The 72089-nt window shown below is 37.6% G+C and overlaps 3 protein-coding genes across 3 annotated transcripts; all 3 read left to right on the top strand.

The window, feature by feature from the left end:
- The first annotated feature begins 19504 nt into the window (after positions 1-19504).
- Positions 19505-33696, top strand: si:ch211-159i8.4 (matrix-remodeling-associated protein 5). Its single transcript, XM_067382958.1, has 6 exons — positions 19505-19698; positions 20564-20693; positions 20859-21249; positions 21484-24717; positions 25425-26328; positions 31788-33696. The coding sequence occupies exons 1-6, from the start codon at positions 19505-19507 to the stop codon at positions 33694-33696; spliced, it is 6762 nt and encodes a 2253-aa protein (XP_067239059.1).
- A 3227-nt stretch (positions 33697-36923) lies between these two features.
- On the top strand, positions 36924-39132 carry rab33a (RAB33A, member RAS oncogene family). The gene is made up of 2 exons (XM_067382968.1): positions 36924-37187; positions 38686-39132. Exons 1-2 carry the CDS (start codon positions 36924-36926, stop codon positions 39130-39132), a joined length of 711 nt encoding a protein of 236 aa, XP_067239069.1.
- Positions 39133-42561: 3429 nt separating this feature from the next.
- selenot2 (selenoprotein T, 2) lies at positions 42562-55236 on the top strand. Its single transcript, XM_067382981.1, has 6 exons — positions 42562-42873; positions 47222-47332; positions 47422-47548; positions 52358-52445; positions 52571-52717; positions 54296-55236. Exons 1-5 carry the CDS (start codon positions 42689-42691, stop codon positions 52690-52692), a joined length of 633 nt encoding a protein of 210 aa, XP_067239082.1. The 5' UTR covers positions 42562-42688; the 3' UTR covers positions 52693-52717; positions 54296-55236.
- The last annotated feature ends 16853 nt before the right edge of the window (positions 55237-72089 follow it).

Raw genomic sequence — 72089 nt, forward strand, 5'->3', positions numbered from 1 at the left:
TTAGAAGAACAAGAGGGCCCTGCGCGAATTTTCGCTTGGGCCCTAATAATCCTTAGAAGAACAAGAGGGCCCTGCGCGAATTTTCGCTTGGGCCCTAATAATAATCCTTAGAAGAACAAGAGGGCCCTGCGCGAATTTTCGCTTGGGCCCTAATGAGAGTTTACATGTAGTTACAAAGTTACTTATAGTTAGTAGAATGTCTATAGTGGATCATCAAAATAAAGTGTAACCAAAATAATAATTGACTTCCTTTAAAAAAAAAATAAATAAATAAATAAATAAATAAAATATTTAAAGAATTGCCTTCATTCTGAACATTCTTGCAAAATTTGTATAATTTATCCTATAAACTTTCTTAATTTTTTTCTTAAGAAGATTTTCATGAATTCAGCCCCTGTTCTCTATGGCTCAGGTGCCTCTTTCGCTGAAATTTGGGTTTTGTAACAGGATTTTATTTCCCTGGCAAAAACATCCTGAAATGAGTGCCTGATTACTTAAAATTAGAGCACACCTTTCCTCAACGAGCCAACAAAAGTCTTATGTGTTTAGAATGACATGAAGGTGAGTAATGTCTTTTTTGGGGTGAACTTTCTCTTTAATATCTTGTATGACTTAATTTTGGACTTTGCACAGGTAAGTTTACTCAAGCATATTTATAAACAGGCATGTGATCAGCTAAAGAAAAAAAGGAAGGAAAACCTGGTTTCAGACAATAAACCATTGAGCTTTTATTTTGCCATAAAACCGTTTGGGGAAACCTTACGGCTTATCTTTATTGACAACAGACTTATAAACAATTCTCATTACGAATTTGGGAAGATGGTTGGCACATGTTGTGCTCCCAAATGCAAATTATTAGTCACCCGAACACACAGCACTTGCAGGGAGCATTTACTGTGAATCGAAGTTGAAAATGAACACAGTGCTGAGCTTTACTCTAAGAAATGGAGCGCATTAGACTATATTTATATAATTACTAGGGCTGTCAAGCAATTACATTTTTTTTTTATCTAATTAATTACATGATGTGGTGATTAATTAATCACAAATTAATCGCAAATCAAATTTACTCCCAAAAGATCACTTAAAGTCATTATTGTGTAAAGCATCAAATAGACATTATTAAAAGTAGCTTCAGCAAGAAATATTTTTTTTTTATTCAACATAGAATTTATTACACATATACTTTGGACCTGAAATTTCATTTTTGGGTGAACTATACCTTGTTTTTGTTTGTTTTTTTATTATGGATTTATGAAATGATTTTTAAGGAAATTATGTTCTAAATAAGAAACTAAAACTGGCAGTAGGTGGCAGTAAGTGTCATAATTATTAAGTCATTAAGTCATTCATTCGATTTGTTAAAACGGCTGATTCATTCAAGAGAGAATTAAGTAGGCTTGTTCGAGATGCATCGCTGTTGTGCAGACCGATCGGTGTATGACATTAAAGTACCGCAAGAGTGATTCAAAAGCATAAGGAGTCGTATACTTTCTAATTGCTCTCGCGGTACTTTCATGTCATACACCACTTCAAGTCCAAAAAGCCTAATGGTTCACCCGAATCACTCAAAGCGTAGATTCAAAAATGAAATGTTGCTCAGAGTTGTTCAGAGACAAACAGTTCTGCTTTGTCTTTATATTTTCATTGGCAAAATTGAGCAAAACAGACAATACTGTGTGTAAAATAACACAATATTAACACAATAGCATGCTATTCTAGACAGAAAAACAGCACTCGTGTGATATTGCACTCAAACGGGCAAAATCTTGAATTTTAGTGACATTCTAACTATATTGATAGGCTCCATCATGTAGTAAATTGTTGCCCTACATCATATTTATCATTAATCAACTGTATGAAATGGTCTGGGGAGGAGAAAGTGCGTTAAATGCTTTAATAATTTATTTTTCATTGTAATTAATTAATCTAATTAACACATTAAATTGACAGCCCTAATAATTACATCAACACAGTTATGATTCGATGATCACGCTAAGCCATTACATTTTCACAACCATGCATTGTCAAAATTCATAAAAAAAAAGTTACCGGGCACCTGGCGAGTAACACTGTTTCAATGTGTGTCAAGGTGTTTTGAACCCTGGCTAACACGCAACGCAGCTGGCGCAGTGAGCTCGTGCAGCGCCGTCAGAAGCAATCCGTCTATGAAATAAATAACATTTTGCAGTTTTAGTTATTGTTTAAAACCCTGAACCCTCAGGGTTTTTCTCAGATTTATGCAATTCATGTGGGTCATACTTCTCAGGTCAGAAAATACAGAAATCTGTAGAAATACAGGAAAATCACATCCCTGATAGATTTGGAATTTTTGGCTGAACTATCCCTTTGAGAAGCATTGTTAATGGCAAAGAAATTTTAATTTTCCTGATCTTTGGGACATTGCTTGGATTGATCCAAGACATCAGTCCAAAGCCAAGTCTAAAATTATTTTGGCCAGATTGTTAATTAAATTGGGTTCTTCAGCACAGAAAAATGACCTACTTTGCTATTTGAGTTTTGCTATTTGCTGTCTTATGAGACTCTTTGCCCTATTCGAGAAATCCTCCTGTAAACTCCACCATGTGTGCTACTCTAAGCCCAAAAGGACCCTGCTTAAATCAGTGATCTGACAACAGCCATAAAACCCCACCTAAAGCAGTTTTGTGTCATTTAGCATGCAAGCTATCCGTGTTTTCATGGGACTATTACAGCCTGCTGCTCAACCCAACATAGAGGCTCATAAAAGCAGATAGGACCATTCTTTAGAGGCATCCAAACCCTTCCAAGAGTCTTTATCATCTTCAAGACACCAGTAACCTCAAGATCACCCTTTGTGAGATGTTCCAGAGTATTTCCCAACTCTCTCGCCTTTTCTCTCTCCTATGGAAGCAATTATTATTGGCTCTTCTCCTCAACTCCTCTTGCACTACACACAAAGCATTTTTCAGGCATGGACAATCAAGGCTGGTGCTCAGCAGAGGTCCTCAGGCGGTGATACTAGAGGTCTTGCCCCTGTGAGGCAGGTGGGAGTTATTAAAAGTTTGCAGTTGCCAAATCCTTTCACAGTTTTCATCTGGAAGTGATGAAGTGTTGTATGGCAGGACAACACCTGTTGGCACACCTACTGAGCCCTGGGAACAAGACAAGGCTTTTCTTCTCTCAGGAACTTGAGGTCTTGGCATGAAAGACATACCAGTCACTGTTGTGAGAGGTTCTTGGTGTGTTTTTGTTTGCTGAGTTTGATATATTGATGAATGTTTTCATTATAAGGTTTTGAGACTGAAGCATTGTACAACACAAAAATAATATTTGTTTCTTTCCTACTTGGTTAGGTCATTAGCAGTGGACAGTTTCTTTTCACAGATATTAACATCAAACATCTAGCAGTTTTTTTTTTTTTTTTTTCAAAGTTTTCAAGTTTCAAGTTTTCAAAGAGCAAGTGGGAACTAGTGTTGTCAAAAGTACCGACCGTGATACCAAGTCGGTAATGAAATTTAAAAAATGTGATGCTTTGAGCGTTGTTGAGCGGGTTCGTAAACACCTCTGATTGGCCTTTGTGTTCACACGCTCATCAGATATGTCTGTGATTGGCTACAATGATCAAGGCATGTGAGCATTTGAAAGCACATGGAAGAGTTTGAATTTGAAAGCATTTTGAAAGTGGGAGGTGTTCTGCTCAACAGCGCTCAAAGCATCACATTTTTAAAATTTCAGTACAGACTTGATATCACGGTCTGTACTTTTGACAACACTAGTGGGAACCCAAAAATAAATATTTGATGTAGTTTCCATTCAACGCTATTGAAGTTTACATAACTATGAAAACTTCCACTTCTGAGAACCCAGAAAATGTGAAAAGGGTCCATGGTCTAGACTCATGCTGACATGCACTGCTGTTAATTACTGAAAAATGTATGCGCTTTGAATTATTCCTCATAAAAAATGTCACTGGATTTGATTTCTATGCAAGTAACTCCATCTGTCTGCAGTCCTTTGCTCTCTTCAATAAAACTGTGGAAACACCGCACCACTGATGAATGAGCTATCAAAAACAGCAGATGGAAAGCTGTTCTTTTCAACAAAAAAATTATATATTTAAGTCAACTTGGCTGGCTTTTTGACCATATTCTCAACTAAAGCCCTTCAAATATCAAAAGTTAGAGTATGTATACATGCATAGGTAGCGTGAGTTACAGGATCCAGATCCCAGAGAGATTTACAGGCAGCTCAGTAATGGTGGGAAGGGCATGACAGCCCAGCAGCCTCATCAGGCCATGGATTATGTTCTTCTGGAAATGCTCGACAGATCACCACAGCTGCTCAGACTTATCATGCCAAGAGTTGTCATCATGGCTAGGGTCCATTGGCCAGGAGAGAAGAACCAGCAGCTGGTCTTTGTTATACACATTTCCATTTCCCCAGTTCTTCAAGAGAGGAACCAAACCACCTTGCTGAAAATGGGCTAATGCATGTTGCAGCAAATGAGATGTGGGTGTTTCGCGTTTGACTGTGAGATCCCATGATTGACAAACTTTGTTGACTGTTCTGAACACATTTTTGAGGATTTTTAGGTTAAAAAGTCAAAAACTTTGTTGTGTAAAGCTCAGTGGTTGTTAATCCAAGAGTAAGGAATGCTTCCACCATCCACCACAGGACAGGTGCTTGCAAAAGACCAGTGGTCCCTGGTCCTGGGCTCAGTCCGAAGTACTCTGTCCAGTAGTAAGTTGAACAGATTTATCTTAAATAATCATCAGTATAATGATATACCTACATTGGGCCAGCGGTTTGGAAAATGGATTGATAGATGATTCAGCTGCGGGTGACATCTTCTGGTCAGACGCGACTCTCACAGTGCATTATGGGTATTCTCTAGCAGTCGAGTGTACATCATCTCTCGATAACATCCCCTATGTTTTCATTAGAAAAGACTCCAAGATCTCAAATGGGTGTGTCAGATAAGAGAGACATGTGCAGTGTTGGGGGGTTCCAGGATCAGGATTGGGAAATCACTGCAATAAACCATTAACTGAGGTCACATGAAAAGCAAAATAAATATTTTAACACTTTTGTTTTGTAGCGCATATGCACTTGTTTACAGGTAATATGTGTAATAGTGCCAGGTGAAAAAAAAGTACACTTCTATAATGTACTAAAGTGCTCTATTTTCGTGCACTAATTAAGTTGGCTTGAAAAAGCCATCTTACTGTTATGCTATTTTCTTCTGAGACTAAAATTTCTGACTCTAACTCCTCCTAGAGCTTTAACTCTACAAACTCCAAACTCGGCTCAGACCTTCAAACTGTTCTGACTTAGTGTGCTATATCTTTTCTAACTGATACAACTTACGGTTTTCCTAAAAATGACTATTAAAGCTTGGAAAAATCCCATTGACTTTCATTGACGGAATGTTCAAATGAGCCAAGACTTTCAAACTCCAACTCTCAAGGCTCAATAAAGCTGCCATTCTATGTACTATTTCTAATCCATAGAAACTCATTCAAACTAGATCTATCTATCTATCTATCTATCTATCTATCTATCTATCTATCTATCTATCTATCTATCTATCTATCTATCTATCTATCTCATAGCAACCACACAGAACACCATGGCAACCACCTAGCAACCACACAAATCACCCTGGCAACATCCTAGAAACCAGTCCGAGTGCCCTAGCAACTGCATAACAACAACCTAGCAACCACCCAGAATACCTTAGCAACCACATAGCAACACCCTAGCAACCACCCTAAGTACCCTAACAACCTCATAGCAACACCTTAGCAACCACCCCGAGTACCCTTACAACCTCATAGCAACACCTTAGCAACCACCCAGAGTACCCTAGCAACTGTATAGCAACACCCTAGCAACCACCCCGAATACCTTAGCAACCTCATTCAAACTCTATCTATCTATCTATTTATCTATCTCATAGCAACCACACAGAACACCATGGCAACCGCCTAGCAACCACACAAATCACCCTGGCAACATCCTAGAAACCAGTCCGAGTGCCCTAGCAACTGCATAGCAACACCCTAGCAACCACCCAGAATACCTTAGCAACCACATAGCAACACCCTAGCAACCACCCTAAGTACCCTAGCAACCTCATAGCAACACCTTAGCAACCACCCCGAGTACCCTAGCAACCTCATAACAACACCTTAGCAACCACCCCAAGTACCTTAGCAACCACCTTGATTACCCTGACCTCTATCTATCTATCTATCTATCTATCTATCTATCTATCTATCTATCTATCTATCTATCTATCTATCTATCTATCTATCTATCTATCTATCTGTCTATCTATCTATCTATCTATCTATCTAAACTACTAAACTAAAACTTTCAAACTGAAAACTTTTAAAATTCTTTAAAAAGTCTTGACAAACTTTTTTTCATCTAGTTTTGTACATAATATATATATATTTTTTTGTACATAATACAATTTTTTTAATACAGAGATAGTATATTAAAAGCACATTTTAGTTCATATTTCATGCTGTCTCAAAATAGCACAGTTGAGTACACTCAGATGTTCTTAAGATGATCTTAAGTAGTACTAAAGAAGATTTTTTTTTGTATAATAAGTACAAAATTAGTGCACGAAAATAGAACACTTTAAGTATATTAAAGAAATGTAATTTTTTTTTTTCACCTGGGTGTATTATACATGATGATGATAAACCTCAAACTTACTGATGCAGATCAATACATGTAAGTCAAAGAAAAGACAGTCATTTGCGATTTATTGAAAACAAAGTAAATCTGTTAGAAGGGGTAAAAGATGGAGAGAAATGAAGCCCACTAAAACACATAAGCATTCATTCTCATGTCTTCTGCAATCAAATATTAACAGAGCATTCAAGCAATTTGGCCTCCCCTCAGGACATTCTTCCATCTCCTTTATCATACGGAATTGCTCACAACATCGCCATTAATCCCCCTTCCCTTTGTTTGGATAGCTATAAATACCACTTGCTGTTTCAATCAACCCCTTGGAGAACTTTCCCCTTCCACACTTCTACAGGTTGTAAATGAACTTGCCACACACTTGAGAGAAGACAGAATTGATGATGCATCACTTCTATGGAAATTAATGAGCATCTAGTAGAAGTGTAATGGATAGTCCTCACTGAGAAAGTAGTGAATTATCAGTGCTTATTGCCCACAGCTAAGAGTCTGTCTTTTCCAATAGCGTTGTCCAGCAATCTCTGGTCTAATTCGCTGATTAAACTGTTGGTTCTCTGCAGCTGGTAAACTAAAATGAAAGGTGTCTCATGCAAAGAGGCAGTGGAGGTCTTTTCAATACTCTCTTAGTGAGGTTTTCAAATCAGAACCTGATGCAGGTCCTCACACTTTCATTAGACCTAATTATAATTTCAAATTGACAAAGTCAATAAATAGAAATATTAGAAGCTGCTAAATGCTTTATTGAATCCATTTGGGTAATTTGGCACAGAGATGAAATAATTGACTGCCGTTATTACAGGAAGCTGTAGTATTCTGGCTGATAAGGACTAAAACAACCAGTAGATATGAAAATGACTCAAATAATCTCAAAATAGTCTGTTGTTTTTATTGCAGTAATAAAGGTCGTGGCTCTGAAGAAAATTACTCACCTGGTCGCAATTTAAAGTTATTATCAGTGTGTGACTAAATATTGTTTATCGAGGGAGAGCCATGAAGCCAAACAAACAGGAAATAATTGCTCTCTGCCAAGGGTCTTCTCACTTTTATTGAAAACAGGTCCATTATTTGTATGTTGTTATCTAGCCCTGACCTGGTTTCATAAGTCTTCAGGAATCTTTAATAGATGCATTGTATTAACATGAAATGGCATCAAGATTTACAAGTAGGCATATCTAAAGTGGCATACACTGATAAAAATGATTCTGCGGTGAAGTAAATATTATCAAAGTTAATGTCAAAGTTATAAAAATTAAGCAAAACCTACTCAATTTTCTCTTATTGGTGTTCCCATCATGCAATGGGGCATGAATAATTAATAAGGTTGGATTTTTCATTGTTTACCAGCTGTATTTACACAGTTTTATCATTGCTTTTGTTGTTAGGTTTAGTTACTTGCTGTTTTGTGACATCTAGAGTTCTTTTTTCTCCATTGATTGTCACCATTATTATGTATTATGCACCAAGTATTGAGGTCTCTGTGGTCGGGTGTGCATCATATTGCTTACAAATATTATATAGATATGTTGTGTACGTAATATCTACTGTATTATTTACTTTAATGTTTGGACCAGAAAATTAAATTTCAAACTTAAACTGTCATAAAACTTGAAAAAAAGTTATGTTATGTTATGTTATGTTATGTTATGTTATGTTATGTTATGTTATGTTATGTTATTGTTATGAAAAATGCACAAAAATACCATTTTCGGTTTTTATATAAAATCTATATTTTCCAAAATACATTTTACTCTAAAACTGTGAGAAAATCAAAGCCATAAATCTAAACAAGCGGTCTTACAAATTTGTGGTCAAATTTGAGGTTATTTGAGAATATCTCAAAAAATGAGTTTTCAGTAATAATTTGTTTATGTGCACTACCAAACATTTCTTATAGATGGAATTCGTCTCCCATTCATTTGCAATGTGGTTATGTGTGTGTGTTCACACAGCAAGTGCCAAAACCTTTACCAAGAAAAAACAAAAACAAACAAAAAAAAAAAAACATATTTTTTGGTCAAACATTACCCAACAGCACCAGAGTGTCACCAGTATGTTCAGTTTAGTTTTGTTCTTTGACAAATAATCATAATCATAATACTGAGATATTAGTTTAGCTGTAACTTCCCAAAATCTACTAATAATAACATTAATTATTAAAAAATATTTTTTTTTTTCATTCATTTTTAGTATCAATAATTTATTTAAAGTTATGTAAATGATTTCTATGGAAGTTGTACAGGTTTTGGTCAACATAAGTTTTGAACAGATCTTTTCCTTTAAGTGTGAAAATTTGTTTGGGCAACTTCTAAAAATATAATCTCCAAATCTAAAACTTATTTGTTATGATCAAAGCTAACATATCTGTTCCATCCAGCCACTTCTCTAAACAACAAGCACTGTATTAATTCAAGGTATATTGATTCTGGCTCAAAGTCCTTCAAAGAACAGAGGCTCCATATAACTGATTGGTTCTAGAATACAAAACAATCCCAGTACCAGCATTAATAACAGCATACATAAGAGAGCCAGACCAAAAAGACTCTTTATTATGCACAGTGAACATACAGTATACAGTATAAATGTAGTTAGCTACCTCAGGGAAATAATATATATCTGTGATCAGCTGAGCCATATCTCAGTGGTTTGTTAGGATTTCAGGCACAGGATACCATGCTAGTTCAGCACTCATGGGTATTATGCTTAGTCCTGGTTAATGAGCAGAGAAGCCTGGAGGAATCTGAGATCTGTGTTTGGTGGCAGCCAGAGGCTACTTGGCTCAATCCCTGCTGCCCACGCCGTCCGCCTACACCTCGAATCGCATACTGAAATCTATGTATCCTCAGCGCTAACCTCTCTCTGTCCCTTATTAGTTGCGGAGACCAGTAATTAATATCTGCTAACCCATTCATATCAGTGTTAATATCTGTTAACCCATATTAATAAACCTGTGTAATGATCAGTGATATGAAATATTAAGAGGTAATCACAGCAGTGGTTATATACATCCATAACGCAACTCTTACCAGCAATATTGCAATGGCTCAAGAGACAAGCATGTAAAGAGCAAAAACCAAGGAATGTTCCAAAAGGCCCTGATATATTTCAAATGAAACAGAAGGATGAACTGGTGTGATGTAATTTCTTGGAGGAATGACTTTTTTTCTCTGAATTGTGAGTTTATATCTCATGCTTCTGACTTTATAACACACAATTGCAACTTTATATCTTGCAATTCTGACTTTATATCATGCAATTCTGACTTTATAACTTGCAATTCTGACATTATAACTCACAATTGTGAGTTTATATCACATAACTCTAACTTTATAACTTGCAAGTATGAGTTTATATCATGCAATTCTGCAAAATAAAAAAATTAAAAAAAGGAATTGTGAGATAAAAAGTTGCAATTTCCTTTTTTATTTTTTTATTCTGTGGCGGAGACAAGCTTCCATAGATCTGTGACGATTATGACATAGGGAGGTGTGGCTCTGGGGCTCCACCTTTTTCGGCCTCGACAGACGTCCGCGAGTAAAAGCATGAGCTGGAGAGCTTTATTGTTGAAACTGAAGTTATTTTGAACAAATCATTTGAATTAATGATCCATTGACTCTTTTTGCTTAATGAATGAATCAGCTTTTTTGAATGAATTGGTTAAATGAATAATTCAATGACTCATACATAAAGTCAATGGCTGTGTCCAAAATCGCATACTGAATCAGCTTTTTTTAATAAATCGGTTAAATGAATGATTCAAATAATAACTTGTTGGGTGCTTCTCAATAAGAATGAGATGATTCATAAACTCATAAAGGTTTCTGCCCCACAGTCATGGCACAAAAATACTTTTAAAATGAATCTTTCTATTAATGCAATATAGTGAATTATAACCGTTTTTGATGTCCCTGTGGTTTACATTATGGACAGTCTGCGATTAATTTAACAAACATAAACATAAATCATTTGTTGTCTTCCATTACAAAATTAATTTGTACAAGCTCTTTTTTGTGAAGTGGAAAGTGGAAATGATTGTGGGTGACTGGAGGATGTGAAGGATATATGTGCATGCTTCAAAATAAGCAGAATGAAGGATGCAAAACAAAGGATCAAAGATCCTTCAAATTGAGACGGCCTTCCACGGCGTTTGATGATATGGTATTCGAGATATGCAGCCTTAAGAGGATGCAACCTTCGAGTTGAGAAGCAGTAGTTTTGTTTTGTAATTTTGGGGCAGTTCTAGCACATACAATCACCTTCACTATGCAAGGGTGTTTCGAGTACTTGCTAGGGCATTGTTAGGTTGGTGACCTACACACCAAAGTACAGCTACTTTCACACCATATATTTACTGCCAGATGTGATTCTCATACAACAAAAGTAGTTCTAAAACAGCCTGTATGAGTGAATGAATTACACTGCAAAGTTTAATTCTAAGAATTAAGGGTTTATTCAAATCCATTGCATATTCAAGGGACTTTTTGTCATTGATTTGTCAAATCATTAGAACAAAAACATTAGACAAATAACTGTAAAAAATGTGTTAAGCTGGATTATTGAGACTAGTAATTTCTGTAAATGAAGAAAAAAGTTTCTGAAACCCTTTGTCACTGAAAATCAAATACACAAAGATTTTAAAAGATTACAAAAATGCTTAGTTACATCACCACATTTCCATCTGATAAACAGTCCAACCACCAATCACACATTTGCTCTCAAAATAGTATTTTTTTTAGTTTTCAGGCGGTTGACTAAGCTAGCTGTGATTGAATTTCTCAGTGCTCTTTGCCTCTATTCTGGCGTATAATGAGTTGTATAATGAGATATTATGCAAAGCCCCTTCTCCAGCCACCAACAGGGCGCTTCAAGCTGTTCTTAGTTGAAATCAAAAATAACACACATTTACTATTGCATTGTTTTATGTAACTTCCTTCTAAAATTATTATTTAATTTCAAAAATACTTCCAGATACAAACTTGATCAAACTTCTTAGGCCCAGTAAAATAATCTCAGAGTTGGTCTTTACTAAATTTCCCTTTTTTTTTCTTCTTTTTTGTATGGATGGGCCCCCTCTCCAATGAGTATATATGCCATAGAAGACTATTGGATCCCATTTGGCACAGCCCTGATTACACATGCAGTATTTAATTTTGAGGCCTAAAGCTGTTTCCCAGTGCTGAAAAGAATGTTGTGGGAAATGTAACAGAAGCTTTTTTCTGTAAGGTGAGAGCACTCACAGTCCACTTGCTTCCTTCAGTGCCCTCGTTCCCCTGTTTTTCTGTCTAAGCTTGATAATTAACATTCCTTTAGCATGTTTAACATTGTTTGATTGCTGAAACAACCCTTTAGTGTGCAGTAATAATCAAAAATATGTCAATTAGAGTATTAAGCAATGTTTGTTTTTTTTTACAATTTGAAGCATAATAACTCACATGGCAAGAGACCAACTTGTGTCATGAATGCTATTCTTTGTTATTATATGAATCTTTCTTTTTCTTCTTTTTTTCAGGGAGAGGAGGCCCAATTTTGACTTCAGGCATCTCATTAGCCTACCTATGCAGGAGGTAGACGGTGTGCTCAAATGCCCTGTATGTCCTCAGGTAAAGGTTTCTCAAGGTTTCCCTCAACTGTCTGATTGTTGTGGCTCCATGCTATGTGTTCAAATGTGACTCTGAGCTGCAGTGTAGAAAGCACCTAAATTAATTTGCCAGCTGTGGCTGAGAGACAAGGCTGGAATGATGAAAAGCATGCATTTCCTCTCGCTGTTGGAGGACAGCAGAGAGAGAGGGGGGATCGTGAAAAGAAAGCAAAATGAAGGATCCATATGCGCCTCACAGGGTGCGAAAAAAAGGGAAGAATGCAGCCTATGATGGGCACATACTGACAGGATTAAGAAAAGCTGTGATATTTAATGTGACACTACGAATGAATTGTTTGTATAGTGTTAATGTGGAGCACAATTATGTTGTCAGTTTCAGAGACGAACGAACGATAGATAGATAGATAGATAGATATATGATAGATAGATAGATAGATAGATAGATAGATAGATAGATAGATAGATAGATAGATAGATAGATAGATAGATAGATAGATAGATAGATAGATAGATAGATAGACAGACAGACAGATAGATTTATTGTGTTAATCTGAGAAGATAATCTAAATAACTGATCTTCTCTGGAACATAACTTTTTTTTTTTTTTTTTTTTGAGGCGATATGGGTTTTCAGTTAAGGTATGCTGGTCTAGCAGTTTGGGCTGTTGTTTAACAGGACCCGTGAGATAAGTGCTACCTCTCATTCTGTTCAACAGATCTAAAATAATGCTAATTCAGATGTATGGCTTGAAAAAAAAAATTGTTCCAGGCTCAATAAAAGTTGAGCGCTATGATTACAAAACAAATATGTCTTGTCCTTCAGTTTGAAACACAAGCACATGCACATGCACTTAACATTCTCTATGGGTAAATGCTCCTAGCTGGGATAAAAATTATGAAACATACTTTTTTAGAAGTATAGCAATAAATGTTAGAAACTAGTGTGATAATTATTGCACAATTATTGAATGTAGTCAATCACTTTCAGATCATTTCTAATATTCTTCGTCGTCAATGGTATGCTGTATATCAGTCCGTTCATCATGGGTAAATGAAACCGGAGCTACTGTACTTTGACATCTCTGTATCACACTTGAGCTCTGTCTGAAAGTGCCCACTATACCAACACAATGTCTCGACAATTGTAACTATCTTACAAATACATTTTGGCAAATTGGCATAACACAGCAAACTCAGAGACAAGGGAGAGATCCAAATGCTTAAGTTTTATTGGAAGTAATATCAAAATACAAATAGCTCAGCATCTGGAAAACAAAACACAAAGAGACTGAATTGAGATCAACAACATAGCCTACAGCCGTAGTGGGTTCTCTGTGAACCCACGAATCCTGCAAATTCACCCCAGCGGCGAACAGTAGGGCAATTACCCGTGCATGGTTTTTACCTGATCTCTGATTATTTATATAATGAGATATTTGTATAATTAAAAAGAATAATAGCAGTTAAAGGTAGGGTAGGCCATTTCAGAGAGGCTAGCAATCGCAAGTTAGCTTTGAAAGCATGAGATCCCACCCTCCCTTCAGAGCATCTCCAAAGCCACGCCTCCTTCAAATCACATGAATGCACACAGCAGATTCTGCAAAGCGTCACGAGTGATGGCAATAAACTACCTCATGTCTTATGCTGCGTTCACACCAAATGCGTCTGGGGCGTCAAATTAGCGTCAGACAATAGTGATGGGCATTCCGGCTCTTTTTCGTGAGCCGGCTCGTTTGACTCAGCTCCCTGAAAAGAGCCGGCTCTTTTGGCTCACAAACGGCTCTTTAAATAATACATGTTTTAACTATGACTTTGATTATGATAGGTGTGAAAACAGTTCTAATTAAATTATTAAATGAACTCATACTCACAATGTCTCACAATTTCTTTAAAAATGCATTGATTTTTTATAAAAAAAAAAATACTATTAAACATTTGTATTTAAATTACAACTTTTTAATGTATAGAACCAACATTCAAAACAAATAAAATCTGAACAACATAATAGAACCCATATTAAATATTAAAGAAAAATAAATAACTGAAAGGATTAAGGTCCCTCTTTTTCTCTTTTTTTATTGCCATATGAGCTCTCACTAGTTAGGATATATTATTCATAATGAACACACACACACACACTGCTGGCCATATTTTTATTTTATGAGAGATTTGCATTCAGAAATGCTGTTTTTCCTCTCCTCCGAGTTTCGACTACAGACCGTGAGGCTGATCAGACAGTCGAAACGAAAGAGTGTGTGTGCTTATATAGCCTAATTATAATTTTTTGTGTTGTTCTTTGAATTATTAGTCTATTGTTTTAAATAAAATTAAAACCATTCATTACATAATGATTTAATTTCTATAGGCTATATTTTGAAAAATAGAGTCGGCTCTTCAGATATGTGAGCCGGCTCCCGACGTTCACATAAAAGAGCCGACTCTTAGAGTCGGCTCGTTTGCGAACGACCCATCACTATCAGACAAGTCTAGTTGGACGCTTGAACATTTTGAAGTCAGACGCGCGTCAAATTCTCTCTGTTCGCGCGTCTAAACAAAGTGTGTTCAGACGCGAATTCGCATCATGGGAAGAGCTTCGATCTCTTTCTGCACAGATCCTCTGAATAAACACATCATCTTGTCAGCTGGAAACTAGTAGCGGCAATTTAACTGTTATGCCGGCTGGCTTTTGCTAGCGAGCAGGTGGGCTATGATCAACGGCTAAAATCATGCAAAGCGTTTTACAACTAACCAGATTAGTTTTGTCCTGCTAATTATTATTTTATACCCATAAAAATAACAAGTAACTGCCAGATAACGATCACCTGCTTTTTCCCGACATGGTTAACATTAGGCGTGTTATCTTAACTAATAACATTTATTAATTAGCTTATAACACCCATATTTAATGTTACAGAAAAAGGTTCAGTGATCTGTCAGATCCTGTAGGTCGGTTAGTACAGTTTACTGCTGAACAACTCATTTTGTTGGTGTTAAATAACAAAGAAATCGAAAATTAATAGTTAGTTAATACATCTTCAATCTCCCCTCGAAGCTCCGACAGTCCTCAGACAACCTGTCAATCAACTTCGAATCATGACGACACGCCCCATTTTTATAGCATCAAATTGCTAGCTAAAATCTAAATCATCACAAAAACGAACAATTGAATATATAACAGCGTGATAACAACTACCTTAAATGACCAAAACCATCTTTCAGAAAGTTTTATTTGAAACAGAATTTATTTTTAAGTTTTCATTGAAGTCTCATTCGACTGCGTTTAGAGGGCGGGTTTTATGACCTGTACTGCATCCAGCCTCCAGGGGGCGATCAAAGAGCCCGCGGCTTCACTTTTCAGGGCGTATGAGACACACCCGTATATATTGCACTATTTGAGGAAACAGCCATTTGTTGTGTCTGAAACCATAGTGGACATTATCAATTGCAGTCATTAATTTCCAAAATGTACACTCTAAAAAATGCTGGGTTAAAAACAACCCAAGTTGGGTTGAAAATGGATAAACCCAGCGATTGGGTTGTTTTAACCCAGCAGTTGGGTTAAATGTTTGCCCAACCTGCTGAGTAGTTTTATTTAACCCAACTATTGTTTGAAAATGACTATATGGCTGACTTAACCAATGTAATACCCGGTGAAAAAATTCAGTGTGCCATCTTACCAGAAGATGGCATCTGTGGAACTTCCGGCGCACTCAGTGTCCGAATTCACTTACTGGTTTTCATTCACTCATTCAGTAGACTGTATTAGTAGAATAATGTATAAAATAGTGAATGGGGGTGTAGGGGGCAGTTTTGTATGCAGCCTCACACTCTCTTGTTTTATACAACTGGCGCCATCTTGTGTCTCAGACAGTTATCGATTGTAGAAAAAATGGTAGGTCGATTGTAGCTATTTTTTTGTTTGTTTGTTTGTTTTAGCAAAAGACTTACCATAAGATAAGAACGTTTTTCTCAAATATAGTATAGTCGAATATTATGGCATTATTGAAGGTACACAAATCATCTCTTACCTCTGCTGAAAAGTAAAACCAGTGTAGGCTGGTCTTAGCTGGTTTAAGCTGGAAGTAGCTGGTTTGAGCTGGTCTCCCAGGCTGGTCAAGCTGGTGTTCAGCTGGTTTTAGCCAGTGTCACAGCTTGACCAGCTAAGACCAGCCTGGCCAGCTAAAAAAAAAAAAAAAAAAAAACAGCCTGGGAGACCAGCTAAAACCAGCCAACCACTTAGGTATGATAATGTAAAGCATGTAAAACTGGATACAAGAATACCAGAATACCAGGAAGGAAACAGAAATGTCGCATTTCTGCCCCCTAGGCTTCCATTGTCAATGCGTTACTGAGGGATAAGTCAAAATTATTTTCTGTTGCAACAGACAAAAACTGAACCACAGAAAAATGAATCATCCTTCAGTTTCTAAAAATGAAAATCTGGTTTTGAGCCTAGAACCTTTCATTCCTTTACCAGAGGTTACAAAATAAGCACAATTACATTGTGCCTTTTTGACAGTGAACTTTCGAGATACTCTTTCCCATTAATTTATTCAATGACTAGTTGATTTGATTAATATTTTGCAAACAATAGTTTTGTCACTGACAATTAGTCTCTCATGCATTAATTATGCTTTAGAAAATAAGCTCTCGTGGCCTTTTAAAAGTTCATGGAATAACAGCTGGAGACAGAACAGAAGGGGGAATGATAAACAGAATGTGAATGTCTGAAGCCGAAAAGAAGTGTGAGTGGGACACACTGAGAAGAGCATGTCATTAATGTGTTCAAATGTGAGAAAACAGAACAATGAGTAAGAGAAGAGTGGAGTTAGAAGAGAGCAAAGTGCAGGCAGCAGGAGAAAGAGAATCATTGGGAAAGAAACAACTTCAGCTACAGATCAGGAAGCACAGGTAATGGAGGAAGAGAGGGGATGGATGGAAGCCAAGTCTCTCAGCATTCCCTCCCCCTGTACAGGCCAGTTCAGAGGAGGAGTGTAGGTGGGAGTTAAGCACTTCTCCAGATGTAGTTGACTGCTGCTCCTGAAGTCTGACTTTCTCCAGATAAGCCTCCATCCTTTAGAGCTCCCAACAGTTCCTCCTCAGTCAAGTACAGGGATAAACAAAATTACGGAACTTTTACAAGTCATCTGCAAACAATTACACACTTCGTCTTCACCTGTAACGTTTTCTCAGCAGGAATCTTGAGGTAAGACGCAATATTTGTTTCAAGGTACTCAAGTTGAGATCTGTCTCAGCATCTAATTATCACAAATAGCATGCCATTTTTTTTTTTTTTTTTTTCCTTCAGAACTTTCTTGGTCATAAATATTTCAGTGCATATTGAAAAGTTCAGTGTAGTTCCCCTTGGACATTATGGGGAACTTAGTGGTTTCATTAGAATCTGAGTTTTATCCTATTCAAATACATTCACATAGATTTTGACTTATGACCTTGCATATTAAGTGGAACTGAAGCCTGAGCAAAAGTTAACTTCAAAAGAAGTGTTGAGGTCTGATGATCTTTTAAAAAGCTTTGGTATAATTATGTATGAATTTAGTTAATATTTTAAAAGTGAAGGGAATCTCCATCTTGAGATCCAGGGCAATCACCCTGTATTCCTCAGTAATTCAAGCCACCAAAGATCAATTTGAATTAATTTCAACATAAATTATGCCCTCAAAAGTCAAAACAGAACTAATCTGTATAAAAATTTAATATTACTAGAGACCCTATCATTTGCAAGATATATTAAGCTTATTATTATGCTTTATTGCATAAGCTGCCACTAAATCCGTTCTGCAGGAAAGAGAAATATTAGTGTAAAACATGAGTGCAGAGGTGGAGTGCAAGTAGTTTTCCATGCAAGTAGGGTGTGAGACAGCAGATAGGCCAATCATAATGCATTCAAATACCAATCCAGAAAATACTGGATGTAAATTGTTGGGTTTATTTACTAGCCCATGTAAATATTCATTCAGGCAGTATCCTGAAATAGAGTAGTTATCCTACCAGCAGCTGGACGCAGCATGAAAGAGACAGGAATGCGGCGAGAGTAAAATTGTCCAAAATGGTCTGAGTCATCATGGGTCATCATCGGGCCTCTGTCAGATGAATAAATCATGCCTGACGTTTCACCTTTTTGGCTGCTCTGCACTAAACAGCAGATTTAAGCAAACCCAAGCTGGCAGAAAAGTAATCAAAATGCAAAACGTGCATTTATGTGTCTCGAAATCTAAACATTCTTGTATTTAGGAAGTGCAACACTTGTCTTCTTCCTCTTAAATGTAATTTGTGTAATTAAACTTTTGAAGAGGTGCCAGGTTGTTGTAGGAAATGCATGCAATTCTCTTCTTGACACGGACAATTGAGCAAATGTTTTGTGTAAATAACAATAACCAATATATAGGTATGTACAACACTCTAAATATTCATAAATACGCGCAGTAATTATAATTAGTGAAATTAGGGGCCGGTTGCATAAACTGCTAAGACTAGTCTTACAAGTTAGTCACAAGTTACTTGTACTTTACTTACAAGTTAGTTGTTCATAACTTTTTTAAATCAAGTACATAAAAATGTATATTGGTATAATTTGAAACCAAAAAGTAAAACTGATTGCCCTTGACTAATCACTAGTTGGTCATACTAGTACTTAAGACACAGTCTTAACATATTGGCAATGTTTATGCAACTGGCTATAGGTCAAACTTCACAATGTCGAAAGATTCATATTAATAAATAACTTAATTTTAGATTATTTAGTGAAACAAAGTACTTGCACTTTGTTAGAATTGATTACATCAGATGTGTAATGTATAAACTGATGTGTAGAATGTTCCTTGAATCCTCTGTAATTCTTTTAAATTGATTAAAAAAAATGCATGACAGACTTACAATATGATGCAATATGTTTTCTGTGCCAGTCAGGCATGGGCAAAAAAAAAAAAAAAAAAAAAAATTCAGGCGTATTGTCACATGGCAACTAAAAAGCTTTTAGGAGACATTCAACATCAATCAAACATAAATTCAAATGTTTTTAGAAACTTCATTTTAACTGTCAGTTATTCCTAGGTTTTGCAAGTGAAATTGTAGCATCATTGCTGTTACTTGATTTGTATCAACAAAACTTACATTGTACTGTATATGATGTAAAACTGCTTTTCAGTCACACTCTTCCTAAACCAGATAATGGCATGAGAGGGACATGGCTCCAGTGGGTGTACCTATTATCCTGATGTTGGCAGCTCTGTATCTGCTGCTGATCTTGCCCTCAAGCTGCCTGTATGCGTGCCCAAGGTCCTGCAGTTGCCCCAGCCCTAAGGAAGTGCACTGTACCTTCCGTCACCTCCCCTCTGCCCCACGAAACCTACCCCAGGACACAGAGAGACTCAACTTAGGGTAAGCTACTGTGTTGTTGGCTTTAGCTTTTAGTTAAAGGACCACTGGTAAAATTTAGCAGACTGAACATGTTCATGTTGGAAGCCCCAAGAAGAAAGGGAGAGTTCATGTAAAAATGAAAATTCTGTTATCATTTACTCACCCTTACGTTGTTCCAAACCTGTAGAGTTTCTTTCTTCTGTTGAACAAAAAAGAAGATATTTTGAAGAATGTTGGTAACCAGTTGACAGTAGCCATTGACTTCCATAGTAGGAAAAAAAATGCTATGGAAGTCAATGGCTACTCAACTGTCTGGTTACCAACATTCTTCAAAATATCTTCTTTTGTTTTCAACAGAAGAAAGAATTTTCATTTTTGAGTGAACTATACCTTTAAATCACACAGCATAACCATACTTTTTAAGCAAAAGCCTTGACAAAAAGAAGTTGATAAACTCAAAATGAAGGGAAATAAAGTATTGTGTGGTTGTCAAACCTTCAAGTCGTTCCAAACCTGTATGGTTTTCTTTCCTCTGTGGAACACAAAAGAAGATGTTTTTTTTGTTGTTGTTTTTTTTCTATACAGTAGTAGTCATATGTAACCAGAAATGTTTAACTATACCTGTAATGTGCTACACTATGATAGGACCCTGTTTGAACTAGATGAGAACTGATTTCATATATGCCCAAAAAACTAGTTAGTTAAAAGTCATTGCATTCCATTATTTCTTGTTTGGCACCATTGTGAACTGATGTTTATCCAGTAGAATTAATTGAATGATATTCAAAATTGGTATTGATTACTCTGCATCTTACAAAATGAAGGGGTAATGTGAAAAATGTCTTAAGCTAACATTTTTCCATAATATTCTTTGTCTACTGCAAAGCTATAACAGCATTGACACGATTGGGTCTTCAGATTTTGTGAACCTACGGCAATTGGAAATGCTCATGCTTCATGGAAATGATATCTCCTCTGTGTCTTCTGGATCCTTTTACCACCTCCGTTCCCTCCAGGTATATATTCATATATGGTTATATGAGATGTACATTAAACATAGTATATTCATCTACTGTACTATAGCGTCTTTGTGTCTCTAGTTTCCTGTAAAACTATATAAATATTTATGAGACATGACTTTGAAATAACACTGGGGTAATTGATGCTCTTTTTTGGCACAGATACTAAAGTTGAGCTACAACAAACTCAAAAGAGTTGACCCCAGTTTGTTTGAGGGGTTGACAAGCCTTGTACGGCTTCATTTAGACCACAACCACATTGACTTCATTGAGCCCTTTTCATTCAATGGACTCACATCATTGAAGCTATTGCAACTGGAGGGGAACAGACTGCAGGACCTCCACTCTCACACATTTATTACTGTCTCAGTCCTGGGCACATTTTGGAGCTCAGGCCTGCGGCACCTGCACCTGGCAGACAACCAACTAGAATACCTGCTGCCTGGAACTCTGCAGCACTTACACAGGCTGGAAGTCCTATCCCTGTATGGAAACCCCTGGGCCTGTGACTGCAACTTACGTTGGCTCTTCGAGTGGGACAAAAATCATGAGGGTGAAACTACTTTGAGTGTATTTTCCAACCTTTGCACCACTCTTTCAGAATTTGATGTAATGGCAATAAAAAAATTAAAATATTGCATGCAAACATTTCTCAGATAGTGTGTTCATACATTACTTATTCTAAATAGTCATCACTGAATGAGAACTCTACTGACTGGAAATAACTTAAAAACAAAGGAAAGGATTTTTTCTTACTGAAACATTCTCTAACCCTCTCTCTTTCTAGGAGTTATTAAGTGCAAAAAGGACCGTGACTCTGGAGATGCTGGCAACTGTGCTGCATGTGCCTCACCCCAGCCTTTGAATAACAGCCAGATCTTGCAGCTTTCAACCAATCAGCTCACCTGTGACCGACCCTCCCTTCAGTCGCCTCTAAAAATTGGAGAGAGTAGTGTGTGGGAAGATCAGGAGCCAGATTCCCCCTACATCAAGGACTTGGAGCGTCCTCTTGGCCACCTGACCTTCATTCTCTCTGACAGCCATGGGAATCGGGCGCACGTGGCTTGTAATGTAACATACCCTGTTGAAGACACCTCCATGGTGTGGGAGCCAGTGAGGAGAAAAGATGAGATTGCTGTAAATGTGACTCTACGTACACTATTAGAGTGTGAGATCGATAGAGATGCTCTTCAAAACCTTTGGAGGTTAGTTGCCTACTACTATGAGAGCCCGGCTATTTTGGAACGGGGAACCATACTTGGAAATTCTTCCAAGGTGACTTTTCAATACTCTCAAGCTGCAACTGAGGAATCACCATACTTTACAGAGCTCAAAGGACACTTGATGGCTGAACCAGCCTGGCTTTTACAACCAAGGGTCACCCTTCAGCTGAACAGGCGCAAAACCACAACTAAAAAACTGGTGCTGAACTTCTCCACTTTTATATCAAAGAACATCATTGGAAGAGGTGATGAGGAGGATGTGGTCTCTTCCTGGGCTATGATCCAAAGAGGAGCCCCAGGTAGAATCCAGTCAGTACTAGAACACTCTGAAGTCATTCTTGATTGTAGCGTGCTCAGCACAGGGCATCATCCTGTGGAGTGGATGCTTCCAGACTTAACAACAGTGGATCAAACTGACTCCCATAAATTAAGGTTGGAGAATTACAGGCTAGTAATCAAAAATGCAAGTATAGCAGACTCTGGACTTTATCATTGCTTTGTAAGGACCGACACTAATGTAGACATTGTCTCATATAGACTTACAGTCAGGATGCGTCTTTTAAGTCCCAGTGATTTAAATGGAAAGAAGATATCTGTGGAGAATGGGGATACTCTTAGTCTTCCCTGTTTAGTAAAGTCTCCTCATCCAATTGAGACAAGATGGTACCTACCAAACAATCAGATTCTCAAAGCATCAGGCATGAAAGAAAGGGTGTACGTGTCACAGAACAACACTTTGATAATCAAAAAACTGACTTACGAGGATGCTGGAGAGTATAGCTGTTTAGCAGCTAACCTCTATGGGGCTGATATGTTGTCTCATCTAATTATTGTTACTGGTGAAAAGGAAGAAGCACAAAAAGGTGTTATGGTAGCTAAGGACGAATTACCGCTTTTTGAGAGTGAGGACAGCGAAGGGTCAGGATATGAAGAAATCAAACGACCAACTGCTAAACTAACACCTCAGAGGGTCAGTGGAAAACACAAAGGTGGCACTGTCCGACAAAATGCAAAAGAAAAGAAAATAAAGGAGAGTGTGAGAAAACCAAATAACTCTGTCAAAGAGCTTGACCCCAGCCGCTGGGAGCAGATTCTAGCAAAAGCTAATGCTAAACTCTCAACGTTGCCACCAGTTACAATGCAACTAGAAATTACGAAAACTTCAAAAACAGTGACAGAGATTTCAAAGACTACAACCACCACCCCTTTGTCAGCTGAGGACATTCAAACTACTCAAACAGATGTTACAGCAAGCAGTACCGCCATAAGTTCAAGCGTACACAATTTCAATGCGAAACAGCTGAAACCGCCACCCCACAGTGAGCACATAAAACAAGAAACTATACATGGAGAAAAATCGAATCACAAGACAAGTGATTCTAACATTTCAGATTTGACTAACATAGATTCAACAACGGTACCTGAACCTGAGACACAGCTGGTAAAACAGGTAGACAGACACACAATAGAAGAGAAAATAAGGGTTAACAATAATTCCATCTGGAACCAAAGACGAAGATTCCCATATAGGCACCGTAGGCCTCCATCACGTAGACCACGCCCAAAGAGACCAAATTTCACTCTAGCTCCCACTACAGCAGTACCATTCACTCAATCTCCAGTCAAGACGGAGACCGCTAACTCATATTCTCCTGCCCAAAACAAAACATTGATGACTTTAGAAGTCTCTCCTACTCATTACCCAGTAATTGAAAGCTTAGACATGGAAGTCACAGAGGTACCTATAACAACATTCAAGAAAAAGGAGAAGCTTACAACACCTCTGCAAGAAACTGAAGTAGTTCCTGCTACACTTTCCCCCAGACAGATCAACAGGTATGGACATGAAAACAGAGATATAATTTTTAGAACTAATAGCCACCCAAATGGTGATAAGACAAGGCAGATTTCAGCAACGGCCATCCCTAATCTTCAAACCAGCAACACAAATCCTTCAGAGTCAAAAAGAGCACATACGACTGAGAAACCAACCTTAACTAATGTGAACCAACAAAATGTTTACAATTGGGGAATGCATCCTGAAGGTGTACCGATTCACCCCTGGCTAATCCAAAAGAATACACCCAAAAAACAAATCTCAATTACTCCACATCCCTACACTCAGTCTCCCTTCTGGGCTAAGAACTATGGCATTCCCTTCTGGCCCACAGTTCATAGCTCAAAGCGCCACCACTCCCAAGACAAAACCTGGCATTTCCTACAAACAGGAGGCAGGGGTGCAGGGGTCACCAATTGGCCTGAAATCACTGCTCAAACAGCAAAGCCCACAGCTTACATTTCTGGGCCAGCAACAGCTTCCTTTCCAAGGACCATAGCTCCACATGTCAGCTCGTCTCGTGTACGTGACCACTTACTTTTCAACAGGCTCAGAAACAGATATAGACAATCGCAGCTTGATGCATATCGACAAGCCCAGCTGGGAAAACTTGTCACTTCTAAGCCAAGGACATATCATCCCACCCCAAAGCCTCACCAAGCTCCAAATGTCCCAAGCATCTATAAGCCTGTGACTCCCCCATCCGTACTAGGATATACAAACAAACCACCCTCCACAGCAAGCGTACCATATGGTAGTCGCTGGCACTACAGTCATTTTGGAGCAAAGAAATTGAGCACTGCCATTCCCTTTCCAAACCTGATGGGCAGTGGCATCAAACCCAGGATCGCAGCAGCTGAATCTGTTACTGTATCTGCTCTAGCGGAGGCAGATGTGCTCTTGTCTTGTAGATCATCTGGGGACCCCAAACCTGTTGTTTCATGGACCAAGGTTTCAACAGGTTAGGCAATTTTTCATTACATAACTTTTGTGGGTGCATTTATCTGAATGGAAGATGAGAACCCCTTTCAAAGTGCTTAAAACCAAAACTGATCTAAGACGGCCATAGAGGTAGAATCACATTTCTTTGGCCAACTATATTAGCAAAATTTCAGCAGTTTTTACTTGGTGTAAAATTACTATTACTTACTATAGGTTTAAGGTTGGGGTGAGGGTTTGGTTTAGAGTTAATTGCATGTAATTATGCATATTTTATAGTTATTACTACAGTAACTACATGTAATGTAACAATGGCGCTGCGTACATAAATGTTTTACATATTTAAAAACAAAAAAAAAAAAAAACCTGCATGTAATTAATTTCTGTAATTGTATCTATCATTACACTGTTGACCTTACCTTACAACTTGACCCTTAAACTTTAAAACTTATACCACCAAACCGGTCCCTAACCTGACCCGTAACCCACCTCAATAGCAGCACAAGTGATTTGCGATACAATATCAACACAATAAGTACATTGTACTTATTTTTTGATGCAAGTGCATAGTAGTTAAGGACACTTAATATAAAATATGACCCATAATTTAAATATACAGTTTAGGACATACAGTATGATTGTCTGAAAATGTGTCAAACTGAATTGTTGGAGATTTTTTATTATTTTCTTGATGTTTATACTTGATTCTTTTTTCCAACTACTTTACAGGTGCAACAATTCAGACCAACACAAAACTTGGACAAAGATTTGAGGTCCTTTCAAATGGTACTTTTGTGATTAAGAATGTCCAGCTCCAAGACAGAGGCCAGTACCTCTGCACAGCTCAAAACAAATTTGGCTCAGACCGCATGGTAGTTACCCTTGTTGTCCAGACTCAGCCTCCAAAAATCATGAGTTCAAGGGCCACAGATGTCTCAGTGTTTTTGGGGAACCCAGTCAGCTTGGACTGTATTGCACTGGGTAAACCAGAAGCTCAGATTTCATGGATTCTTCCAGATAGGACGTTTGTGCGAGACATTGGTACTCTTGACCGAAGAATATCTCTTTTTCCAAATGGAACACTGAGTATTCATTCAGCAAACTTTTCCAATAAAGGTGATTATAAGTGTATTGCCAGCAATGCAGCAGGAGCTGATACACTCACATACCACATTCATGTTGCAGCTCTACCTCCAATAATTGTTGAGATGTCATATGAGACTATGTTTATGAATGTTGGAAGAAACGTATATGTGGATTGCACTGCTAAAGGAGAGCCATTCCCTTTTATTAAGTGGGTTCTCCCTGATGGTTCACAAATGAAGCCCACACAGTTTATTGGAAGCCGGATATTTATTTTCCCAAATGGAACACTTTATATAAAGAATGTCACTCCCAATGATTCAGGGAGGTACGAGTGCTCAGCAAGCAACCCAGTTGGTTTTGCTAAAAGAACGGTGCAGATGGATGTGAGGCAAGAGGCTCCAGGCCCCTGGAAAGGCCTATACCAGCAACACAGTGTCACGGCAACATATGGATCCACAGTTTTCCTGCATTGTCCAGAGTCCATAGGCTCCCACAGAGGTACAGTCTGGAGACTGCCATCTAAAATCATACTGGAACATCAGTACAGGTAGCATGTTTAATGCTATTGAATACAAGCTAAAAGTATACATGTTCTATCTAGCTAGATATGAACATTACTTCTAATATAAAATAATGTTTCCCCTTCATAACAACCCTACAGAGGGATTATTTTAGTCAAGCTATACTATACAGCTGTATTGTCATTTCTCCTTTATTAAGAGTTCTACTTTTCTCTTTTGAGCAATTATTGGTCCTCACTGCTCACACTGACATACGCTCTCAAACTCACAGCAGGCCAACTTCATCACATGTGGAATTCAAACAATGTCTGGTGTAGATTAAACAAGCAGTCTGTCTCAGCCCAAACAACCCCTGCTGATCCAGACAATACAGTAACTGAGCGGGACACAAGGGCAATTTGTCTACTTCAAATGCTCAGTCAGCTATACAACAGGCTACTTAAAGGGTTAGTTCACCCAAAAATGAAAATTATCCCATAATTTACTCACTCTTAAGCCATCCTAGGTGTATATTACTTTCTTCTTTCAGCCAAACACAATCAGAGTTATATTAAACAATATCCTGGTTCTTCCAAGCTTTATAATAGGAGTGAATGGTCCCCTAGATTTTGAAAACCAAAAAAAAGTCATCCATCCACCATAGAAGTAATCCATATGGATCCAGGTGGTTATTAAAGGCCTTCTGAAGTGAAACAATGCTTTTTTTATAAGAAAAATATCCATATTTATAACCTTATAAACTTTAATCACAGGCTTCCGGTTAATGGCTGTACACGAGTATAGTTCCGGGACAGGAGGTATCGACGAACGCGGAAGAGCAGAGAATAGAGTAAAACAAAACACCGGCCACCAGAAAACAAGAATTGTTAAAGGTGCCATCGAATTGAAAATTTAATTTACCTCGGCATAGTTGAATAACAAGAGTTCAGTACATGGAAATTACATACAGTGAGTCTCAAACTCCATTATATAATAATCCACTTATATAAATCTCATTTGTTTAAAAGACCTCCGAAGAACAGGCAAAGAGCAGGGTGTACGCCCTCAATATTTGCATATGCCAGCTCATGTTCAAGGCATTACACAAGGGCAGCCAGTATTAACGTCTGGATCTGTGCACAGCTGAATCATCAGACTCGGTAAGCAAGCAAGGACAACAGCAAAAAAATGGCAGATGGAGCAATAATAACTGACATGATCCATGATAACATGATATTTTTAGTGATATTTGTAAATTGTTTTTCTAAATGTTTCGTTAGCATGTTGCTAATGTACTGTTAAATGTGGTTAAAGTTATCATCGTTTCTTACTGTATTCATGGAGACAAGAGCCATCGCTATTTTCATTTTTAAACACTTGCAGTCTGTATAATGCATAAACACAACTCCAACAGTGTAGCATTAGCCGTTAGCCATGGAGCACTATCAAACTCATTCGGAATCAAATGTAAACATCCAAATAAATACCATACTTACGTGATTTGACATGCTGCAATGATAGAGTCGAGAGCTCGGGAGGGGGCGGAGAGCGCAAGCAATTAAAGGGGCTGCAGCCTGAATCGGTGCATTTCTAATTATGCCTAAAAAAAATCTATGGGGTATTTTGAGCTGCAACTTCACAGACACATTTAGGGGACACCTTAGACTTATATTACATCTTGTAAAAAAATGTTCGATGGCACTTTTAAAAAGAAATGTTGGAGGATTTTGATGTAATAGAAGAGGAGTTTGTTACCCAGCCCTATTTGTTTGAACCACGAGAGGCGTCTACTCTCGCCTGAGCTTACACTACTCCTACATCCTACATCATACGTCAGGTCAAAGGTCACCGGAGTTCAACTTGCATACAGCCGTTACTGGAAGCCAGTGATTGTAGTTTAAGTTAATATGGATATTCTTCTTACAAAAACACATCGCTTTACGTCAGAAGTTCTTTATTAACTCCTGGAGTAATATGGATTACTTTTATGATGGATGGATGCACCTTTGGCCTTTAAAATCTAGGGTAGTATTTACTCCCATTTTAAAGTTTGGATATTTTTTCTAATATAACTCAGACGGTGTAAGTCATATACACGTAGAAAGGCTTGAAGGTGAGTAAATTATGCGATGAATTTTATTTTTGGTTGAACTAACCCTTTAAAGCAGTTAGATAACAAGTGTTTAACATTAGTCAGTCATTATTATGCCTAGAACTAAAATTTATCAAAATGAAATATTAAAAAAAAAAAAAAAAATATTCAGTCAAGCAATGTGACTTCAGCCACAACAATTTAATGAAGAACCAATCCACCTTTTTCTGATGAGCCTACAGCGTATAGAATTATGGGTGACACTTCCAGTTTGGGGAACTTCTATTTAAAAAGAATGAAACAAATGATTTAGAATAATAAGGTTGCGCTACAAAAAATCCTTTTAAGCCAGTTTGGCAGAATGAGCTGTCAATTACCCTTCATGTTTTATTTTCAGACATCAGAAGAATAACGTAACACTTTGTATTTTAATGTTATATGGTATCACAAGATCTTTTCAGTCACTGCATTCTTTTCCTCCTGATTATCTTCTTTTTCTTCATATTCTGCTCTAACAGTATGAAAAAAGACAACATATACTGAGCATTTGTGGTGTGCTCTCCCGATTTCATTTACAATATATGCTATGAAAAATTCACTGGAGTGCACTAAGAATCTCTTGTTTTTCTCCCTAAATCCTCATTTCTCTTCCCAGGTTTATTTCCACACAAATGCTTAAAAATGTAATTGTTTCCCTTTTTCACTTCTAATCTCTATTAGCAGTGTTTACTGGAATACTTTAAAGTATTTCTTATCTGTCAAAATAACGGAAATCACTTTGAGATATTATCACTCAATGCTAAAGTTAATGAACATTTTTGATTAAAGTAATGTGCTACATAATACATACCTATATTACTACAGTGATATTTAACATTTCTGTAATATTTCTGTGGAAATAATCAAGCTTTTGGGGATATTCATGGTCTGTTATACTAATTTGTTAATGCTTTTACACTTTTAAATTTCCTTTTAATGTTCAATGGTTGAAGGGTGAGTAGAATAATATCTCATTGTACCCAGTTTAAAAAAAAATAAATAAATAAAATATTACATTTATAGAGCGAACAATCACTGATTGTTTACAGTTTAACGGAAGTTACTCCCATAATTTGCGCAAAGCGTCATGGGCATTGGGAAAAGGTGCATAGGAACACAGCAATTCATGATGATGGTGTGTGTGTGTGTGTGTGTGTGTGTGTGTGTGTGTGTGTGTGTGTGTGTGTGTGTGTGTGTGTGTGTGTGTGTGTGTGTGTGTGTGTGCGTGTGTGTGCGCGTGAGAGAGAGAGAGAGAGAGAGAGAGAGAGAGAAAGATTCAGTTAAACAACTAGTTTGTCTACTGTATATTTGTTATGAACAATAGTCCTCTACAAAAGAATACTTTTTTTAAAAACTTTCAAACAAAGCTTTGTGAAGTCAACATTCAAAGTTTGTCTTGACGGGAAACACAAACACTGAAGTAGCCCTCAGATACCATGTTCTTTACAGCAGCATTTCAGGGAAATTACCTTGTGGAGAAAGCCGCTGACTGAACGAACCACATGTATACGGGGGTACATGGCATTTAATGTATATGACATTTAACACTAGAAGTCCCAGAGATTTGTAACCCTCCTTTAGCCAAGTGGATGCTAACTGGCTAGTCTTTTGGCTATCATTAGCATCAATTCATGTGTAAATATGGTCATTACCTGAGCAATCTGGGGGTTGGGGGTGTGTGTGTGAATGGTTGCTGGTGGCTTGTTTGTATGTGTGGGGGAGGGAGGGCTGCTAAAAGCAGAGAACTTGATTGACCATGGGCCGGTTTCAGAAAGGAGGTTAAGTGAAAACTCTGAGTATGTTAACCCTGAAATGAGGGAGTGCAAGTGATGTTTAAAAAGTTAACTCACTCATTCACACTGAAAAAATGCTTTTCATACTAAGTATTTTTTTTTATCCTATTTCAAGTAAATTAAAAAAAAAAATCTTAAAACAAGATGGATTTTCTATATGAGAAAATTATATATGATATTTAGTCTTGTTTCCTGGGGGGATCTAAATTAAGTGCATTTTACTTAAGTAAAATGATCAATATCTGCCAGTGTGGTAATAAAAATCTTAATGCAAACGGAAAGTGTTGGAGTGTCTACCCAGGTGAAAAAAAAAGTGCAGTAAAATACACTTTATTTTAGTACACTTTTACACTTCCATAATGTACAGTGCTCTATTTCCGTGCACTTTTGTACTTAATATACTAAAAGCTCTTCTTTAGTACTTCTTAAGATAATCTTAAGAACATCTAAGTGTACTCAACTAAGCTATTTTGAGACACCATGAATTTGAACTAATGTGCTTTTAACATACTATCTCTGTATAGAAAAATGTATTTAGTTACCACTTGTAGTACACTTGAACCCATCTTTCAAACACTTTTAAAAATGGACTTATGATGTATTTCAAATATAAGATTAATATATAATGAATATATACAAAATGTATTTATAATATATTGCCAGGCAGTGCCAGGATTGTGAGTGATTGCTGGAATGTACTCACTCACTTTTTAATATTATTTGTAAATATGTGTACAAATGGTTGGTTTCTTTATTTTATTTTGTACTATTTTTATCAATCTCAGCAACAAAGGAAAAAAAAAACATGTGTGTTGATTTCTCCCTAAGATGGCAAAGTGAAACACAAGTTTCCTTGAAGTGTCTCAGCATGGCCCCACATTGTTTACATAACAAAAGCAACTGTTCACAGCTGATTAAGGATATTAGCCTAAAGACTTCCAGCCCATCGGCTGTCCTGCGGGTTTTATAGGTAGAAAAGCCAAATGGCTGCTCTCTGGGACTTCTAGTGTTAAATACTAATTGTTAACGTGATAAAAGAACGGCTTTCTGTTGTTTGTTAATTTACATAATATTACATTAACTGCAATCTCGAATTGAATAATTAGCAGATACCAACACTCCTATATGTTGAGCCAATGTGGTTCAAACAACAGAGGAGCGACCATGTTAATACGGTCTCGGAAAACAGTTGTGATTAGCTAGTTGGTTTCTTCCATGATGCATAGTACTACAAGTGGTTATGTAGTGAATTACGTCATTGTACGGGAAACACCACCCTGAATGGATGTGGACAGCCCAGTTAGCGCTGTCAATCATGACCAAAATTGTAGATATATCACACAGTCTGATTAAGCCTAGATGTCATACTGTCCAGCTTAGCTTTTATGCAAAATCCCACCAGACTTATATGTGACAAAATCTGACAAGTAACAATTGTATAGGACAGGGAAAAGAAATTGCACAGTGTGCAATCAGCTTAAGAAGAATTCTATGAGCTCTTTTATTCTGTCATAGTTAATTACTATGAAAGAGATCAGCTGTCACAGAAAGATGTAAACAATTTCTCTCTTTTTGTTCTCAGTCCACAAAGGCACATCACTGCTTTCCCCAATGGCACTCTTAGAATTCTGAGACTGACTGAGAAAGATGGAGGCAATTATCTGTGTATGTACCAAAGACCAAATGGTGAGGACATGGAGCTGTTCCAGGTAGAGGTTCTCATGAGGCCACCAAAGATAGAGAACGCTGGGGCACAACATAAAAGTGTTGCTAATGGAGACAACTTTCTGGTGGACTGTGTAGCTTCAGGCCTTCCAGACCCTGAGGTTTCATGGAGCCTCCCAGATGGCACCATGATCAACAATGCCCTCCAGTCAGATGACAGCGGAACCCGTAACCGCCGCTATATCATCTTTGGGAATGGAACGCTATTGTTGCAACAAATGGGGAAAAAGGATGAAGGCAATTACACATGCTACGCTAAGAACACCCTGGGGGAGGATGCAATGAAAGTAAGTGTCCAAGTGGTGCCAAACTCACCCCAAATATCTTCTAAAGAGCCGGTATCTATGCGGGCACCTTTCGGGCAATCAGTCCAAATGAAATGTGATGCTAAAGGTATTCTACCACCTACGATCATCTGGATCTCACCAAGGAATGAGATAATTACCTCATCTTCGGTCAAATACCAAATCCTAAACGATGGGACTCTGATCATAAAAAAACTTACTTTGGCCGACCAGGGAAAGTATGCATGTGTGGCACGGAACCCAGCTGGAGATAACATCAAGAATGTGAAGCTTCAAGTTGAGGTTAAAGGGCCGCAAATCAATGGACAGGGTGGGCGAACAGAGAGCAAAGTTTTAGCAGTGTATTACCAGACACTGCTGCTGGACTGCAAAGCAGAGGGTATGCCAGAGCCACAGATCACCTGGACCACACCTTATAGCATGTCTCTACCCACCCCATATTTGGGAGGCAGGTTCCAAGTCCACAGGAATGGCACTCTTGAATTGAGGGGCATTCGAAAGACTGATGAAGGTCGGTTTCTGTGCATAGCCAAGAATTTCCTAGGGGAAGCAAGTCTAGCAGTTGACCTGGAAGTTGCATCACTTGCTGAGAAGCCAAGCTTTCCAGTGCCAAACATAGAGGTTCTTCCACTCAAACCAGATGGTGATGACATATCTTTGGAGTGCCGTGCTACAGGAAAACCAAAGCCAGAGTTTCTTTGGATTCTACCCAATGGAACAGCACTGAATCCAGGCATGAAACTTCAACGGTTCATTCACTACCTGGGAAATGGGACTTTACACATTACACAATCAAGTGTCATTGACAAAGGTGTATATCGATGCCTGGCCAAAAATGTAGCTGGACAAGCAGAAAAGCGTTATGCTTTAGAACCTGGACAGAAGCCTCAAATTAGAAGTACTGCAGCTACAATGAAGATTTCATTTGGGCAGACACTAAATATGCCATGCAATGCGGATGGTTGGCCTCAGGCAACAATTACCTGGACTCTTCCAAATGGCCTGGTCTTGGACAAGCCTCAAGTTATTGGAAGAGTGACATTTTTATCTAACGGCACACTTCAGGTAAAAGAAACTTCCAAATTTGACAGAGGAACATATACCTGCAAAGCAACAAACACATTTGGATCATCAACATTGTCATATCCAGTGAGTATTATGGTGTTTCCACCTCAAATCACTCATGCTCCACCTTCAATAACCAGAGTTAACAGGGGGTCTCCTGTGATTCTGAACTGCATAGCTGCTGGCATTCCCAAACCAGACATTTCTTGGACTCTGCCTGGACGTACCACACTTGTACCAAATAGTCGCTTCACAGCACAGGGTGGAATTCACATGACAGAGGAGGGACATTTGGTCATACAGGACCCAGGCCTCATGAACTCAGGGATTTACAAATGTAATGCTAGAAATGCCTTGGGAACTGACTTCAAAGCAACATACCTTCAAGTGATCTGAGCAATAGACAGAAATCTAATAATAGCATTTAGCTTTGCAATAGAACAAAAAAAATATGGACACCTTTCTGAGAGAAAAAAGTATATATATATAGTAGTCAACATTTGAAGTGGATCAAAAAAGTTCATCAAAGTTGTTCTAACTAGGATGTCCTGAGAAGAAGGTATTAGGACAACTTTGATGAAAGGTTTTGATCCACTTCAAATGTTGACTACTAATATATATATATATATATATATATATATATATATATATATATATATATATAGTACTTAAAAATACATATTAAGTGCACCAAAGCACTTAAAATACCCTCATCAATGTTGCTAAATGTTGTACTTTTTTTAAACTGTCATGATTTATTAGCTTTGAATCAGCCCATTCATTGACCCAAGGATAATATGTCTTTGGTATTCTGTATTTAATTTATAAAAAATATTGGTTTGTACATATTTATATATTCCACAGAGTAAACAGTCATTTTACATACCTTTTTCTAACATAAACTGTACATAAAACATTCCAGAATGTCTGTGATTTGTCTGATATGTACTCTGTTGAATTTCTTGCATTCTTCAGTGTGTTAGAACAAAATGGCCTTGTCAGAGTAGAATGAGGCAATGTATGGTACAAATGTTGCTATTGATGTGGTAGCTGTACAAAAAAATAAGACAATAACACAATTATGTAAGATACTTACTGCCACACTGGGCAAATAAATAAATCTGATTTATGATCTTTTTGTTCCAACTCTTTTACATTTTAGAAAAAGCCACAATTGCACAATACTACTTAGTAAATTAATGTGTGCCATTAATTTGAGTTCTATTACATTTTAAATGTAAGACACCACAGTGCTGAATCAAGCAATAGTACTTCATGTATAGGACATAAAAATCACAGTGAGATATGTGTTTATTTGATTTGTCTGCTCTAGAGTTTAAGAAGAGATCTCAACAATCTGTGCAATAGATTTGCCAAGATACTAAAGTTTGTAAACAAAAGTCAGATTTCATTATGAACTATCAAACTATCTGAGCTATTCTATACACATTATGGCTATGTACTCTTACTGTATATTAACAATTGTCAAGATTTTTTCAATTGATACTTAATGAATACAAAAAATGAACTCCATAAATATATGAGAGAGTGATAAAATATGGTTAAGGGACTGAAAATGAAAATTCTGTCATTATTGATTCATGCAACAATAATTAAACTGTTTATTAAAAACAATTAAATGTCTTTCTCCATTCCACATATTAAAACTGAAGTGTCATGCTCAATTATGACACATCCGAGAAATGTTAAGTGTAGACAAAGTCATCAAACTTTGTCGTACTATGTTTTTAATCTGACAAATGTGTATAACATAACAGTTTCAAAGAGGGGTATTTTCCATCAATAACTTCCGTTTTGGTCTGTTTCTCACACTGTAAGCAATCATATGACTTCAGGTGACTTGCACCATAGTGCATGAGTCATATGGAGTTCTGTTTGGACACTTTTATGATGTTTGGTTGACAGATGTGATCACTATGAACTGTATGGTGGCCGAGAGAGCTCAATACGCTGCAACTGAAGAAAACACATGCAAATAGAAAAAACACCAGCAAATAAAGAAAACATCATCAGTTTGACAATACATGCACTGCAAAAGTTCACAACACATGCAAATACAGAAATGCGCTGCAAAAGTTCACAACACATACAAATACGTGCTGCAAAAGTTCACAACATGCAAATACAGAAACGCCCTGCAAAAGTTCACAAATGCAAATGCAGAAATGCCAACACTATCTCACGACCAATTCGTACTTATTCTACGAGGTGGCTATTTCGTATAAATTCATACGACCTCACTCGTGCGAATTCGTAAGATTTGTCTAAACCCCAGTGACGGTTAGGTTTAGGGGCGGGGTTTGGGGTAGGTCATTCGTATGAATTCATACGAATTTGTCAACTCGTAAAATACATACGATTTAGCAAAAAACGTATGAATTAGTACGAGTGAGGTCGTATGAATTCATACGATTTAGCCACCTCGTAAAATACATACGAATTGCCGTGAGATCGGGTTGGAAATGCGCTGCAAATGTTCACAACACATGCAAATACAAAAACGCGCTGCAAATGTTCACAACACATGCAAAAACAGAAAGGCGCTGCAAAAGCTCACAACACATGCAGAAACGCGCTGCAAAAGTTCACAACACATGCAAATACAGAAACGCGCTGCAAAAGTTCACAACACATGCAGAAACGCGCTGCAAAAGTTCACAACATGCAAATACAAAACACGCTGCGAAAGTTCACAACACATGCATATACAGAAACGCTCTGCAAAAGTTCACAAATGCAAATACAAAAACACCCTGCAAATGTTCACAACACATGCAAATACAGAAACGCGCTGCAAAAGTTCACAACACATGCAGAAACGCGCTGCAAAAGTTCACAACACATGCAGAAACGCGCTGCAAAAGTTCACAACATGCAAATACAAAACACGCTGCGAAAGTTCACAACACATGCAAATACAGAAACGCTCTGCAAAAGTTCACAAATGCAAATACAGAAATGCGCTGCAAATACTCACAACACAAGCAAATACAGAAATGCGCTGCAAATAGCACATACCAGGCCCGGTGAGCTCAAGACCCCCTCTGCGATGATCTGAATGATGATGATGATTAGGCTTCTTTTAGAATTAAATACATTTTTTAATTTGCTCCGCAATAATTTGTAGCGCATCACGCATGACCGACGCACTGTAGGCTAATAAGATGTGCTTTGCATGTGTTTTCTTCATTTGCAGGGCATTGTGCTCTCTCGGCCACCGTAGTACTGTCTGGAAAAGAGCTGCATAAAGATTCTTCCAAAATGATTTTCTATTTTACTGCAATAATACCAGCAAGTCTGGAATAACTTGAGCGTAAAATAATGACAGCATTTTCGGTGAACTATCCCTTTAAATTTAACCAGCGTACCCATGTTGTCATTTTTATTCAACACAATGGTAAAGTATAATTTATTTTTCAGCTATTTTACGATTTTAATTGCGTTTAAAAGAAGGCTACTGCATCAGTTGGCATACACTTGTCAGTCTATGTAAACTCCCTGCATCTGCAAAGGGAGTGGATCTGCCATCCCTTCCCCCATCACCACCACCATCATCACCGCCGGACCAGTGAGCACCAGGCTCGGTACATCATTTCACCGTTATGGCAAATGAATTCCCACAAAACAGAGAAGGAACTGCCAACTCATGCCATGCCAATCTCACGTCGTCTCTAGACCTGAGCACGTCTCTAGATCAAAGTGTGCGGACGCGGATTTTTAAAATCATTGTCATCGGAGACTCAAATGTGGGTAAGACCTGTTTAACCTTCCGCTTCACCGGCGGAGCCTTCCCCTGCAAGACTGAAGCCACAATCGGCGTGGACTTCAGGGAGAAAGCCGTGGAGATTGAGGGCGAGAAAATAAAGGTGGGATTTATTGTCGGGATGGTTCTCGTCCCGAAGGCCGATATCTCGTTGTATCACGACTGTATTGTGTGTTTGTTTGGGTGGACGTGTGACAGCAGCATCATGAGGAAGCAGTGTTTACATTCTTAGTAACTGCATTAATTCCTCTTTCTGATAGCATGTTGCTTCAAAGGCGTTGGTCCTCGTCTTTCATTCTAGACAAATCAAATTACATGCCATAATGTTGACAATTTAAAAAATAAAAAGGATTCTATCATCACACCTGCAATTTCCTGCTGGAAAATCCATTTTAAGATGGTAACGTTAGTTGGTTTTTTGGAAAATGGTAACTGGTTTTTACTTGGTCCAAGATGGTCATTACCTATTTTAAACTGGCCATTAGCTGGTAAAAACTGCCACCCCCCACAAATTAAGATATTGTTGATGAAATCCAAGAGTTTTTTGTTTGTTTGTTTTTGTTTTTTAATCTCCCATAGAAAGCAACATAATTACCATCGTTAAAATAGTTACGAAGTAACGAGAATACTTTTTTTGTGTGCAAAAAAACAAAACAAAGATAACCTATTTATTCAACAAATTCGTCAAATTCTTATATATTAAAGGGATAGGGATTAAAGGGATAGTAATATATTAAAGGGATAGTTTACTCATTTACTCACCCTCAAGTTGTTTCAAATCTGTATAATTTTCTTTCTTCTGTTGAACAGAAAGGAATATATTTTTGTTTTGTTTTTTATTTTTGTTTTTATTTTGTTTGGAACAACTTGAGGGTGAGTAAATGTTTCATTTCTGGGTGAACTATCCCTTTAAGCGCTTCTAGGTTCCATGTCAGATTGCCGGCTCAGAATTTGCCAGCTCCGGTGTCACGTGCTGCTCACATGAGCAGCGTTGGCCAATACTGAGTTAGCGTTCTGATGTAGAACCTGGAAGCGCTGAACATAAACAGAGTAGGAGAATGACAGGGGAGAGATGAATTTGTTGAATAAAGTCGTTATTTTGTTTTTGCGCACAAAAATGTATTCTGTATATGTAAAAACATTCATCAAAAATATCTATCTATCTGTCTGTCTGTCTATAGACATATAGGTGTGTGTGTGTGTGTGTGTGTGTGCATTCAGTCAGTTGAGTTAATTTATCCCTTTGATACATTTATTTTTGATTAATTTTTTATATATATAAATGTATTTTGAGGAAGTTACACATCTGTCTAATGCAATTGAACATTCCAGATGCATCAACACTGAAATGATCATTATGTTGAGCCAATTTATGTTTAAAAAAAAAAAAAGAATTTAAAGAGCACAGTCATATAAAGTTATGAGTAAAGGTCAAAGCTATGACCAGTAATCATTTGAATTTAACATCACATTCTGAATCCTTTTTAAAAAAGTAGAGATTAATTTATTGGCATGCTTGTTTATTTCTGATGCAGTTTTCTCCTTTAACTTCTCTGCAACTTTAAAACAAGTTTTTGTCTTTTTTTTTTTTTCTCTAACAGGTACAAGTATGGGACACAGCAGGCCAGGAGCGCTTTCGGAAGAGCATGGTGGAGCACTACTACCGCAATGTGCATGCTGTCGTATTTGTGTACGACGTCACAAAAATGGCCTCATTCCAGAACCTAAAGACCTGGATTCAGGAGTGCAACGGGCACGGCGTGTCATCCTCAGTCCCTCGTGTTCTGGTGGGAAACAAATGCGATCTAGTTGACCAGATCCAGGTCCCTTCCAACACTGCCCTTAAGTTTGCCGATTCCCATAACATGCTACTGTTTGAAACATCAGCCAAAGATCCCAAGGAGAGCCAGAACGTGGACTCCATTTTCATGTGCCTGGCATGTCGTCTAAAAGCCCAAAAGTCCCTGATCTACAGAGACGTGGAGAGAGAAGATGGCAGAGTGAGGCTGACGCATCAGCCCGATCCTAAGAGTAACTGCCCATGCTGAGGACCTTAAACTGTGAAATTATTAACACTGATGATAATTCACAATGCAAGAATGTGCCTGCAACTAATTTTAGTTACTTTATGACAGCTGCTCCATGAACTATCCTTGTTTCTATGTGTGTGTGTGTGTGTGTGTGTGTGTGTGTGTGTGTGTGTGTGTGTGTGTGTGTGTGTGTGTGTGTGTGTGCGTGTGTGTGCTTACGTGTTGGTAAATCCCACAAAACCAGTCAAGAATATGTCCGGGTCGTATTTTATCTCAAAATCAAAAGAAAGAAATGAGAAATAAAATAATGCCACATTTGCATTGTGACATTATTTTCATGACAATTAAGCACATTTCCCCCAAAATTCACATTACTGTAATGAAAAAAAAAAATCTTATTTCATTATTGTAATGCAAAACAATTGATATATTATTGTTGTTATTATTATTAACACATGTTGTTCTTCCTTTAATTTTTGCTAATTTAAATAAAACAATATTGAATAAATAGAATCTTATGACAATCATCATTTACTCAGAAGTAAAACATCAGGTGCATTATTTTGAGATTTTTGGCGAGGAAAAATGAGAAAAAAAAATCTGCAAAAATATAATGGCCGTACAATATGCTTCATTTTCATCATCAAAAGAATAATGTGAGCTTGACAGGTTTACTCAATATTTCACCCATGTGTAGAAGAATGATTTTCGATCCCTCATGGTTAATTTAGCGAACAATTTATATGCAAAATACCACTTAAAAGTAACCTTTAAAATGATTGAAGAGACGTGACATTTGTTATTTGGTTCTTTCACACATTCATTTGGATTGTGTTCTGATGAACGAACACACACACACAAAGATATTTTGAAGAATGTGGATAACTAAAATGTGTCTGCAGTATTTTTTTAATACAATGGAAGTCAATGGGGACCAGCAACTGTTTGGCTACCCACATTCTTCATAATATCTTTGCATGTGTGTGTGTGTGTGCAACAGAACATAGAAACACATTTGGAACAAAATTAGGATGAGAATTTTAATTTTTGGGTGAACTGTCCCTTTAAGGTTTTAGATGTCCGGGAACTGCACATGGAATCCAAACCCTTCAGCACTGCATGAGAGTTTTTACAATGATCATTCAAATGCTTGTGTTGCCTTAAAACATATTTATTTGTTGTTGTTGTTTTCCCCCTAGCCTTCTAGTTACTCCTTTCTAAAATATTTCCAACATTGACCCTCACTAACAGCATGGATTTATTTGAAACTCATTCAAATTATGGAACTATTAAAATGTATTCTGATAGTTAGTTAGCATTAAATAGTTTAGTGACCCAACAAAATGCTTAATGTAATCAGATGCCACTCATAATTCACACGCTCCTTGGGAACGAGTGTAACCGTGTGGGAAGTTTTATGTAGCATCACACAGTATTTCACCAGCTTAAAGTGGTTCTTCCAAATGCATAAAGACTCAAATATCTACAAAAGCAAGGTTGGAGCAGGCTAATGATTGTTACATTTCTATTCAAAAGAACCATAAAATTATATTACCATGACAGAATGGCAGTGTGTGTGTTTGTGGAAAATGTTGATTATGGAATAAGAGAGTGTAACTTTGCTTGTTTTGTTATTATAAGTTCTATCCACTGCCTATTGTTTTGTTCCATTCTTTTGGTTCTACAGAAGAAGTTGCAGTTTTGTGTGTGTGTGGTTTCAAATGTATTCAGATTCATAAGAGAATTCTTTGGTTTCAATAGTTTTAGCCTTATATCTGATGAAGACATTGAAGCCTTATGATTTGTCTTGTTTTGTGCCATTATATGCTGTGTGACGTCACAATATGTATGTTAGGTTTTGAGCACCAAATTAAATCTCACATATCCTGAAGCACCAGCCCTTTCATTAGCTTTAAAGTATCAACAATTATTGGAGTGCATATTTTATTTGTCATTGAAAAAGTATGAACTGATTAAATGATTTTCAAACACACTACACAACACTGTTAACATATTATGCTGAAAAAGGTCACAGATGCTTGTAAAATCCTACTCCGCATAAATTCTTCAATGATTTATTGAGGACAGTATTAACAATACTAATAGACTAACAGCATGCAATATAAATCATCCTGTGTTAAAATATACAAAAAAAAAAAAAAATTAATAGATGAATTTGCAATGCAAAGAGCGGACTTAAAGGGTTAGTTTACCCAAAAATGAAAATTCTGTAATTTATTACTCACCCTCATGCTGTTCCACACCCGTAAGACCTTTGTTCATCTTCAGAACACAAATTAAAATATTTTTTGTTGAAATCCGATGGCTCGATGAGTCCTCCATAGGGAGCAATGACATTTCCTCTCTCGAGATCCATTAATGTAATAAAAACATATTTAAATCAGTTCATGTGAGTACAGTGGTTCAATATTAATATTATAAAGCGACGAGAATATTTTTGGTGCGCCAAAGAAAACAAAATAACGACTCATATAGTTATGGCCGATTTCAAAACACTGCTTCAGGAAGCTTCAGAGCGTTATGAATCTTTTGTGTCGAATCATGATTCGGATCGCGTGACTTTGGCGCTCCGAACCGCTGATTCAATGCAAAAGATTCATAATGCTCCGAAGCTTCACTATATAAGTTGGGGGTTTTTTTGTTGTTTTTTTTTTTGGCGCACCAAAAATATTCCCTTTATAATATTAATATTGAACCACTGTACTCACATGAACTGATTTAAATATGTTTTTAGTACATTAATGGATCTTGATTGAGGAAATGTCATTGCTGTCTATGCAGGCCTCACTGAGCCATTGGATTTCATCAAAAATATCTTAATTTGTGAAGATGAACCAAGGTTTTACGGGTGTGGAACGACATGAGGGTGAGTAATAAATGACATTATTTTAATTTTTAGGTGAACTAACACTTTAAACACATCCTAAAAACATGGGTTTTTAGGATGTAGAAGGAATATAACAAGTGGAAAAAGCCTATTTATTGCATTTGTATGTATTAAATAATGTTCTGATATATTTAAATGTCAAAGTTAAACTCATTATTCATTTGATGCCCATAAAAAATAATGCCAAAAAGTGCATAATCAACACATAAACTAATATATCTCTTTAAGATTATTAAACACAAAAAAAGCCTACTAAAAAAGCGTCAACTGTCAACTCTTCACTTTGTCTTTTTTCTATTTAAAATGGAGAAACAAGTTGTTGTAACTGCTGTCTCTTTACAAACTGTTACACTTAAAACGCGTTTAAACAATTTCATTTCAATCTGTTTGTTCTAAACGCCCGTTCCCCTGTCATTTCCTTAGATGAACACAAAGTGGCGTGCTGGAGATGAAATGCGTTGATGACACACGGCACCAGTAGATGTCGCTGTTTAAACGTTCTCCATCATGACTCAGCGTGAGAGACTTTTATTTTGAAACATATTCGGTCGTTCGCTTTACCCTGATTCACTTGGTTTGGGTAGCAGTAACATCAGTAACACTCGTTCGGCGGCGGCGGTAGTAGGGTACTGTGGGCTTGGTTCTGTCGCTGTGGACGGGCCGGAGATGGCGGAGTACAGTCAGACGGGTATATTAACGGCCCTGCTGCTGTTTACTGTGGTTACACTGAGGGATATTTATGTGGGCCGCAACAGCATGACTCAACAAGACAGCGCCGGACCCGACATTCTCACACAGAGACCGAACAAACACACATTCTACACGGGTCCGGTTCTCAAGTTCCAGTTCTGGTGAGAGACTTCACAGACGTTCATGTTATACAGTGTTTTCACTGTCTGTTTAAAGCCCACAGGGTATGCTAAGCTAATACGGCTAACGTAGCATGCAGGAATGTTAAAAAAAAAAACATGCGTACTCTAATATTTAAATGGATAAATGTGCATTATAATGATTGTAACCTGCATAATACGTTTATTTGCACCATAAAGATGATGAGTTGAGATAAATTGGGGCACTTCTGTTAAGGGACGACTGTCAAGCACTGCAATTTACGCCAGTCCACCCTGTAAATACGTTGTAAATATAAATCTTCTTTTACAACACATGCAAAATGCATGTACATTACATAATATTATTGCTGCGAAAAGTGCTCAGGTTATCGTGCATTATTGTCTGAAATGAGTCTTGAAAAGTGTTGAAATCAGCAGATTATTATAAATCTGCTTAAAGCTAGTATGGATTACATTGCTCCTGTTAGAACACCAAATAACTAAATACAGTAGAAAAGAGCGACATTTTTTTTATCTCTTACAACGCATTTTACTAAGACTATGTATACTCTTATGTAATATTATGTGCCAACTATTTACACTCTCTCTCTGACCCTAAGAATTAAACAGGCTTTCTACTGTAGTTTTAAAGTCGCCATGAAACAAATTGACAACTCTTATTTGAATGGTGTATTGCAGCAGTTATTATAAATTATTTATCCGTAAAATCCATGTGTACTCAAATTTTTAATCAAAATAACTTCCCGTCCCTCTTGCAGTGAAATCTCTTCTCTCTGATGATGATGTTATACTGTCATGAGGGTGGGACAACCTGTCACTCACATGAGATCGACCAATAGCAAACCACAACCTTCCAATCAATTCCCCATGGACAAAATCAATCCCCGCCCTACTTTTTTCTAGTTCAAGAAGTCGTTTCTCTCTGATATACATCACATTAGGGAAGAAAATACTATCACAACTTCAGTTTCATGCTGACTTTAAAGGCAGGATCACACCAAACTGACGGTCGGCTGTCGGGCAGTTTTTCTTCGTCAGCCGACTAAGTTTTCTCAGTGTATTCCGCACTGTCAGCTGAAGTTGGTCCTCGTCTGCTTTTTTTCGGCCGATTCGAAATGTTGAATGGCGTCAGAGCTCGTCGGCCCGTTGGGCCATCTGATTGGCTGTTCAGCTGCTACCACCTGCTGGTTCGGAAAGGCATTTCATATCACGCAGGCACAGAACGGGCGTGCTACTTGGCTGTCAGCTGTTTAGCGTAGGTTTGGTGTATCAGGGCAACTTTGGACACAGACGCTGCCGACGTGAGCCAACCCCACAGTCTGCTTTCGTCACCACTAGTTTGTCGGCGTCGGCTTGGTGTATTTTGGCCTTAAGACTTCTATATGTAAATGACCTCTGTTATGATTGGATGACCTCATGTTCTAGTGTAGTTCAATCATTTTGTCATCGCGATGCAGTGCTTCCCACACATAGACTTTACTTGGGCGGGCTGCCCACGTATAATAACAGCCGCCCAAGTATATTTGGAGACACATTTTTGCTTTTATTTTTATCCTCTTATACTTTTATATCCGCGCAAGATAATGAACCATCCGATAAACTAGTTGTTTCGTACCATAGACTGTAAAAAAAGATGGACGACGCGACGTCGCTTCCTTCCATCGTATTGAACTGAAGCCAAAATGGGCTGATGAATGGGCGCTGAGACGTTACGCAATACGTCAAAAAAAAAAAAAGTTTGGAGCCTGGGCATGCGCAGAAGGAATCGTCAGTTGAGGCGGAGTCGCGGTATCAAACTTCCGCCCAGACGACTGCGTCATCATTCATGTATTTTAAATTGACTATAAAAATTATGCACAATTTAAAAGTCTACCTATAAAATAATAGGCTATTCTGTTTCTAGAGCAATAATATTTTTGAAACAGCAAATTCAGTAGATAAAATCAATATAATATGCCACTAGAAACAACTCTAAATCGTCAGAAACGGTCCTGCCATTTTAAATCAAGTTCAACTAACATTAGGAGATCGATTGCTGTAATTAGAGTAAGCTATCATTAGTTTTGTCCTGCTAATTATTATTTTATACCCATAAAAATAATAAGTAACTGCCAGATAACGATCACCTGCTTTTTTCCGACATGGTTAATATTAGGTGTGTTATCTTAACTAATAACATTTATTAATTAGCTTATAACGCCCACATTTGATGTTACAGAAAAAAAGTTCAGTGATCCGTCAGATCCTGTAGGTCGGTTAGTACAGTTTACTGCTGAACAACTCATTTTGTTGGTGTTAATGACAAAGAAATCGAAAATTAACAGTTAGTTAATACATCTTCAATCTCCCCTCGAAGCTCCGACAGTCCTCAGACAACCTGTCAATCAACTTCGAAACATGACGACACGCCCCGTTTTTATAGAATCAAATTGCTAGCTAAAATCTAAATCATCACAAAAACGAACAATTGAATATATATCAGTGTGATAACAACTACCTTAAATGACCAAAACCATCTTTCAGAAAGTTTTATTTGAAGCAGAATTTATTTTTAAGTTTTCACTGAAGTCTCATTCGACTGCATTGAGAGGGCGGTGTTTATGACCTGTACTGCATCCAGCCTCCAGGGGGCGATCAAAGAGCCCGTGGCTTCACTTTTCAGAACGTATGAGACACACCCGTTTCGTACCTGCTCGTTAAGTGTGCGTCAGAACTGTTTACTCCCGCTGATGTTCCCACGGGCGCTGCATTTTGCAAAGTCACAAGGGGGCGCTGTTGTGTGTTCTACAAGCTCATGCAACAGCGATTCAGACTGCTTCAAAGTGATTCTCAGTCAATGAAAAGTGCAGATTTATGCCAACCGATTGCTAATGAACTCAAGTTGATGAATTATTACAATGTCTACTTCATGGCCTTTATATAAAATGTTTTAGACGATTGTGAGAATCTGAAGGATCAGCCTGCAATAGTAAATACATTTCAAAATAAAAGTCCCGGTGTATTTCGGGCTTGTTTATAATTAAGTCACACGCTAAGTTTTTTTCTTTTGGGCATTATTGATATTTTGGTTACACAATAAATTGTATTTGATTTCCATTTAATTCATACTAAATTATTGTAGTCTCCCCCACAGGAAGAAAAGTCTAAGAACATTATTTGACACATATATTATTCATTTTATAAATTTTACTAGTAAACTCTGTGTCCCATTCACTGAGAGAGAAACTATATGACAGCAAGGAGAACATAGGAAAAGGTGAACCATTTAAATGCTGTAATTTTGCATAATTTGAAATGCATAATATTAGTATGTAATTAAATGTAATATGCTATGTAATTAAAATTAATTTCAATGAATAAAAATACTGTTAAAAATCACACATTATTTGTTTGTCATATGTAGTAGACTATTTTTGTGCCAAGGGTAATGGGAGGATTTTTCACCAGGCTACCACCGCAAGTATATTTCAAACCTGTGGGAAGCACTGCGCGATGAAATGGAAGTAGCGAGATTTTTTTTTCTTCCATATTGTGACGTGCATCTGAGTGTAACATATTATTGAGGAAGAAATTATTAGGGTGGGACTTCTTGTACCGGTTGTTGATTGGATGTTGAGATGTGAGCATGACACTCAAAAGTGTAAGAGGTTTAAGAGGATTAAAGGGGCTATATGTAAGATTTTTACTTTAATAAAGCATAAAAATGTGTTTGCAGATATTTAGGAAACATGCTAAGTTCACCTATTTGTTTCTCAGAAAAACAATGAAATGTGCGTTCCGTGTCGGAATGTCTGTCTTTGTTTTGGTCTGTGCGAAACTGTGTGCTGCCAGTTTATCCAATAGTATTTCAACATCACAGGTTGCCAGTTTGCGGAAAACACTGAGTATTGCAGCCATGGAAACCAGCAAACTGGGTCAGAGAATCGCAGATTCTACCTGACCTAAAAAGCCTCTGCATCCATCTAAAAATCTCTATGAACGACAGCATATTAAAACACAGATAAATCAACACAGTCTCCTCAGCTTTCATTGTCAATTGCGCTCACTCTTGTTGCGTGTCGTTAAGATGGCCACCCGCATCTTTGAACGAGGGGGTGGGGCAAACAATATTTTGAATTTGGACTGCAGTACCTATTTCAACCACTGGGTGTCATTCCTACATGGAGCTCCTTTAAATGATTGGAGAAGACCTGCATATGTCACCAGAGAGAGGATTCACAAGATCTATAAAATGCATTCAGAAAATGGATTTTAATTTTAATTCTATGCTGACTTGTTCGTGGACTTAATATCCATGACCATTTCTAAAGTGATTAATCACAGCCGTTAACTGTGTGTTTGTTTTCAGTATTTCCTGAGGGTACAATAAGGTGTTCCAGGAGTACTCCCGGTCCATCAGCCAGCTGTACCCAGACATCCGAATCGAGGGAGAGAATTACCCTCCCAAACCCATCAACAAGTGAGTGCATTTTTCCAGAGGTTATGGAATGGACCCTGTTAGACAGTGGTTTAGTCCTGACTAAACTTTTCATGCGTCTTCCTCTGCAGATACTTGGGAAACTTCATCTCCTATTTCAAACTCCTTGCCATTGCTTTGATTGTGACTGGACAAAATCCTTTCCAAATGTTTGGAATGAACACTCCAAGAATATGGTCCTGGGGACAGGAGAATAAGGTAATGTTGTTAAAAAAGCGCTTGGACTCTAATCTGGTTTTATTGAAGAGTCGAGGCTAGGGCTGGGCGATATATCGCATGCAATTGTCACGCGCATTTCGTCAGTAAAGCCGGTTCCCTGATCACCGCTAAATCGCCATCACCTGCTTTCAAATGGAGCGGCATTTAATAGACAGAGCCGTAGTTCATTGATAAGCTACGCAATATCGCGTTCATTATCGCAGATGAATCGCCTTCCAGGCTGAAGATAAACTTGCACTGTCACTGTGTCATAGTTGACATAAATCCTGTTTTGAGGAATGAGCTGCATTTTAGAGCCGTAACCAGGTCATTCAATTTGAAGGGCATGAATTGGCAGAAACTTGTTTTCATTTTTTTTATAGGAGACCCTGGTTATATGAGCAGATAAGTCACTTCAAAGTTAGACGTTCATTTCAAGGCACAGCAATGAAAACAAACTCTTTGTTTTTGTTTAGAATAACGTGCACTGATGATTCATGCTCCATGAGCCCACAGGGAAATGTGCCATATTATGTCACAAATTAAATTTTTTAATCAAATGTGGGACAGGTTTCACATCATGACATTTGGTGCTATTGATGCTTATCCAGCACTGTATTTTATTGTATGGTTACATTCATTATTTGACAATATAGTCATGATGTAATGGAAGTAGCACCAAATCTTTTTAAAGTATTTTGACATGTATATATGTCTAGCATATGTCAACAGAGAGAAGTCTCATTTCACTGGGAGTTTTTGATTAAGACGTACAATATCTAAAAGAATTAAAAACTAAAGCATATTCATCATGCATTGTTCACGGTATGCAAACCTTGGCAGTAGAATTGCCATTGGCTAATACATTTTTCAGAATACTCGCCAGACTTATACCAAATCAGCTTATCTTCGTAAAATGGCACAGCTTTTTACATTAAGATACATTCATATGTGATTTGATCTGAAAGCAAAACAACTGCACTTTTAACATCAATTAGTCTAGCATTTTTTTTTTTTTTAATTTATTTTATTATATTACTTAAGTAATTAGAACTAAAATGTTGTAACCAAACCATGTATGAATGCATATTTGTCATTTTAACAGAAATTAGGGCCGGTGGAGCTTGATGTTGGTCATTCAGTTGTTCTGTAGAAAAAAAAAAAAGAAAAAAAAAAACAATACTGACAAGATAATAATACTACTAATAACAATATAAAACACACTAAGGTCTGATGAGCTGCTGGGTTAATGAATATTAATCACATTGTCTGTATTTGATCAAACAGGGACAGTAATAGGCGAGCGCTTGCGCAGTAGTTCTGCCAACTTTGTTTTCGCTTTCGTTTCTGCTCTAATAGCTGCAAGACCAGGCCAAACACTGTGAGTGTGTGTTAGAAATCAGGAATGGTGAGAGAACATTGTTCTTGGTACGTTTTTCATCTGACAAAGTTTAAATCCAGCCTCCCCTAATGTTTACGCATTAAAGGATTAGTTCACTTTTAAATAAACTTTTCCTGATAATTTACTCACCCCCATGTCATCCAAGATGTCCATGTCTTTCTTTCTTCAGTCGAAAAGAAATTTAAGTTTTTGATGAAAACATTCCAGTATTTTTCTCCATATAGTAGACTTCAATGGGCACCAAACAGTTGAAGGTCAAAATTAGTTTCACTGCAGCTTCAAATTGTTCTACACAATCCCAATGAGAAATAAGGGTCTTATCTAGAGAAACCATTGCTCATTTTCTGAAAAAAATTGAAAATTATATAAGTTTTAACCTTAACCCTTGTGCATCCTTATGGACATTTTTGTCCATTTCAGTTTTGTTTTTTGTTATAAGTGTGCCTTTGTTAATGCCATCTACATGAATTTTGGCTCAGGTGTTTATTTTTATTGGAATTTTAATATTTTACCCTCATTTCCTTCAAAAAATCAATTTTACCCTCTGTACAAAAAATACTCACACTTAGGACCTTAAGGACAAAAATGTCCACATTGAAACCCATTAAAACTGCAATTTTTTAACCCAGGGCCATTTGACTATAAAATGATACAATATTTGCAAATAGGCATTCATTCTATCGGCAAGGCTTCAAATTTTACATTTTTACCATTTTTTACTAGATTGTGCCATATTTTCAAATTTGGCTTATAAAAGAAATACTCGCTTTATTTGTGTTTTCTGCTTATGCATATTATAGTCTATGATAAAGTCAATTTGAAAAATAATGCAGCTATAATTGTGTGGGTATACTGGTAAGGATGTCAGAGTGTAGTTTGCAGGTGTTTACTGAAAATTTAATTTGTGTAATTAGTTTGAAAGAAATTATATCATACTGGCAATCAAAAATCCCACTCCATGTATGAGTCACACCCTTGGCAGGGTCATAGGGTCATGTGAAAACTATGAAAAGGTCAAAGAAGGCTTTAAGGTTCTTCTTTTTGACCAAACACACATCTTAACCCTTGATTGCACTTTTTCACTTGTTATTGTTTTTGTACGGAGATAAAAGTTACGCTTGAATTTGAAGTAGACGTTCAGAAGCCCCTAAACACATTATTTTAGTTTTCACCACAAGAAAATACTGATTTTTTTAGTCTGGTAGATTTTATACAAAGTTTGAGTTCACACAGGTGTCCTCACAGCCAAACCTATACATATGTGGTGCTTGAGGGGTTGATCATTTCATTGTTTGAAGAGACGTTACTCAGCAGAGGAAGCTCTGAAACTAGTGCTGCCCACTGACACATGGGTGCATTAGAAGCCGAGGATGTAAAGAAACCGATTTGTAAAGTGTTAAAATTCTGAAAATGAATGAATGTTTGGTATCTATGGATAGAACAGATGCTGGTTAAAAAATTGACATCAGTGAAAGTGGAAAAAATATTAATATATAATATTTCTATGGCAGTTTTTTGGCATGGACATTTTTGTCCATTATTGACCTAAGTGTTATTTTTTGTAAAAAATCTGACACTACATAAAAAATATAAATGCCTCAAAATTAATGTTGTTGTTCTTCATTGACCCACCCAAGAATCTAATAAGCAAAGAAAAAAAAATCTGCTTAGCATTTAGTTTATGAAAATTAACTACTATTTTTATTTTTTTCATAAAAAAACACCTATGGCATTATGTAAACAAACCAGCATTTAAAGGGTTAAAGTTCTTAAAATTAATGAATATTTGGTATCTATGGATAGAACAGATGCTGGTTAAAAAATTGACATCAGTGAAAGTGGAAAAAAATATTAATACATCATATTTCTATGACAGTTTTTTGGCATGGACATTTTTGTCCATTTTTAACCTAAGTGTTAGTTTTTTAAAAAAATTGACACTACATAAAAAATATAAATGCCTCAAAATTAATGTTGTTGTTCTTCATTGACCCACCCAAGAATCTAATAAGCAAAGAAAAAAAATTCTGCTTAGCATTTAGTTTATGAAAATTAACTACTATTTTTAATTTTTTCATAAAAAAACACCTATGGCATTATGTAAACAAACCAGCATTTAAAGGGTTAAAGTTCTTAAAATTAATGAATATTTGGTATCTATGGATAGAACAGATGCTGGTTAAAAAATTGACATCAGTGAAAGTGGAAAAAAATATTAATAAATCATATTTCTATGACAGTTTTTTGGCATGGACATTTTTGTCCATTTTTAACCTAAGTGTAACTTTTTTTTTTGAATGCACAAGGGTTAAATGCTCATCTTGAACTAGCTTTCTTCTTCTTCTCCTCTATTTGAATTGCAGCAGTGTAGACACTGCTAAGTGTATTACTGCCCTCCACAGGTCAAAGTTTGAACTAATTGTTATATACTATTGAACTAGCATATTGCATATAAAAAAAAAATAGTTCAAACTTTGACCTGTGGAGGGCACTGGGCAGTAATACACTTAGCAGTGTCTACACTGCTGGAATTCAAATAGAGGAGAAGAAGAATAGAGCTAGTTCAAGATGAGCATTTAAGGTTAAAACTTAAAAAGAAAATGAGCAATGGTTTCACTAGATAAGACCCTTATTTTTCATCTGGGATTGTGTAGAACAATTTGAAGCTGCAGTGAAACTAATTTTGACCTTCAATCATTTGGTGCCCATTCAAGTCCACTATAAGGAGAATAATCCTGGAATGTTTTCATCAAAAACTTTCATTTCTTTTTGACTGAAGAAAGAAAGACATGGACATCTTGGATGACATGGGGGTGAGTAAATTATCAGGAAAAGTTTATTTAAAAGTGAACTAATCCTTTAAGTCAGTAGGAGGTTTTTTTTATGGCTGTTCGAACACATTCGATCACATGAACGTCTACACTACGAAAGCAATCTGGTCAAATGCGTTTGACTACCTCTGGAAATGGTCAAAAGTGGACAAGCTCAAAGCGTTTTAGATCCCGTTTACACCTGTACTTAGCATTGTATACTTGTGATCCGATCGACCGAAACACATCTTAATACCAGGTGTAAACAGGGCCAGAATGTTCAATACAAGTGAAGGTGAAAATATATCTGTGCTAAACTTATACTTAGCCTCTAACTTAAACATTGGTGAGTAAAATATTACAATTTATTAGCCAGTGGCTAATTACAGTAATTATATAGTGGTCTTGCTTGAAAATGTAGTCGCATATAAGAGTGATTTACTTGCATTGTAAAATCTTTATAAGATCAATTACAGAGATGGGGTGAATTCTCATTTAATGCCAACTGCATTTTGTCCACTATCTGCATAGTGCTTTTAATTGAAAGCAATCTAAACCTGGAGGAAATTTTCTCACAGTTGATGATCTATTTTGCAGATTTTCTCCTGCCTTATGGCATTCTTCCTTAGTAACATGTTGGAGACCCATTTCCTCTCGACAGGAGCTTTTGAGATTACGTTGAATGGTAATGTCACTTGGATGACCACTCCACTTGGGGGGAAAAAAACAACAACTTTAAAGTATATAATATATATGAGCAATATATATATGTATGTATGTCACTGATGCATTGCTGTTTTTCTGTTTTAGATGTACCAGTTTGGTCCAAGTTGCAATCAGGATATGTGCCCAACATTCAGGAGCTTTTCCAGATCTTGGATAACCACCTTAAGATGAATCAGGTTGACAAGATGAACTTTCCCTCACCGTAAAGCTGTTGTTTTTGCCAAGAGACATGTGAGTGGTCAAACCTGTACTATGACGTCACTATGTGTGTCACAGCATGTACAAGTATAGCAGGTGTTTAACAAACATTTCTCTGGTGTTGTTGCTTTCAGTACACGTGCTTCCCTTTGACTTACAGATCATATGCAAAACTTTTTGTTGCTTGCATGGCATTTCAAAATGGAATTTACACTACTGTTCAATAGTTTGAGGTTGGAAAGATTATAAATGTTTTTGAAAAGCCCTATTTTTGGAAACTTCTAACAAACACTGCCCTTTTTATTATCAGTGTCAGTTAAGAGTAAGATACTTGTCTGGATTTCTCGGCTCGTTTGTTATAAAGAGCCTTTTTAAAACTTTTTCTACCACAGGGCAGTAGAATGCTTGAATCTGATTGGTTGATGCACGTTCTAAGGTGTGCATTCTGTGCAATTATTTTTAGGGAAACATTATATAAACAAACAATAAATAAAAGACATAGATGTCATACATGATACAGGCAAGCACAGCAAATGACCGTCTGTAACGCCCAGAAAACACACACTCCCATCTCTGTGATAAACAGAGACCCGTCCAAATCGGTACATGAAATTAAGTTTTTGAAAGCAGTCTCTTATGCTTACTAAGGCTGTATTTATTTATCAAAAGTACAGAAAAATGGTAATATTGTGAAATATTACCATTTCAAATATTTTTCTATTTTAACAATGTTCTGCAGTTATATTTGAGAAACACAGGCCTGCGTGCGCAGCTTCAGCAGTGAACTTTTTCTGTGATTGATTGGTATCTTGCAACATTTGCGTATATCTTATGAGAAGAAAGTTCTATACTAAACAGCTTATGCTGTATGTATGCTTTAATATGCGTTTTTCAAAATAGAGATGCGTTTTCCTGCCATTATTTTGCTGTACTCTGCCTTTTATTTCCTAGCATTCAGTTCAGACAGCAAAAATCACATTCACAGTGATTTAGTTTACTGTGGTTATGGAGATTCAGCAGTTGCAGCTATGGAAGTTTGTTTTCGCCATGAAATAAAGGTAATTGCGACTCTTTATCTCACAATTATGACTTTTTTCTCTCAATTGTGAGATATAAAGTCAGAATTGTGAGATATAAAGTCAGAATTGCGAGATATAAAGTCAGAATTGCGAGTTATAAAGTCAGAATTGTGAGATAAATTTCAAAATTGTTTTATGTCCAGTTGTGAAGAAAAAAAAACTGACATTTTTTTCTCAATTGCAAGTTTATATCACTCAGTTCTGACTTTATAACTCTCAATTGCATGTCATAGAGTCAGAATTGCATGACAAAAACTTGCAATTGCAAGAGAAAATAAGTCAGAATTGTGAGAGAAAGTTACCATTTTATTATTATTATTATTATTTAGTGGCGGAAACAAGCTTCCATATGCAGCATATAGATTTTCCTTTCTAGGAAAAAAGTAAAAGTCAGTAAAAAACAGTAAAAGCTATTTTAAAAACTGCTTTCGTCGGTACTTGATTCTGTGTTGTACCTGTTTAGGACACTGTGTCAATCAACATGCCTAATTCAACCCAAGAGCAGTATCAAGTGTATTCCTCTCATCCTCAGGTCTCCGGAGCTGTTTCACTGGTCAGCGGGACTGTAGACTGTGGCATAATGAAGGCCTGCGCTGCAAACAGCACGCTGTGAGCGCAGACTGGATGCTCGGCCACCACACACTCCTTCTGCCCGGCGACACACACCTTTGGATCGACTACATCTCTTCAGAGCATCAAACTTCATGCATTTGTAGTAGGAGAGTCACATGAGAGCTAAAGGCACTACATTTATTACTGAATGCTGAAGTTAGGGTTTTTTGTTTTTGTTTTTGGCCAGGGTAGTTCTGTTTGTAACTGAAATTGAATGGAATGTTCCATCTTTCTCAAGGGCAACTGTGATGTTTTCTTAACGTAAATGTCTTTAAATGACCTTTAACATGATCATGTGTTTGCACTGGTTTAGACTGTACTGTACTCGGGGTAGGCCTATCTGACTTTTTTTTAATTAGTGAGAATGTTTGCGTACTGCGGAATCATGCAGTTTCGTTAGAGTGAGCTTAAATGAGTTTAACTGAGTTTAAATGCTTGAAGCGGTACATTTTTGTTGTGTTTGTCACAGGTTCGCTTGTTAGATTCATAAGTACTGCATGAACTTATTGGGGGAATTATTAAGGCCAGATCTTCTTCTGCTTAGACTCGCCAGAGCACTGCCAGAGTAATCTGTGGAATTGTTTTAATGATTGTGTGATTGAGAGTGTAGAAGATGTGAATGGGAATTCCAAAGACAACCTGTATTTTTCCAGCGCTCTCCATATAGACATGGCGGCAAGCAATGCACCCCTGATATTTTAGTGTAACTCTGTGAATTTGTAACAACAGTGATACCGATAGTTGGGATTAAGTTGCATTGAGAGAATATATTTTACTTTGTTTCACAGTGATGTAAAATCAAGATTCCAATAAATAAAAATGTGATTGTGAATACTCTTCATAATCTGTCTTCATATATAATTGAGTAACATGATTGTTAATGTGGGGTCTGTTTTTGTTTGTTCTTGATTTAATTATTATTGAATAACATGAAGAAACCAGTGAAAATCAGAATAACGTGAAAGGAACTTAAAGAAGATAATAGTGTCTGAAATGATAGCTTTCATTCAGAGATCTCCCCCCATTTTCCCGTCAGCCTTTTTTTCAATTGGAAACATTTCATGCAACAAAAAAATAAATAAATACACACCCTCTAGGGGGGGTCCAGGGGCATGCGAACATTTTGTACATTTTAAAGATAAATTCATTACTCTGGTGACCTTTAAGAGTTCAAAATAAAGAGCTCCAACCCATGTTCAGTATCCAAATTGAACAAAGAAAAAGTGCATTGAGTTGTACCTGAATACACTGTTAAAAATAAATCATCCACCCGCCCAATGATATTCTCTGATTTAGAGTTGTCTGAACCTGATCATCCCATAATTATTCACATTCTCAGTGTTACGCATGAAGATATGGTAGCCTAACATATCACACTGATCACATACGACACACTACGTTGCTTTTAAATGAACATTTATTTAAAATGTTCCATTCAACCTTAAATTGTCACTGTTTCATTATATCATTGTTGGAAAACACTCTTATCAGAATAATGTTTGTTAGTTAAGCTTGGGTGCTCAATATCCCTCCTCGTTTTCTCGCTCCTCCGTCCTCCATCCTATGACCCGGAAACCGATGGAGCTCAGCCATCTTGAAGGACATCTCAATTCTCTAATTGCACCGTGAGGAGGTGAGGAACGAGGGCTGCATCCGAAAACTGGAAAATGCTGCCTTCCGAGGACACATTTCAAGGTAGTAAGGCATCAAGGCACGCCCGAATCCAATGTTAGCTTAACTTCCTGCCTCATGAGATACCTTCCTCAGATCGATTTTTGAAGGAAGCATAGATGTATCCTTAGCTGCTTTTGAAATCCCACAATCCTGTGCTTTCCATTCTGTGACAGTTGAGCTAGAAAAATAAAGATGGCGTCCAAAAGTTGCGTTTGCTGCTCAGTTTGTGTATAAATGTATGATTTTGACCAAAACATTTCAATTTTGATATCATTTCTATCGAGAAATTACTACTGTAATAATAAAATATTTGTTTAGTTCTCACCAAAGCTTGCGCTATATTGCTGTAGATCATTAAACTGTTACACTGGCTGCATCCGAAAACCTAGGTAGCTGTCTTGCTGCCTCGCTATCTTATAAGAGAATGACTTGTACGGCAGCATTTGTACATGAAGGCACCTCACGAAATTGATTTCGGACAGACTTTTGAGGCAGTGTAACAGTTTAATGATCTACAGCGATATAGTGCGAGCTTTGGTGAGAAATAAACAAATATTTAATTACTACAGTAGTAATTTCTCGATAGAAATGATATCAAAATTGAAATATGTTGATCATACGTACATTTATACACAAACTGAGCAGCAAAAGCAACTTTTGGACGCCATCTTTATTTTTCTAGCTCAACTGTCACAGAATGGAAAGCACAGGATTGTGGGATTTCAAAGGCAGCTAAGGATACATCTATGCTTTCTTCAAAAACCGATCAGATGAAAGTATCTCATGAGACAGGAAGTGAAGCTAACATTGGATTCGGACGTGCCTTGATGCCTTCCTACCTTGAAATGTGTCCTCAGAAGGCAGCATTTTCCAGTTTTCGGACGCAGCCTTCATTTTACTTAATTCAATTCCTCCGTCCTCGCGTCTTTTCCTTGTTTCCTTCCCTCGAGTCCTGAAGGGGTGGAGCTAAGACGCGAGGAAAGGAAACGAGGATGCACAAATAAGAATTGAGAAGCACCCCATGTGTATATTTTTAGTTAAAACTGTTAAGTTATAAAGCAATATCTCAAGTAGGGTTTTTCCTTTGTGTTTTATAAAATGACCACTAGGAGGTGCTCTAGGCACGTTTTCCTTGATAGGTTTTACATGAAGATACGTTCAATTGAAAACGAAAGTAAGAGAGTGACGTTGCGTCTTACCATGAAATGAGAGTTCCATGTCTTTATTAAAATCAATACATTAATGATTTATCTCTCATCCACCCGCAATTAATTGGAATGTTATCATTTATTACGTGGACCGCCCGACCCGCTGATTATCCACAATATCGAACGGTTCGATAATGGACACAGGCCGGAAACCGCAACAGAACCGTGTCGGTGGAAAATGAGTGTCTGAGTTTTGCTCGACAGCCAGAGGCGGCACGAAATGTGATGGAGGCGGGTGCCTCGTAATTCTCTATGCAGGAAAAACCCTGCTGACAGAAAATGTTGCGGTTTAAAGCGGACTCGTTTTCAATGCTACACACAATATTCTACATTGAATATGTAGCTAACAGTCTAAATAAGAAGTTACCTAGCAACAGAAAATATGATTATCCTGACACATCTCCTGTGAGATGTGAGTTGGTTGAAGTCATCTGTTGTTGTTTCTTGCGTTTCATCGCTGACTGTGCCGCAACCGCGATACCTGCTCATTAGAACTTTCAATGAGCTGTTTTTAGAGTGTGCACGCGACGTTCCTGGACGCGGACGCGCGCATCGACACAGGCAGACTCTCTGTTTTGCTCCTCCGTGGCGATGACGACGTGCGGGGTAAAAAAAGCAAGCAGATGGAATCGAACATCATCGTAAATCCAATCGTCCCTCCAGTCCCAATTAAAGTGCCTGGGTCATTTCATTTTGTTAATGGATGTCCATGCTTCCTCTTTTCTTTTCACAAAATCTTGAACAAGCCTGATCTTATCCTGAATGCCACTGATTATCTCCATAATCATTGGGGTTGTTTCTCTATCCCTTATTGTTGCAAAATATGTCGCAGCAAAGTATCAGAAGTAATCACAGCAGATGATCACAATCACAGCAGAGCAACTAGCGCAATAACTCGTAAACTCACTGTAGAACAGACAGTTTGATCCAGCCCACCACAAGTCAATATAAAAAAAAAAAATTAATTAATTAATAATAAAAATAAATAATAATAATTGTAATCATGTAACCCAGGCTGCGCCGGCGCTGCTGCCGCTCTAAGCATGAGCAGATGAGAGAGACACGAAACTGCTGCACAGGTTTCCAGGAACCCTCTGTGAGAAAACGGATATAATTATTATGTTATTATGTTAGTTACAATATAATTATGTTATTTTATATTGTTATTTATTATAATACATAATATATAAAAATATTATAAAATAAAATAATAGACTCGTTCCGGTTGGTCTGTATGCCTGTCTGGGTCACAGTCACAGTGAAGGCAACAGGCACTGAAGCCGAGTTCAGACTGACCGATTTTAGCCCCGAATTTGGCTCGCCGACAGGTTTCGAGAAATTGCAGACAAATGCCCAAAATCACAGGCAAATCGATGCAGTGACAATCATGCAGTGTGAATGAGCAAAGACACGATCTGAGAGAATCGCCGACGAGTCGCCGACGCCCGTGAGATATTTGGCATGCTAAATATCTGGACCTGTCGGCGATTCAAAATCTTGCTGTGTGAAAAGTGTTTTGACTGAAAACTACATCGGCGATGACCGACAGCCAATGAGAGAGCAAGCTACAGAGCAGCGGGGAGTTCGGGGAGGAGTTATAGACCACAATATCAGCAATATCAATAGGCGTTTCTCAATGTCAAGGAAGGATACTCGGAAGCCAGAATTTCGAGGATGCTACGTCATCGACATCCGTCAAAGGACTGTTCCAATGTCGAGGATCCTCGGAATTTCAAACAAGGACTGAGTCCTTCGTTCGAAAAATATCCCATACACAGGAAAGGATGCATATGTGTATCCTTCGCGCTCTCAAATCACCCACAATCCTATGCGTGCAGCTTTGCAATCTTGTTCAAAAATGTTTTAAAAAAATGTTGGGCGTTAGCGGGCAATGACGCAATGACGTGCACTTGCTAGTCTGTTCCATTTACGTGTTCTCTGAATGCTAAAGAGGAGCCTCTCCTAGACTCTGAAGGAAGTGACTTGGAAGGACCAGTCCTACCAAGGAAGTATCCTTGACATTGAGAAACGCCTAGTATCACAATATCTCCCCAACCATTTCCTCCTCCATATTCTTCTTTTCTTTTTCTTGTTTTCGCTGCAAATCAGCGCACAGGCAATTCGTACTGCAAGCTTCTTGCGGGCTACCATTTTTAATAATAAACCCAGTCTCACGTGAGAACTCTGGTCTTGCACGCTTGATATCACGTTGTTTGGTTTTGAAATGTGCCAGACAGAGTTGTCGGCAATTTTTCCTATTGTAAAGTCATGCAGTGTGAAACCTTCTGTCGCCGATCCATCGTGCAGTGTGAACACAGCAGTGACTGAATGCTGGCCAAAATAATCATGCAGTGTGAAAAGAACAGTGACCTGACTACTTTGAAAATCATGCAGTCTGAACTCGGCTTTAGCGGTTGTCATTGCTGATATGCATCATGGCGACTGTCAAGAAAAGAAAAGTAGATGCAGAATGTCGCGCTTTTCAAGAAAAATGAACAAGTGATTATTTTTTTGTAGAAGTGAAAGGCAAGCCAGTCTGCCTAGTTTGTGAGGATGCCCTTCCAGTGATGAAAAATTAAGGCCAATCTTGAGCGTCATTACAGCTCAAAACATGCTAAACTGAATGAGTTGCGAGGACAAATGCGCGTAGATAAAGTTAACGCTCTTCGGCGGAGTTTGGATGCCCAACAAGCAGTTTTCACAAGACCGCATTCTGACAGAGACAATGTTACTCATGCAAGTTTTGTGGTGAGTGAGCTAATTGCCAAGAAGCTGAAACCTCATTCAGAGGGAGAGTTCGTGAAAGAGTGCCTTGTTGCCGCTGCGGAGCTGCTAGCACCAGACAAAGTAAAACTGTTCCAAAGTGTCAGTTTATCTCGGAGAACCGTAGCAGAACGAATGACTGATATTGCACAAGATATTGAAACGACACTGAAGGACACCGCAAAAAAAATTCCAGTTTTTCTCTCTGGCCTGTGATGAAACAACAGACATAACAAATACCGCACAACTAGCCATTTTTGTGAGTGGGATTACTGCTGAGTTTGATACGAGTGAGGAATTGCTGTCTATGCAATGAAAGGTGAGGATTTGTTTGAGCAAGTTGTTTTGGCAATGAACAAATTTGAACTACCATTTGAAAAGTTAAGTGCACATTCACTGAAGCTCCAAAGTGTAATGACAACCATAAATTTCATCAAAAGCATAGGGCTAAACAGCAACCAGTTCAAAGAGTTATTGAGCGATCTCGAGTCCGAATACGGAGATCTTGTTTACCATTGTGAGGTGCGATGGCTGAGTCGCGCAGATATATATGCTCGCACGGGTTTACAAACTGAGGGAAGAAGTAAAACAATTCATGGAGATTAAGGGAAAACCTGTTGTGGAACTCAGTGATGGCAAGTGGCTGTGGTGGACAGAACCAAGTACCTGTCAGAGGTGAACGTCAAGCTGAAGGTCCAAACCAGCTTCTCAGCTCTCTGCTTTCAAATGTGAAATCATTCGAAGTGAAATTAAAGCTCTGGCAACTGCAACTGGAAAAGGGTAACACTGTGCATTTTCCTACTCTGCAAGAGCAAAAGCTTGCAATGACAGCTGAATATGCTGCTGAGTGAACAGGCATTTAGCAAGAGGTTTCAGGACGTGAAAAGTAAACATAAGGAACTGCAAATATTTGCTACACCATTTAACATGGAACCATCTGATGTACCCAATAACCTACAACACAAAATAATTGAGCTGCAAAGCAATGACAAGCTCAAAGCTAAGTACAACAACCTCCCTCTGCTCGAGTTCTATAAACTGTACATACGTTCTGAGAATTTTCCCTTTCTGAGGAGACATGCACTGAAGCTTGCATCTCTATTTGGGACAACCTACTGCTGTGAGCAGTTCTTTTCAAAACTTACTCTTGCGAAGAATCGATTCCGCTCAAGACTGACTGACCCAAACTTGGAAAACCAGCTGCGAATAGCATCATCATCAATGCCATCTGACATCAGATGCCTCTCCAAAGAGAAGCAGTACCAACCATCACATTAGAGAGGTTAGTTAGTGAAATATGTTCAATAATTTAGTATGGCCCTTAAAGGATGTTACAAAAATGTAAATGGCCCTTGATATGAAAAAGGTTCCCCACCCCTGCTGTAGAGGGACTCGAGGTTTGCACGGCTTTATATAGGCTTATCAGTACTGACGCCGTGACGTCAGGCGGACTGTGACGTCACAGTCACCCCCGAGCAGATGGAAGCTGCTTCTAGCCTGGCCGTGCGCAAAACTAACCCAGGCGCATTTTTTGAATACCCACCCACTAAAGTTGAGCTGCATTCATTATCAACCAAGACAATAATGCGAAACGTGAGTAAAACAACAGCAGTGCGCAATGAAAACATGCTTATTGTGTGTTCATCTGTTACATATTGTGTATTTTTATGAACAGTCTTATCTAAGATTGTCACATGAATAGTGAGTGAGCAGACAAAATACAATAATAATATTGTTAAACAAATAAAAGACTTGCCAATCATTTATATCTGTTTATTTTTAATGAGAACAAGCTGGGAGTTCATCATACCGAGAGAGCACGGCGAATCTGACTAGCAAAACATGAGCAACTTTAGCTAAAAACAGATGCTTACATTATAGCCTGTCCGTTCGGACGACGGAGATTTTATGTTAATCTATAAGAATTAAACGCGTTTATTGTAGTCATCGTGAGTATCAAAAACCTCACTGAATTTGGAGACTATACATATAAATATATCTGCATAAAATGTTAAACGTGAACTGTTGTGTTGTGAAAACCTGATCTACTCTTCCAGGATGGGGTAGTAGGCTCGTTTAAGCTAATGTAGTGCATGTTACAAATGAACTGTTGTCTCGAAACGAGCTTCTTTTAACATTATATTAAAGAAGCTTTAATATGGAAAGCTTTGTTGTTGTTGTTGTTTTTGCGTTTTGCTATAAAATACTATGTAGTTTCAAGGGTATCTGTGTCACAGTGCTGATTTATTTAAAAATGCCTTGATAGGCCTATTGATGAAGAAAAGCTAAACAGACAATTGGTTTTAGAATGAATAAACATAATCTTTCCGGATGGCATCTATTACAGTTTGATTTCTTACAAAGTAAGATTTTAAATGGGTTCAAGTGGTTTTCAGGCAAAATGCCCATTGTCATGAGTTTGACTACAGAGATTTTAAATCATGAAGTGCCTAGAATCAAAAATTGAATTTACATTGGCATAGTTGAATAACAAGAGTACATGGAAAAGACATAGGCTTAGTTTCAAACTCCATTGTTTCCTCCGTTCTTATGTAAATCGTGTTTGTTTAAAAGACCTCAGAAAAACAGGCGAATCTCAACATAACACAGACTGTTACGTAACAGTCGGGATCATTAAAGCGGAACTAAGTAAGATTTGTGAAGTTCCCCCTACAGGTTCCTTCAGTGAATCACAGCGCAGCTCTGGACTACAACGACTACAAAGCTCACCAGCACAGTAGTTGCAAATACAGTACAATAAATCTTGATGGAGGTGGGTAATTTTCGAAATTGTCTTATAAAGTGAGATCGCTATTATTGAATTACCGTAAAGCATTTTGTCACTCTCACGTGGACGTGAACATTCACGAGATTGTGTCGGGTCGGCGCAGCTCAACTTGCAAGTGCTGTTTTCTGGCGTAGACGTACCAGAGGGGGTTAGTGCTCGCCTCAAACGCACCACTGCAAGTCAATTAACCATCGTAAGGACTTAGAAAACTATTTATGAAAGTTACTTAGTTCTGCTTTAATATGTACTCCCCCAATATTTCCATATGCCAGCCCATGTTCAAGTTTCTGCTGATACAAGTATGGAGGCTAATAAAGACTCTTTATGGCTGATTATAGGTGATGGTAAATGTGTCTCAGATGAACCGATTTAACTGCAGGTGTCCGACTGACTGCCTTCTACATTGAGAAAATATAATATTGGTAAATGTTCAAACAAAATGAATTAATTTTATTCTTGTGGATTCCTGTTATTAACACAGAAGATTAGTTCTATAAAGTAGGATAAGTTTGTCAACAAGTGCAAATATACTGCTTTTGACTGATGAGAGCTTCACTATGAGTATAATGAATATGACCACATAAAAGAATAAGGCAAAACCCCACAATTCACCTGCATTGGACATAGAAACACACGTGAGATCTTATTGTGCTGTACTGTGATTGTGTTTATGCATTGGTGAGTGTGTGTTTGAGCAGCTGCAGTATCTGTCTGTCTGTCGGTCTGAGGTTTTTGTACAACTCTTTATCTGTGTGAACACCCAGTCATTGTTGATGACACTCTGACAGTAGTAATAATGTACAGCATCTTCAGTCTGGACTCCACTGATGGTCCGAGTGAAATCAGTCCCAGATTGTTCTCCATTCCCACTGAATTGACTGAAACTCATCATACACTGAAAAAAAAATCCCGTTGTTTCTACGGAAAAATACCGGCAGCAGTGGTTACCAGAACAATACTGTAAAAATGACATCAAACCGTAAACATACTTACGGAGTTACATGTGAATTTTACATTTTAAATCTGTTAAATTTACGGTAAAATAACATATTTCATTAACTGATATAATGTTAATTTACCAACCTAATGAAGTACTAATATCTGTTTTGTACCTTTATAATACACTGACAGTCACCAAACAGTGGTGATGAGAGTCACGTGATGAATCAAAGTTCATCACAAGCAGCTTTTCCACAAGCTGAGAAGCACAATACTAATATGTAGAAGGTGCACACAGTGTCATTCACACACACACTAAACACCATCATGGTAACATGCATGAAATTTTAAAAATGCAATAAACATTAATTTAACAACATTAGATGTAACATAAAACCCTAATGTACATAACTGATTAGAAAAAAATGAGAAAAACTAAGAAGAAACAGAGTTATTTCAACGAAAATATATCAAATGTGAAGTGTCACGCAGGGAATTGTGGGAATGTCAATATACGGTTTTTCACTGTAAATTTTACAATGAATTGTTATTTTTCACTTCCAAAAACTGTGAATTTAACGGTATTTTACCGTAAAATTACATTAAATGTACCATTAGATCTATTACAGTTATTCACCGTATATAGTACGGAAACTTTCTGTAAACCAATCAACAGTTTTTCACCGCAGCATTTTTACAGTCTTTTACTGTTAAAATCACGGTCATTTTTTACAGTGTAGAGATAATTTCCCTCAGTATGAGTTTAGGAGCTTCTCCATGTTTCTGCTGATACCAAGCTTAACCATAGCCACTTATTCCAGCATCAGTTTTACAGTCTATAGTGGCGGTTTGTCCTTCAGAAACAGTCACAACTTCAGGCTGAGTCAAAGTGATTCCTGTGAATGCTGTTGACAACAACATTAATGTGTTTAATCAAATTAAATGAACAGTAAAGACTCAAAGATGACAAGCTTTCACATCTGTTACCTGGAATAAAAGCTGGCAGAATCCAGGTGAAGCTGCTGAAGAGATTCATGGTGTTATAGTTTTGTACCATGGTAAACAGCAGTGCATTATAAAGCAAAGTTATGCTAAGCAAAGTTATGTCCAGAAGACGTCTTTTCAATGTCTCTTTCACAAAAGTCATACGTTGAAAGACTTCCATTGAGGAGCCAGAATGAAAGTTATGATGTCTTGTTTTGTCTTGTCTCCTTCACATCCGATATAGGTGTGAATGAGTGTTTTACTGCCTGTGGATGGATCCGTGGCTGAGGTTTTTGTTTTTTTGTTTTTTTTTTACCTTGTACGGAGGTTCCATGAATATCTATTTTGGATGTCCATAAAAACTTTAATTCTTGCTCCTCAGTGGACATCTTTTCAACGTACAACTTTTGTGACAAAGATGTTGAAAAGACATCTTCTGGACATGACTTTGCTTAGTGGGCAGTGTTCTGCTACAGGATAAATGACACAGTGTGTCAAATATAAAGGAAAAACAGCTAAATATCAGTTGTCATAGAAAATTTATAATGTCAGTTTTAAGCCCTGCATGTGTTGTTTGGAAGTCTATCAATAAAGCTCTCACTGATCATTGTAGTTTCTAAAACAATTTTTTATTTTTTTATTTTAAAGCAATAAAGCACCTCATTTTGTTATACCGAGATCTGTCATTACTCCAGTTCACCACATGAGGTCTCCATCAGCACACTTCTATCCGTCTGTTGCTATAGTAACAGCAGCCTGTTTCAGGCTCTGGTTCATGTCTTTGTTTTTGTTGCGGGTCACATAAGGGGCTACAGAAACTTTAAAAGGACATGGTGTTGGGAGGAAAAATGAATTTTAATGCTTTTGCCTTCTCTCGCAAATGTTTTTCTCTCCCACAAGAAACTTTTCATTCACTCTCAAAGCTTAAAGGTGCTCTAAGTGATGTCACACAATTTTTGGCCAAAACATTTTTTTGTCACATACAACAAACATCTCCTCACTATCTGCTAGCTGCCTGCCCCCTGTAAGCCACAAGCTCCAAAAACGGCAACAAAAACTACCTGGTGCAGTCTGGACCACAAAACATAATGAACATGCTCCAGCCAATAACAGACAAGAATGATTTTAAATGCGCGTTCATGACTGTTTCAGGAAGCACGGAGTGGAGGGGAGGGGGAGGAAGAGGAGGAGGAGGGAGGGTCTAGGTAGCCTCCGCTTAGACCACCTTTAAGTTCTTTGAGAAATGAACACAAGTTTCTTAGGGAAACACAAAACTTTTGTAAGAGAACGTGAAAGCATTAATATATATATATGTATATGTGACTGTGTGTGTGTGTTAGATGGAATAAATTCACGCTGAGATCAGGTGGATGGTTACTCAAGAGTTTTTTTTACTGTGCCTGTGACAAGACAAAGCAGCACCAAATAGCTGATGAGAACACAGCACATCAATGTCATATATAAAGTCAGCAGGACGAGCTATAAGACTCTGATTAAATACATTTTTCTCACAGTGATCGTGAACATATAAGTTAGTGGACAAAATTCTAAATAAAGCATACATCCAAGAAAATAAAATATAAGACATTAATACAGACAATTCACAGTAATACAGTGAAAACATAAACTCAAGTAACCATCATTTTACATATTTTGTATAAATGAAATGAGGAGAGAAGATTGCAGCCCTAAGATGGTGCAGTTACACACCAGAGAATGTGCGAGACGACACAGCACATGCGCTAATAGCTAACATTTAGCTGGGGCTAATATTTTAACACAGAACACGACAAAACTTGAATAAAACACATACCTGGGAAAACAGCACCAAATAGCTGATGAGAATACACCACATCGATGTCGCACATAAAGTCTTAAAGGTCCCGTTCTTCGTGATCCCATGTTTCAAACTTTAGTTAGTGTGTAATGTTGTTGTTAGAGTATAAATAAAATCTGTACAATTTTAAAGCTCAAAGTTCAATGCCAAGCGAGATATTTTATTTAACAGAAGTCGCCTACATCAAACGGCCAGTTTGGACTACATCCCTCTACTTCCTTCTTTAATGACGTCACTAAAACAGTTTTTTGACTAACCTCCGCCCACAGGAATACACGAGTTGTGTTTGTAGAGTGTGTTTGTCGCCATGTCGTCAAAACGCTGTTATTTTCATCCCGTAGTCCAATCACCTTTGTTTGGCCTTCCCAGGGACGCTGTACTTGGAGATCAATGGTTACAATTTATGTTCAACTCGTTCCCGAAAATTATAATTGTGGTATCCTTACTGCAATAGTTAATGTTGGACTGCAGTGCACATAATGGCCACAAGAGGGGACTGTGTTTATGTATATGGCTGTTTTCCGTATGAGGTACTCTTCTGAGTGATTGCTAACGTTGTACATTTTCTGTCGCTGCTTGTGGAGATTAAAGAGTTCAGTCTCTCGGGAATTATTGTCTTTTGTGTTCATTCGGCACAACACCACAATAATCCACATGTAAAACTATGTGCAGCACACGTTATGGTAAGAGGCGTGACCTTTCCAGGCAAGGTGCGCTCTCTATGGCTCTGGGTGCGCTAAGCTGCTGTCGAATCACAACACAGGAACCGCTGGCACAATCAGAACTCTGAAGGAGGGACTTCATAGAACAAGGAAGTCATCAGCCCGTTTTTATGACAGTAGAAACAGCGGTATACAGATAAGTAAATTATGTGAAAAATACTGTGTTTTTTTTTACAAGCGAAACATGAACACATGTTATATTGCACACTGTAAACACAATCAAAGCTTCAAAAAACACGAAAAACGGGACCTTTAAATGAAATAAACAGAAGTTCAAAATTTACAAGTAGGCCAATTAACACACTCTTCATTGTCTAGTCAGTCACAAATAACACATATTTGACTCGATTAACACAACTAGGGAGTTAACAGACAAAATATGTAAACTTTTGTATAGTTTATAGTTCAAACTTGTACGAAGCCCCAAAAGGGACCTTTGCAAAAAAATAAATAAATAAATAAAAAATTGACATGGGCTGCGTCCAAAAAACTGAAAAATGCTGCCTTCTGAGGACACATTTCAAGGTAGTAAGGCATCAAGGCACGTCCAAATCCAATGTTAGCTTCACTTCCTGTCTCATGAGATACCTTCCTCAGATCGATTTTTGAAGGATGCATAGGCTGTGTCCGAAAACCTAGGTATCGGTCTTGATGCCTTGCTGTCTTATAAGAGAATGGCTTGTACGGCAGCGTTTGTGCATGAAGGCAACTCATGAAACTGAATTCGGACAGACTTCTGAGGCAGTGTAACGGTTTTGTGATCTACAGCATATAGCGCAAACTTTATCATTTCTATCGAGAAATTACTACTGTAATAATTAAATATTTGTTTAGTTCTCACCAAAGCTCGCGCTATATTGCTGTAGATCATTAAACTGATACGCTGCCTCAGAAGTCTGTCCTAAATCAGTTTCGTGAGGTACCTTCATGCACAAACGCTGCCGTACAAGTCATTCTCTTATAAGACAGCAAGGCAGCTACCTAGGTTTTGGTTTTCGGACGCAGCCAGAGTTTCGCGTGCGCACGAGAAACTTGTCATGCGCACGTGTTACAATTTCCGGTTTGCGTATACTATAACCTATTTCATTTGTGCGTCATTGCCTATGAAGAAAGCCAGAGTATGGATGCACATGAACTAATAAAGATCATGAAAATTAAAGAGAAAAATAATACAGAGATAACATATTAAAAGCTCATTTTAGTTCATATTTAATGCTGTCTCAAAGTAGCACAGTTGAGTTCACTTAGATGTTCTTAAGATGATCTTAAGAAGTACTGAAGATTAATTTTTAGTATATTAATACAAAATTAGTGTACGAAAATAGAGCACATTATAGAAATGTACTTTTTTTTCACCTGGGGTGTCAAAGTATAGCTTTACAGAGACAGAAGGAACATAATTTTGGCTGTACAGCAGCTAAAATAGTGTGATTGTCCTGCTTAAGTAAGTTCAGTATTGATTCATTCCGTTTTAAATTTAGTTCATTTACCTATACTAAAAACCCATGTACGATCATTTTCTTCCAAATACGATAATTTTGAGCTTCTGGTACGATACTTGGACATTTCCAATTTGGCAACACTGATCCAAACACCTTGTAAAAGTGGATTTTGCATAATAGGTGCCCTTTAACTCCCTGGAGCTGTATGGATTACTTTTATGATGGATGTGTTTTCTTTTTCAAGGTCAAATTCAGTATACTACCTATATTTTCTTACAGCTGGTGATTGAATGTAGATCCTCATGTTTCACACAAGGTGTCACCCTAAACACAATTTATGAAGTAGCAGGAATAAGTGGGAAGAAATTCATTACCATGGCAACATAACAGCCCACTCATATTGAGTAGGTCCCTCTGAATATTGCTTCACTAAGACATCAAATGAGAGACGCTTTCCTGGTTCTGATGGCTGACGGCCGCCGGTTGATATTTATTATTTGTCAGGCCTCTCTGCGGCTTTGTGTTTGCACCTGTCAGTTTCTCAACATCAATGCTGCGGATGAAAATCTTATTTTATTTCATGATCTGCTGCCTTTACATATGATATTTATAGAACACTTCTCATGTTAAGTTATGAAAAGTGTTCGCAGCTGTGAGCGTGGTTATGTGAAATTGCAGTTTGGAGTGTTTATGTGCGTGTATGAGATAATCACGGAATGTTTAATGTATGTATATATGACTTTAAAATTTGTGTGTTTACATTGTGGATGATTGAGAGTCTGAGATGCAATAAATGAATCTGCATTTTAGATATACTTTAAAACACTGCTTGATAAAAATGTCTTTGTTGATTTAATAAACTGAGGCAACATTTCAGGACTGAAGTTAAGCAGATTTATCACCCTGCGGCTACTATTTGTGGTGTTTTATTTTCCTGATATCTGAGCACTGAATTCGTCATGTGTGCTTTATTTCTCTTTAGATGTAAAGGCACAAAAGAAAAAGCTAGAAGCAAATGGAATGTGAACCACAGGACAGGTTTAGTCACCGTCATTAGCATGTTTCCTCTTCCCGCTGACCTCTCACACTGCCTGATGGATGTTTGCTATAGGCCTCAGCCCCGTAATAATGATGTATGGCTGTGTTCAACATCACTTTGATAGCCTGTGATAATCTGCCCCTCTATAATGGCAGTTAGTAAAGTGTCGCTCATTAAATCCATGCTCCTTTGCCGTGCTGATCAGATCCTGAAATAAGCCCCGGACCCACGCATTCTCCTTAGTATGATTGTGCCACCCACGTCCAGCCCAGCGTTCGCTCTTTTCTCAGAGAAATCAGTCTGTTCTACTGAGGTTGGTCCACTGAGAGCCGAGCATTTAAATATTACACAACATTTGATTCAAACATCAAACGGCAGGGTCGCTCATCTACGTGTCACATGACGGTCTGTGCGGTGACCGTCATGTGACATTTTCAGATGAAAACAATATGCTTCGCCTTCAAAGAGCACCATTAAGATCAATGCACGAAAACAATGTTTTGAAGAGGTTTTACATCATACTGTATACTGAAAGCCAAGTCTGGTGTTAAATTAGTGAATGGGCTCGGGGATTTCTTTTCGAACATTTTAATCTAGATTTTGATCTGTGTCTGAGACACTGATTTAACAGAATAATAATGAGTTTAAAACAGGCATGCTTTGACAAGTATAATTAGGTTATAAGCCCAGGCTTTGCACAGTAAATGGCCTTAAAATTAGATGGGTGAATCACTGGCTGTACACCAATTTGCAAATTCTACTACGTGCTAAAAGTGTGCACCTCACTGGCAATAGTACACATGCACTTCTGAGTTTGTATTGCTTTTTTACATTTTCAACTTTCTTTAGTGTGTAATGTTACTGTTGGAGAATGAAAAAAGGTCTGCAATGTTACAAAGCTCAAAATCACCCCAAAGGGCATTATTCTCTATATCATTGTGCACTGTTTCTGAACTCCCTGAAATGCCTCAATTGTAGTCTTGAGTTTTCTTCTGGGAATAAACATGTCACAATAATTAATTCCCATCCAAGGCAAAAGCAAAATAAAGAGATGAGACAGTGGTTGAGTTATGCCAAAGACTATAGAATAACACAAGACGCGTCACTCGTATTGTTTTGAATAGGAGAAAGTGCAACACGCAATATGGCGGAATAAGTCCCGCCTTCTAAATAAGAGCCAATCGCCAATCGGTAAAGTCATTGCGTCACTGCAGCTGGCATTTAGAAGCTCCGGTTCCTATAAAAACAGTCAGGCGCACACTTCCTATAGAGAGGCGTACTTAGGACTGCGCATGCGCATTAGCTTGATCCAGCCTGAAAAATAAAGGTTTTTGTCATAATTCAAGCATTTAGTAACAAAAATTTATGAAACCGTTTTTGTCAGATTTCATTGGTGATTTCAAATATGAAATTTAATCGAGAACTTGGCAAATAGCCTTGGAGAATTTGATGTTTCCCCATTCAAAGAGATAGAAGCTGTACTTGCATGACCGAGAGACGTTTCAAAGATGGCCGCCGAGTGAAATTACTTGTCTTAAAGGGACTTTGGTTATGCTGCCTTCACGTGCTATCGGAAATTTGATAGTTCCTACTTCTGAAGTCATGAGCTCATCAAAATGGGTATTTACGATAATTCCGAGAGCAAGTGAAAGCAGCATTAGTAGTTTGTTGAAATGTGGTTATGGTAAGGGGCGGGACATTTCATAAACATGTTCGAAGCGGTGGACCAATCACAACACACTGGTCCAGCTGACCAATCAGAGCACATTGCACTTTTCTGAAGGAAGGGCTTCATAGAGGCAGGAACTAAACAGGGGTGCATTTCCCGAAAGCATCTTTAGTCAACTATGGTTGTAAGTCTCATTGAACTCTATTGATAAAGACAGAACTTGCGACCATAGTTCGCTTTGGGAAATGCACCCCTGAGCGTTAGACTGGGAAGAGAGCCAACAAAACTAATAAATATGACAAAGGAACATAAATTACTAAAACCTGAACTAAAATAAAATAGGAATATACAAAAAAAGCTAATTCAAAATATTAATAAATACTATATTTCTACACAAATACAATAAAAAAACCTCCTTCTGTTTCCATGTCAGAAAATCTACTATAATGAAATATTGAATATGTGAACCTGGACCACAAAACCAGTCATAAGTCACACAGGTATATTTGTAGCAATAGCCAACAATACATTGTATGGGTCAAAATTATTGATTTTTCTTTTATGCCAAAAAAGGATATTAAGTAAAGGTCATGTTCCATGAAGATATTTTGTAAATTTCCTACTGTATATATATATATATATATATATA

The sequence above is a fragment of the Chanodichthys erythropterus genome, chromosome 1 (assembly GCF_024489055.1).
Source record: "Chanodichthys erythropterus isolate Z2021 chromosome 1, ASM2448905v1, whole genome shotgun sequence".
Lineage (NCBI taxonomy): Eukaryota > Metazoa > Chordata > Actinopteri > Cypriniformes > Xenocyprididae > Chanodichthys > Chanodichthys erythropterus.

Excerpts from the sequence above, each read along its gene's own strand:
- rab33a (XM_067382968.1), top strand. The coding sequence starts at position 36,924 with ATGGCAAATGAATTCCCACAAAACAGAGAAGGAACTGCCAACTCATGC. Across the intron at positions 37,188-38,685 it reads TTGAGGGCGAGAAAATAAAG|GTACAAGTATGGGACACAGC; the intron begins GTGGGATTTATT and ends TTTCTCTAACAG.
- si:ch211-159i8.4 (XM_067382958.1), top strand. The coding sequence starts at position 19,505 with ATGGCTCCAGTGGGTGTACCTATTATCCTGATGTTGGCAGCTCTGTAT. Across the intron at positions 21,250-21,483 it reads GTGGGACAAAAATCATGAGG|GAGTTATTAAGTGCAAAAAG; the intron begins GTGAAACTACTT and ends CTCTCTTTCTAG. Across the intron at positions 24,718-25,424 it reads ATGGACCAAGGTTTCAACAG|GTGCAACAATTCAGACCAAC; the intron begins GTTAGGCAATTT and ends ACTACTTTACAG.